The sequence below is a fragment of the Bacillus rossius genome (assembly GCF_032445375.1).
Source record: "Bacillus rossius redtenbacheri isolate Brsri chromosome 9 unlocalized genomic scaffold, Brsri_v3 Brsri_v3_scf9_1, whole genome shotgun sequence".
NCBI classification, from domain to species: domain Eukaryota; kingdom Metazoa; phylum Arthropoda; class Insecta; order Phasmatodea; family Bacillidae; genus Bacillus; species Bacillus rossius.
The window spans coordinates 4,553,338-4,625,426 of NW_026962012.1; the positions used below are offsets into that span (position 1 = coordinate 4,553,338).

The 72,089-nt window shown below is 37.4% G+C and overlaps 1 non-coding gene across 1 annotated transcript; it reads left to right on the forward strand.

Moving 5' to 3' along the window:
* The first annotated feature begins 36,527 nt into the window (after nt 1–36,527).
* On the forward strand, nt 36,528–36,601 carry Trnan-guu (transfer RNA asparagine (anticodon GUU)). The gene has a single exon. It is a non-coding gene; the product is annotated as a tRNA-Asn (tRNA).
* The last annotated feature ends 35,488 nt before the right edge of the window (nt 36,602–72,089 follow it).

The following is a 72,089-nucleotide window of genomic DNA, read 5'->3' on the forward strand; positions in this document are numbered from 1 at the left end:
CGTTCTGTAGCAGCGCAAAGAGTTGCAGAGCCGCAAAATCCCATGAAAAAAGCCGCATGCGGCTCGCGAACCGCAGTCTGCCGACCGCTGGCACAGGCCAACGAAATACATCACATAATAGACCCAGCACGAAACAACAAACTCGAAGCTTCTACGTTTCTACTTATTTTCACCACACGTTTCTCTTAAAATATGTACGTGTATATAAATAACAATTCTAAGGTCGTAATATATGTACACATACTTACATGCATGACTACATAAATTTTATTTTACAGACATGTGTAACTAGTTTTCAATTTTTTTTTAAACGAACTCTCTATGCTACAGATTGTTTAACTAATCAAGTAAGGTGGGCGCACTACAGAGTACTTGTATCTGTGAGTTGTGTGAATCAATCACAAATACTTATTATTTACTTAAAAAAAAAAAAAAAAACAATATGAATAGTTTGAAACATAAAATTGTGTCACAATTCAAGATATTGTAAAAAAAAAAAAACTCAACTGTGTAAGAATCATAAAAAAATTATCAATATAATTTGGCTTTCCAAAACAAAACAAACAAACACACACACATTTGGCCTTAACGCAAAGAAAACTGGTAACATGTTCACAAAAAAATCTTCAGATAAATTAATATAAGGCACTCAAAATAACATAGACACAATTGGATGAAATAAATAAATATCCATATTCTTGATATTAAAAAAATATAATGGTTCAAAAGTATGTATAATTGTTTCAGATTAGAAACTGTTTAAAATAAAATTAATAAACATTTAAGGAACCTAAAAATTTTTAATACTTTGACGGCTAAGTCTTAGGATGAAGAGCAAGCCATCTTATGAACAGGACATCTTAAATTAGTCATACAAAGATGCAGTATTTCAATGTTGACAGTAAAGTATTTTCAAATGTTATTATATTTCACTCGAATAGTTTGTAAGCTATTAAGTTATCAAATGAAGAGAGTTTCAGCTCTAGAGCACGGCTTACGAATAATCTTATCGTCGGCTTCACTTGGGCTTAAGCTCAGTCAGCCGAGATAGCTTGATGAGCTCACAAACTAAATTTCACAGAATTTAAATTACGTTTGCGAGGCCTATAATCAGAGATCGTCAGATCCTGACTTGCTATCTCAGTTCACTGTCTCTTTTCGCCGTTTCCTAAATTAGCTTCCAGCCCCGATGGCCGTGATAAACGCTGAAAATTGCCGATAATATCGGCAGAGCCTTTATTCACCATCAACTAGGGAGGGTTCATCTTCGTCATTAATATTCTTAGAAAACCTTTAAAATTTTATAAATATATATTAAAAATTCATCTCTATATGACGCCTACGAAATAACAAGTTGCAAATACATATAGACACAAATTTTACTATTATTATAACATAAAAAATGACCAAATATTAAAAAAATTATATTAAGACCATTAATAATCTATTTTCACATTATATGCAAAAATATCAAAATAAAACAATTTCAATCCTTCCCATTGAGTCTAAAGTATTTCAAAACACCAATGAGTAAAATGTACACAGAGGTTAAAGAAAACTTGACAATAAAATAATGGAAATGAAATTAAACTTATGTACATACATATTTACTTACAAACTTACGTTCTTAAATACATACATATAGATACATACCTACATGTAAACATATATACACTTATTCATACATTCACCTATATAGATGGGCGCACGTGTGTGTGTTAATTTAAAACCTTTTAAGCTACCTGCAACACATTTAAAGAACTACATTTAAAAAGACCTAAAAACTGTTTTGAAAAATTATTAAAAAAGTATCTTTAGAAGAAACCACTCTTAGCTGTTTCATCTTGACCTCAAACGGCAGTGATGGAGGCATAGATAACTCTTTGTCTATGATTTACATGTACGTATATATTAACTGATTCTTATCTTGTGCGTACGAGTTTAAAACTGACACGATTTGTCATCACAGCTGTCAAAATCAGATTGTAAACACTGGTACGTGCCTTTGTTTACTAAGCACAAACGATAATCATTCACCACTTATGAAGTACCGATATTAACTGAAGTGAAATTTGGACAATTAAGGTTATACGAGGTTTTATAACCTCAACAAAATATTCTATTAATTATTCTTGCACTGGGGAAGATTGATTTAAAATGTTTATTTGGATATGTGTCATTGCTGGTTAGGCTACACAGAATGTCATGGCTAGAGACCTGCTAAATTCGCGGTTTCGATGGCCTTCAGGATAGACTGCACATACCCCTGTACACTCGGGCAAATAACGCAAGTTCATTGGCTGCCGACTTGTAAGTCGTCTCAGCTGGTTTGTCTGTGATTCGATCCTTCTTTGGTTGAGGGTTTATAACTGGTTGAGATTCGTCCAGATGAACAGTAAGCCAATAGCAAAATTATCTAATAGGTATATGTGTTTGAATTCTAGTCTATCACCAAATGAATCCGCGAATTTTGCAGGTCTCTATAGTCATGGATAGTCCTCAGTAACGGACAAAAAAGAAGAATACGCAAACACACACAAAACAAATTGTGCCTGAGGACTGGAACCAATCTCAGTTCCCGAAACGTCACACACAAATGCTGTGTCTAGGGTGTTAGTTCGTGCTGTAGTCGTTGTGTTGCCTAGATTTATCTGTTTGGTATCAAAGTTTGGTTCATCTGTTTTTCACTGATTTGTCCTAGGCAGGCTTTTGTCTTTTATTTACTGTTAAAATTGATAGCAGGCTTTCGAGGCCATTGTCTGAAGTAGCTTGGCTTTTTAGTTGCAGCCCCATCCTTGCGAATAATTCACCGACGTTTCGGTCGACGTTGCAGTCGCCATCATCAGGGAACAGTTACCTACTGAGTTACAGTTACAGTTACCTACTGCAATTACAATCACCTACAACTACAGCTACAGTTACCTACTGCAGTAGGTGATTGCTCCCTGATGATGGCGACTGCAACGTGGACCGAAAATTCGGTGAATTATTCGTCAAGGACGCGGCTACAACCCAGAAGCCAAGCTACTTTTATTTGCTGTTATTTTTGCAACTGCCTCGTCGTTGTCAGCCCAATGTGTTCGGTCTGTGCTGACTGATTCCTTCCACGGAATACTGTCTGCAATCTATGCATGTGAGTTTTGGCATCGGCTGGATTGGGCCTTTTTGTGTGTGTGTGTGTTCGTATTAGTCTTTTTGTCCGTCATTGAGGTCTATTTATGATATACAGTACAACCGGCAATTGCGTATGAGGTAGGACTAAGGGCAGGCAATTTTCGCGAAAACATGTGAACGCCTATTAGACTGCAACAAGGTATACCCGCACAAGCGGTTTCTTCCTTGTGATTGGCGGCCGTCTGCGAGAGAAGCCGTTGCCCCATTCGACCGAGCCACTCAGGACGCTTTGGTTTTCGCAATGAATTTACTGTGATTGGTTCTGTGACTGTCGACATGTACCTTACAGAAACCCACCCAATCACGAAACACAGACGATGCTAGTGTTTCGGCTTTCAGCTATAGAGCATCCCACTCTTAGATTGCAGCATGGAAGTAAATGGGCGCATTCTCTCTCTCTCTCTCTCTCTCTCTAACACACGCCGATTGCCGTTAGCACTGTCCTTGTTTCTTCGTGCGTTGTTGCCAAATATCAAACGAAATTTAAAATTTTAATTTTTGGACCAAGCTTTTTTTCATATTGTATAGAATCAAAATACGCATCAGGAAATGCTTATTTTGAATACTTAACAATACTTTAAGTGTCCGAAAAAATTAAAAAAACATAACTTATTCGCTGCGAACTGTTTTGAAGTATTCCGATATGTTTCACATAAAAAAAAAACCTACATGTGTATTTCATTCAGATTTTTTTTATTAGTAAATTAATGCCTTAGGACGCCACCGAACAAATGTTAAGACAAAAACTGTACAGGTTTCACTTAAATAATTTTTTTAATATATTGAAATGCATTTTCTCACAAACTGACACATCAAAAAGTTGACCCGCGGAAAATTTTTTTTCTATTAAAGATAGATGGGGGACGAAAGCGAGAAAAATGTTCACAATGAATTGAATTAGTTTTTAAAAGCAGCGCCATCTCAATTGCTTCTACAGTTTCCGTGGAAATAGCTGTTAAAGATGTGTCTTATCAGTACAAGAGCGCACGCTGCCGTCGTAAGAGGAAACAGGGCCGTGTGTTTAGATAAGTGGGGTTCTGTCCTACAAGCAATTTCAAATACATGGCTTCCTTAGTCAACAAAAAATATTATAATCGATTCTTGAACATAATATTTAAAATGTATGAAATAAATACGAAGGAATTTAATAGCGATCATGGTACAAAATTTTGAATTACTTTTCTATCCTTCTCACCAAGCATCTTATCAAACATTGTTTTAGACAAAGTTTTGGAAAATAATTATGATATTACTACAAACAATTTAAACAGATTTGATAATGTGTCTACTAAGGCAGTTACGTTTTTTTGTCCGGTGAAATTTTTTTCGAACCCATGCAGTTATGGCTGGTCGTATCAAAAATGTATTTAGAAAACATTTTTCGGCATTAGGTAATCCGAGTTATCATACGTTAAAACGGATTCGATATTATTCATATTATGGGAGTTGTTGCGATTTTTCTGTTTTTCAAAAAATCTTCCCCATTTCGAACCAATTGTTCGGATTTTTCCCATAACTTACTCGACCGAGAATTTCCATTACCGTATTTTATTTATCATTTTGGACATGACTTGTCCAAAAATACGGCATTTATCGGGCCCATGAAAATGTGATATATATATATATAATTATATAGGTATATATATATGGGATTTTTAGAACAGAAAAGAAAACTATAAGAACATTTCGTCTGCAATAGGTAGTTTTTATTTGAAATTTACATAAAAGTGGCATTATTACAAATTTATATGTATAATAGTATAAAATATTATAAATTACGATATGATTTCTTAAAATGCTTCTTGTTCTATCCAAATTACAAAGACACGCATCTCCTGAAATTCGTAATGTGTTAGAGATTTGGCAACAGCGCGCGCCATAAGCCGTGTACTGCAATATAAGAGTGGGACGGGCTATAGTCTCGGAATCGTTTCGCGAAATATGTATGGCCCTACGGTATGACCAAAAGAAAAATTTTAACTCAACAAACCTACCCGCAGCGTCCACCGCAACACATTGTCATGAGGGGCTCACACCAGGGGCGCAACAACTAAATTTCCAAAGGAGGGGCAATATACCTTTTTATAAAGAATCATCGATCCCCCCTATTGAAGTGGGTGGTCCGGGAGTACTCCCCCGGAAAAAAAAATTTGCATTTCAAGGTGGAAAATGGTGCTATTTAAGCAGTTTTATTATCTAAAAATTGATTACACACAGTGGCGGATTTACAAATTTTCCAGGTATAGGCTGCAAAGTTTTTGCCGCCCTTGCCTCTACAATTTTCATGTCCTAGATTAAGTTCGTTACAATCCCTTTTTGCGCGATTTTTTGTTGGCAAAATCATCGATTATATCGTCGTAAGTAATATTGTTCATTAATTCCGACTCTATGCACAAAAGTGCTAAAGCGTTTAATTTTTCTTGGCTCAAGGTCGATCTCAGATAATTTTTTACCCTTTTTAGACAAGAAAAACTTCTCTCACCCGAACAATTTGTCGCTGGTGTACATAAGGCCATACGAAGGGCTATGTCCAAGTTCGGATAAACGTTCTGCAAACTTTGTTTTCGCAGAAACGAAGATAGACTCTGTAATGATGTAAAATCTGGTTTTACCAGAATGCTTTGCGAAGATATGTGGCTTTGAAAATGTATGCATTCTTGAACCAACTCAGTCTCTAAATCATTAGGATACATTTTTTCTAAGGACAGAGCCTTTTTCGTAAGGGTTGATAATGATAACTCGCTCATTTTGGTCAGAAATGAAAATTTTTCATTGAAATTGTCGTATGCCTTCTTCCTTTTTTCTAATTCGGATACGAGTCTATCAATGATGACGAGAAATGTATTAACCCTGAAAGTATCGCTAGTATCACTCGCTGTCATACTCATTTCTTCATCGGGTGTTTCATCAGCAAATTTTTTTCTTTTCAGTTGTCTTTTTCCCAAGTCTTTTGTGTACTGCTTCGACGCACTTAATTCCATTGCCATTTCTTCGAAATACTTGAAGTTTTCTCGTTGCTCTACGAAAAACTTGCGAAGAGATTCATAAAGATCGGCTACAGTAATCAAATCTACGGTAGAAGCCTGGATTTGAACATTTACTTTGTTTATTCTTTCCAAAAAAACATTCCACACAACAACCATTAACGCTGTTTCCAGTTTTTTTAATTTTGAAAGAATTCCCATTGCTTCATTTCTTGTGACAGGCTTTTCGGTGCAGTCATTCCTGATTGTTTCCAAAGCTTTAATGACTTCGTGCCACGAATCTCTCAAACTTCTGCATGCATCCTCTCTAGCTGACCAACGTGTGAGGTTTACTCTCTTGACTGTTTTGCCTTCTCCGACTTCAGTCATCAATATCTTCCAGCGTTGTGTTGAACTTGAAAAAAAAACGTATATTTCTTGGAGCAACATGAAGAATCGACAAGCTTCTGTGCAAGATTCAGCAGTCGCAGTTGCCACTAAATTTAAAGAATGGGCAGAGCAAGGAACGAAAAAAGCAAACGGTGCTTGACTTTGAATTTTAGCCTGTAAGCCATTGTATATGCCAGACATATTTGCGGCATTGTCATACGATTGTCCACGGCAGTCTTCAATGTTCAACCCCAAGGTTTTTAGTTCCGAAGTAATGGCAGCAAACATTTCTTCAGCTTTATGTCCCACTGAGGGCAAAAACTTGAGGAATCTTTCACAGGGTTCTCCTGTTTCTAAAACATACCGAATCACGAAGGTGAGCTGGTCCACATGTGCTATATCCGGTGTTGAATCGATGATTAAGGAAAAGTATTTCTCCCTTCTTATCTCGTCTCCAATTTGCTTCAAGACTTTATGGCACATCAAAAGTATAAATTCATCACAAACGGTCTTCGATAAGTAACTGGTACTTCCGGATCCTTGATTCCCAAATCGTTCAATATGACTGGCTAAGAAAGGATCAAACTCAGCTAACAGTTCCAGAATCATAAAATAATTTCCGTTGTGTGGATCACCGAACTTTTCACTTTTTCCTCTAAAAGCGAGACCTCTTGAACACAGCCGCTTCACTACAGCAACAACCCTTTTCAGAACATTTCTCCAATAAGTAATTTCTTCATCAATTTGCAAATGCAGTAAATTGTCGATTCGACCATCAATCGCACTTCTAGCTTTCAGACTAAGGATACTGGATTTATGACGCGCAGAGTTTTCATGCTGAGCTACTCGGTGTTCTGCATTTTTCCAGTCATTAAATCCTTCGTTCTCGAACTGAGTTTTATTCTCCAATGGACCGAATGCTAAACATGGTCCGAAATATACGGAACTCTTACTTTCAGAGTAAACCAGCCAATTTCGGTCCTTCACTTCATTGTTTTTCATTTTTCTTTGAAAGATACTCACTGGCAAGAAACGACGTTGATCAGCATATAGTTTTCCACTTTTAGAGAAGTCAGAAGACTTGTTTTGATAAAAGCCGCATCTTGCAATAATTTCCCTTAAAGTATCGTTAATTTCCCATAAAGCTGGATCTTTGTTTTGATCTACAGTTGTTTGCTTTTGGTCATCATTTAACGATTCGGTCTGAGAGGCATCTTCAATTTTGGAGCACTCGTCGTCAAGAACATAATCATCAGTTTTTTCTTTAGTCGATAGTTCAACAGATGACAGTTGGGCAGCAGAATTAAAGTCCGTTTCATCCTTTCCAGATTGAATTGTTGAAGTTCCCGTTTTTTCGACCCAATTTTCATTTTTAAAAAAACTGTCAATTTTTGTGGTTTTTCGTATAATTTGCTCTTGTTCTTCTTTTTTTATTTTGGCCTTCTTTTTGTACTCCGCTCCACTAAGTCGCTTTCTCCCATCACTCATTTTCACAATTTTTTCTTCAGGAACTGAAATGGAAAGGATTAAATTAACAAGTTTATTTTTCGTACACAAGCAGTGATAGGGGAGGGCAGGGTAACGTAGCCAGAGCGAGCAAAGTGGCCATTGGCTGTTACTCAGCTGGAGAGTGATGAAGTTTGGTAGCGAGGATGTGAAACATTTGTAAGAGACGCCATTAGTGTTCTGAGAGCACCCGGTCTGTTTGCAGTGAAAGTTATTTGTTTTATTAAGGTTTTACTGGTTTTACTATTTCTGATGTAACATGTAAGGTAAGTAATAATTACTGTTGATCATTATTAAATACACAGTAATGCCATAATTATTTAATATAGCCTATCCAAATTAGCATGTTTTAAACTTTAATACCACATATTAATAACTGTAGAAGATGTCTTTTTTTTTGCTAGTTTTTTTGTAATGGCGTCTCAGAGGGCAAAGTGGCCAGCCACCACCGCATGTTCACTTTGCCCGAACTGTATATACTTAGCTCTATTTATGTATTACTAAATAATAAAACAAACTATTGAACATTTTACATTTTTTTTTTAATCTACACTGTAAATTTCTAACGTGTTTTGCAATGTGTGTGTTGTTTTCGTGTGGGGAACGACCTTACACAAAAATTTGCCAGCAGGAGAGGCTTGGCAGATAAGGTGGCAGTATCTCAAGGACGGCTCATATTTCACAAACAAGTGCAGGTGGCCGGAAATGGTATCCCGTGATTTAGTTTCCTTAAGATAAAAGAAAAATGAAAAAAAAAATGTCATATCATTTACCCGATTAGTGCGACGGGCAAACAAAAAACAAACATGAGTCGCTCCAATATTTACATTTTAATGGTGTTTTGATTGTACGAAAACTATATTATTGAAGGGTTATTTTATATTTTGATTTTAATTACAATATACAATTTATGTATCGTTTTATCTTAGGATGGCCACGTTACCCTGCTCACCCCTATCCTTCATTCAGAATTCACATAATAAATAGTTAACGTAAAAACGTATTTTTTTAATGCTATCACGAAAAAATTAAAATTTCTTTGCATGGTTTCCGATGAATTGTTTATTGTGAATTATTATTTCTATTTTTTGATGTTTGCTTCATTGAAAAAGACAAAATGACAAGATAACCATGAGCAATCTTTTAGAATACTATTTATAGTTAATATGAAAATGTTCTAAATTTAACGTGACCATGTTCCAAGCTTCAAAATGAAAAATATTATTGCAGGGCTTTTTCAATAAATTTATTCGTTATCGTTACAGATGCTTTATTATAATGTATTATGATTATAAAAAGTTTTTACTTACCGGTGCTGTGAAAATATTCATACAATGATACAATTCACGAAACACTTCGAAAAATAACAGTCCACACGACACACCTACGTAGAAATATCAATTCGTTATGCAATACACGCGTAAGACAACTGTGGTCCCGACTCCCGAGGTAACAGCTCTAATTGCCGCCCCACCCGCGACATGACGCGGTTCGACCCTTGAGGCGGACTAGGAGAAGGGAGGGGACAGTCTGGCGGAAGGGATAGCGGCGGAGGGAGGGCGGAGGGGCCCTTCTGACCTTGGGTAGTCACATTTTTCCCGGGACCATAGTTGTCTTGGGCGTGTAGTGCCAACCGAGGCCTTGTCCATTAAAATTCGCATTTACTGACTAGCGAACTAGCTGTTTTACTCTGGAATATGGAAGTTTGCTACACGGATTCACGGAACGTACAATGACAAGGGAGAGGGGAAAGTCATCGGCAAAATTTGTTGCAGACTTCTATTTGTAAAACATCAGAAAACAGAAAACCGTCATGCAGAAATATTTTTGATTTCTATGAGGTAGCAAAAAAAAAAATCGGTCCCCAAATTTGCCGCCCCAAAAATCTGCCGCCCTAGGCTCAAGCCTACTCAGCCTACTGGTAAATCCGCCACTGATTACACAGCACTTTCTTTGCCCCTGTTTGCCCCCACTTCAAGGTTCCAGAGGGGGTGAGGGTGGGGGGGGGGGGGGCAAAAAACCCTTGCCCCCCCCCCCTTGTTGTTGCGCCCCTGGCTCACGCCACAGTGCAGACCACCCGCGGGGAGTGTGTGCCAGTGCCAAGGGCGAGTGAGGCCGGTGACAGTCCTCGGTGCAGAGACTGCGAGACTACGAGACTGCGAGACGGCGCGCCCTCCTCGGGGTTCCACCAGGTCCCGGTGGTCCGCCCCAGGAGCGACGCCCGGCGCCGAGCAAGTCCAGCCCTGGACGCCTCACCTCCGCCGGCAGCTGTTCACGACGGCGCGGAAGGACACACACTCCAAGAAGTCCACGTATTGATTCGTTACATTCACCGAATGTAACCGTAACGATTCTTATTAAATGATATAAAATAACCAAAACCCTCTATGTCTTGCTTCACCAATCTCATTAACACATCATAATTTATAATCTTAGTTATAAATCATACATGAACATCATAGCACGTTATTTTGGGAAATAAGCCGTTCGGTGATGGGTTTCAAACACGTCTGCTGCGCAGCTGGCGCGGGCGGAAACGTAGCCTCGCACGCGCTAGCAGTTGTCGCGTATGCGAGGCTACGTTTTCTGCCGCCGCCGCCAGGGGCGCCCTGCTCGCGCCGCCTGGAATACGTCCCAAATTGGAATGTTTATCTTCCCCCCCCCCCTTTTTTTTTTATTTCCACGGCCGGGTCGGGGAGGGGTTGGGACTGGTTCGGATGGCTTCAGAGAACATTTGAAAGTAAAATAGCCCCCGCGTGCGCGCCTGCGAAACCTTTCCTCCTCCCCTGTCAACCCCCCCCCCCCCCCCGTGGACTCTTTATTTACTCTCTCTCTCTCTCTCTCTATTTTTTTTCCCATCCCCACTTTTTTCCCGTCTCCTTTCTGCTCGTCCTCCACCAGGTCTCCTTTCTGCCCGTTCGCAGCCCCTCGCTGTAACATGCCAGGCAAATATTTTGGCAAGGACCAACCGCGGAGGGTGGTGGAGGGGGGGAATGTTCGCAAACCTTAATGGCAAAAATACCAACATGACACTCGCACCTCCGCCAATTCCTCCTCCCGTCCTTCAGCGCCGCGGAGCAAGGAGGGGGGGGGGGGAGACAAATATAAACAGCCCACTTTCAAGAGATGCAGCGCTGCCGTTTTCAGACGTGATTTAAGCCCGTTACGGTTACGCCCCAAGAGAGGTTTCCAAGCATTAAAGAATAACTTTTTTTTTTTAATCTGTTGCCACTGCTACGGATTCATTGCCAATACGCTTTAGACTGAATCAGGACAATTTTAATAACTAAAACTTATGTTGACTGGTAATTCTGCAATTAGTTTAATTAATGTAGGAAAAATTAATACAGAAAACCCTAAATAAACTATCTTCATTTATTAAAATATACTGCAAACTACAGAATAATAAATATTCGAATGCCACCCAGCTCTATAAGATTAAAAATGGAAGAATTTCAACAGATTCGAAATAAAATTACACTGCATTAAAGCAGAATTCACTAGTTGAATTTAAGAACTTTTTTTTAATAGAAAGAATTTTTTTTTTCAAAGAAAAAGACTGTATAGAATGTGTTAATATTCTATACATTTTCTTATCTTACCTCGCAATTTAAATCAGCGTTAAAGACACCATCATAAGCAAACGTTTGTGGAAGAACGCAAAGTGGTTATTGGTTGGCCTACAATCAATAGTAAGAGCTAGCTGCTATAGTTCTTAACCCAATGTGCAATCGAAAATAGAAGGGGAAACGTAGGTATTATGAATCTTATGCAGAAACATACGCAAATATGTTATACAAACTATTTAATTATTATTTTATTTGACATTTCTGAATTCGACGGTAGTTTTGTGATGGATTTTTTTGTCTCTAGTGATTCACATAGTTTTTGATTTGATCAGTGTCCCTCTTCCGTATTAATTGCCGTGACCCTCTAAGGAGTAACGAAATAGTTTACATTGTTTTATTGAAAGTTTGAACATTGTCAGTAATCTTTGTTAAAAAAATGCATTATTTAATGACTTAGCTTCTTTCATTTACTTTTTGTGCGTCTGTTACGTCTGGACCTATGATTTAAAAACTTTGATGTTTTGAACGTTTTGAACTGAAAACGGTCACGATATGAACACGTAGTTAAATAAATAGCTATCTAGAGAAGAATCCAATACAATAAAGATGGTTAGCAGAAGCCATAGTGAGCAATAAAGCTAGATAGACTGGCCAATACCTTACGGAATTGCACATAGTATTGAAATTATAAAGTAACATTTTTTTTTACATTTTAAATAAATTATTGAAATCATAAAGAGATGAAACTTATAGATCCAGTGGTCCAGGACTTAAGATATTGTGTTCCCATTGATCACTCCAGCCGGCTAAAACCAAACCCACATTTAAATTATTATGTTGTAAGTTGTATTTACATTTTGAGCTGTTCCTGTTAAATGTGTATGCGAAAACTACGCAATAAACTGTTGTGTATCAGATGTGCCCTGCATAATTTCTCGCACTTTATCCAGCAGTAGAATAAAGCAGACATGATTTAAATTATTGCTTAAAAGATATATTCCATTAGATTATTTTATTTAATTGAAAATTTGTATATTTCATACAGAGTATTTTCCTATTGCCATTTTCCGTTACACGAGCTGTGAAATCATCTATGCGATTTAATTTCAAGTAATATATAAAGTATTTTATTTTGAAATCTAAACTTATATATTATTTAGTTTATTTTCTCACATTAATATTTTACATTCAGGATAGACTCCATTGTTTTTGGTTGCGAATTAGAAAAAAACAATCTGCATAGAGCTGTGTGTGTTGAATGCTATACATTGTTGACATCTTGAGTAATATAGCTATTGTAACAATACCTAACCTAACCAGTCTAGCCAGTAGTACGAACGTGCAACAGCATATCATATGTAATTACAGCTCTTGTAGTTCTTAACTTCATGTGCACTCGAAACTAGAAGGGAAAACTAACAGGATTAAAGACTTAAAAACAATAAATGATTATAAGATTGCCTTTAAGATTTAAAACAAGTTACAGGTTGGTTTACAAAAGAATAAAAAAAAATCATTATTGATTTAAATACAATTTTTGGACAGAACCATTGCAGTTAGGCACTGATTTTAATAGAAAAAAAATTTCAAGAATGAAAAATTAGATATAAAAATGAAAACACAAACCCACAGAGAAGAAGCCTGAATCAGCTAATGTCGAACAGTTTAACCCAACGATGAAACCTAACAGGTAGTATGGGCAACGCAACGACGACATCACAGACGAACACATTCAAACTAAAAAATATAAGACAATACAAGAACTCCGTGGAAGGAATTTAATCATGAAGAAATAACAGCACAGACTAACACACTAGGCCAACAACGACGAGACAGTTTCAACAAGAACAGTAAATGCAGACAGACAACAATCTGGACAACGCAGTAATAACAATAAACGAACACAATGATGTAAAAAAATTGTATTAAATCAAAATTCCCTATTGCATTGAATAATTTAAAGAGAAATCATTATGCTGGGCCTTTACCAACAAACCAACTACATGAATACACATTTAGCATTAAGTGGTATGAGGTAACTTCCTAAATGTCTGCCTACAATGTTGCAGAGTTCCGGGCGCCCGCTGTGACGTCACACCTCTTCCGAACCCATTGGACGGTTCCTGGACGTAGCGGCTCAGCTAAAGATGCGGTTATACATTAATAACATTGCTGCAATATAGATGTATAATACTGGTACAGTAGCCGATGGGGGTAAACAGAACTAGACACGTCCGGGAGAGTAAGGAAAACGTTACGGACGTCACAGTTACACCCGTAACAACAATTACTCCGTGCATGAAATATTTACATAACAAATAACCATAAATGTACCCAAATTGAAAGTAATAGCATTCCGTAAAGAAAGAAAAAAATATATATTTTTAGCTCTGCTTTCATTAAACAATTATGATTGGCGTTATAACTTGAACACGCGTCTTGTAATCGTTCTAAAATTTATTTCTTTATGCTCAAGATTTGAATTAAAAACAAACATTTTTTTGCTTTGTTTTACATCTAGGTATGAAGGTGTGATCCAATTTTTTGGCAATTTTAAATTGTGAGATGTAAATTTAAATAAAGGAAGAAAGATATAAGCCACAATATAGTTCAAGCAATAACCGATTTCCATTTCTCTGGATGGAAACGCAGATGTAAATTTTGAAGAAAGGATGTTGCTTACATACACAGAAAACGTAAAAAACAAATCGTTGCATGTTATAAAAATAAAAGAGGAATAGTAATAAGCTTATTAATTTCATTAATAAATTTACTAGCAGCTCAGAAGTTTGAAAGGCGTGGTCATATTTTGCACAAATATATTAAAATGAGTTGTGAAATACTTGGACGTCTTGTGCTCCTGAAAGTGGGTCAACTCGACGCTCGTACATAACGGGAATTGGCTTCCTGGCAGGGAACATAAAAATAATGAAAAAGAAGTCATGCATTTCTCGTGTTTTGTTCTCCGGCCTGGAGTTACTGCATTCAGAACGAACCTCAGTGAGCTGCAGCTACTCATGCGCTCGGAAACACCCACCTGTCTGGGAGCAGGGATGCTGACCTACATTCGCGCTTGAGAAACTCCTCTAATTGAAATTGTTATTCGCGCAAGGTAAAGCGTAACCTAATTACCATCATCTAGTGTTCTCACTGGGTTGCTGCACACGCTGTCGTCGCAGCGGTGGTTGAAGTTGAAATGTCACTAAGGGGGTAGAAATTCTTGACTCCTAGATTCCAATAAACCAAATCTCAAGCTCAAAGTGGGTCAGCTAGCTAATGAATTACTGAAGTTCAATTAGTCCAATGAAACATTACATTTTTTTGCGTTATCAATAATTAAAAAGATTATCATAAAACAAATAACAAGATGATTAGAAATTATGGCAAATCATTAATATTTATGTATAGTTATGAATACTGAAGAATAGTATTCGTTTCGCAGCGCTGTAAAACCTTAACTAATAAATAAATTTAAAAAAGTTTATAATAAAATGTTTTCCTTAAAACACCATCTATAAAATGGTCTGATATATTTTTTTTGTAAAATAATTAGAAAAAAGTTATATCGACAAATATATATTTTTTTCCTCAAATGTTTATGGACTTTCGCTTATAACTTTTTTATTTATGTTTCTACGACCAAACGTTACTGGACAAAAGTTGTAGATAATTTTATTTGCAACAAAAAATGTTGAATTTTTTTTGTGCGACCTATAGTTTAGCAGATAAACCGTAAACACCATTTGCACCTCTTTTTCCAAGATGGCGGCCGTGGGACAAGGGTTGCAACCCCACAAACTTGGATTTTAACTTTACACTAACCACCCCCCCCCCCCCCCTTCATATCTAAAAAATAAAATTGCGTCCTCTGACAAACGCAACCCCAAATGTAACTTTTCAATGGACTAAATGTATATTAAAATTTAAAACGAAACTTCCCAAAGATCAGCTAAACTTTTATTGCAAACAGGTGAAAAAGATAACATTGATATTATATAATCATAAATGATGGTCTTAGTGGTTTGATGTTATTAAAATACAGCGCGCGGTTTTCTCTAATAAATAATTCATTAACATTTACCACAGGAGCCGTTTATGAAGGCAAAAAATGTGGTTTTAGTCCCAAAGCTATTCACTGGCACACTTTAGAAAATACTCCAAAGAAAAGAAAAACGGTCTCTGAAACCTGACGCTGATTTAGTGCTCATAAATTATGAGCAACGCCCGTGACAGCAAAATCGTTTGGTCGGTATAAAGAAAACACATTTTTGAACACTACAAAAAATTGTTTTTGGTCAACGCAAAACATCTGGTTGATCGGTTGAACAGTCACAAAATAGTTGTGCGGTGTCCAAAGAAAGCTGTTATTTCAGTGCATTATCGGAATTATTATTACATCTGTAAGTCAATTAAGTATTCGTATTTTTCACGATGTATAAAATACTCTTTTAATAATTTATAATAAAAAATAGCGTGAGGGAAGTTCCGATTCCAGCAAGTGACAGTGGAGTAGTTATAGTCGCGTATAACTTCCCGGAAAGCGGACAGATATTTATGTCGAGGCGGTGGTGGATTTTATCACCACGAAGTAGGTACTTTCAAGCGTCGGGGTGTATAACTCTGAAGAGCTCCGGGAAGGGGGGGGGGGAACATAGGTGTCGAGCGGGGAAGGGGAAAAGTCGATACCCTGGGAGCCGGTGGTTTGACGAGACGAGAGCAATTCGCATGCGAGTACAAGCGTCTGCACTCGACTCGCCGCGCGGCGGGACCAGACGGAGGAGTGGGGCGCATGTTCTCCCGCCCGCCGACACTCGCGGCCGGTCGCGGCGTTCTGCCCTTCGACCCGCGCCCCTGTTCCCTCGATCCTTCATCTCGACCTTGCGCCGCCGACTTGCAGGCGCATCAATAAAACACACACGCACACAAAACTGGTTGTCTGTAAAGTCGGTTCACGGACGATAGTTTAACGTGACAACGTCATAACAAAACATTGATGAAACGATTGCATACTTTCATGAATAAAATTGAATTATTTTTATCGAATTATCACTATTTTGAATGGATACAAAGAAGGAGTCAAATGAAATCTACAATTGAATTGATAAATTTACTTTTATTTGCACTCATTAATTCAAATATGTTTATTACTTTAACGAAGAGATTATTTTAACTATAACTTTTATACATGTTTGCTATTTAACTTCTTCCAATCTGTGTTATTCTGTTAAGGATAGGACGATGATAGGAAAAGTAGGAAACGAATGGGAGTGTTTCAAGTTTAATGTGCCTCGAAAAAGTCAAATCGATGGTTGTTCCAATCGAGTGGAAGAGAGATAGATGCGGTACAATGAGCGTAACGGGACACAGCGTAATGGGACAATTAGTCATCCTTTTTCGTGCGTGAAGCCGGCGTTCATCGATTTATTAGACGTTGTCACGCCAAAAAAAGCGATAAAGTTAATGCCAGTTAACTATTTCTCTCGAAAACAATTGACAAACTACTACTACAATGAGCTTATTCATCAATTTAACGGGTTAAAAGTAACATAGTTAGGAAAAAAAAATTAATATTAAAAAACGAGTTCATATGTGCTTATAACACTACAAAATATCTACCTTCACATTAACATTTGATAAGGCAAAGCATCGCAGGTTTGCATTTATCACTCTCTTGGAAGGTAAATTCGTGTTCACAGCACATCTAATAAAATTAACTGGATTGAATCAAACAGGATTCTACCTTATTTATCGTGTCGTAATTTCAGCAACAACCAACCGGCTACATACGTGAGATTTATCGTACGACCTGACACTGTTATTAAGCGTGTCTTGTTTCCGTAATAAATCAATTTTCGACTCCGTAATTCCAAGACTGGACTTCTGCAGCAGTAAATATACACGAGCACTTGGCAGCTTTGATTGCGTTAACGCATCCTGGGACTACAGGTATTCGCCTTCGTGACTCGAATTTCGTGCATCCTCCATCTGCGGCACCCACGGCAAGAGTGTTGCAGAAACGTTCGGTGCATTTCTATTGGTGGGCTAGATCGACATTCATCCCCCACAGTCAGTTTTTCGACACGGCGATCAAATGCCGTCGCAACAAAATAGCAGCTCATGCTGATGCTGACTTATACCTGGTGATTTCTAATAACGACTGAAATAAAACGCCGTGGTATTTAAAGTTTATAACGAAACGAAGAAGTTCGAAATATGAAAATTGGGAAAGTATTTATGACGAAACAAAATGTTTAAAAATGTTTTAGTATTTCACTTGACAAATGATTTTAACGATAGAAACGACAGAATTATATTATTATATTATATATCTAAATATGATCTGAAATTGGGAAATTATTCTAGAGTATAAATTGTTAATAAATATTCCAGACATGAATCCACACGCCATGTGATCCGAGATCAATGTTATGAACCACCACGACTGCTGGTTCATCTCGAAGTTCCCAGTGATCTTCGCTCAGCGCTCCAAACAAAATGGTGCAACAGAAAATGTGGTCGAACCATGTTCATGAAACGAGGCCGTGCTTCAACTCTGAGGGCAGTGCTTCGACTCTGAAGGAGCCATGCTCGCCAGGTCCGTCGGCGGCAGGAGTCCTGGGTTCCGCTCCGGAGTGCGACGTGTCCACATCCAGGTCGTCAGAGACGGAGGTCTGACGGATGCGCCAGCAGAGAAATGCGTCTGGACCTTGACTTGCTTCCAGTCATTTGTTGATTTCATTAGTCATTTAATGAAATCAATAGCCCGTATGGATGTCCGAGCTTCGCTAGTAAGTCTAATTGAATTAGTACGTGCATGGAAATCTGTAAAGCTACAAAAAAAATTATTTATTTTATTATGAGTAACTAAAAAAAATGAACACATTGTGCAAACACTTAATATGGAATTATTGTAAACTTTTATTTGCATGCAAAATATAAATAATATTGGTAGAAATAACAGCATTATTTATTCCCTCAATAATCCCATCATCAGGACATAAAAAAGTACATGGGGTCGTATGAATTTTCCTTGAACATTCTGTTTCGGATTGGCTGCCATATTAATTCCATGGCAAAATTTTCCGCTAGCAATAAAACCATAAATGCCGCGACTTTTTATTTTTCTGTCATCGTCTACGTTGAAGGATGCTGGAGCAAAAAATTGCATTCGAGTGTCTTATTCTTCTGTCTAATTATCCTGATAGAAGATGCCGTTTTGAAAATATACGCACTTATTCATATAAACTTGTGACGGTTCAAGTTTAATTCTAAGCTGCAGCGCCATCTAGCGGAGAGTTACAAAAAAAACTGGAAAGCATACAACCCTTTTCCATGGAAAAATATATATACATCGATGTACCAACTTTCACGGCGATCGGTCAAATGGTGTCGTAGTTCATCAACGTCATACATACATTCCAACATCCAATTTATACATATATATATATAAGTATTAAAAAATTTCTTGGCAACTGGTTTCCAAAGGAATCTTTTGTAAAAGAACACCTTATTTTTTTCTGTGTAGGTCAACGACGAAGATATATGTGCAGAAGAGACCGTTTCTTTAGACGTAATGCAGTTACGAGCAATAAGTAGGGCCATGCATATTTCGCGAAAAGATTCCGAGACTAGATGAAAGTTAAAACACTGTAGCATCGTCTGTGTTTCGTGATTGGGTGAGTTTCTTTCAGGTACATGACGATTGTTAACACCAATCACAGTAATTCATTGCGGAAGAAAATGCGTCCTTAGTGGCTCAGCGAAATAAGGCAACTGCTTCTCTCGTAGACGGCCGCCAATCACAAGGAAGAAACCGCCGGTGCGCGTATACCTTGTTGCAGTCTAATATGCGTTCAGATTTATTCGCGAAAAATGCCTACCCCTAGCAATAAGTAGAGACCTGCCAAAATCGCGGATTCATTCGGTGATAGGCTAGAATTCAAACGCACATACCTATTAGATAATTTTGCTATTGGCTTACTGTTCATCTGGACGAATCTCAACCAGTTATAAACCCTCAACCAAAGAAGGATCGAATCACAGACAAACCAGCTGAGACGACTTACAAGTCGTCAGCCAATGAACTTGCGTTATTCGCCCGAGCGTACAGGGGTATGTGCAGTCTATCCTGAAGGCCATAGAGACCGCGAATTTTGCAGGTCTCTAGCAATAAGTCATCCACGAAAGGTCGGTTCCGAAATGTCCCCATGAGCGTGAAAGCAAGCCACGAGAGGCGGAGGTCGCCCAAGAGAAGCTCCACGCGCGCACGACGTGGAGTTGCGTGTCGGGTGATCGCATCAGAGCGCAGGTACCCCTCTCCGGGGGAGGTGGAACTTCCTGCGCTCCGAGGCTCGGCAAACGAGATAACGTTTTCGGAACGCGGTTCACGCCCAACTTGGTCCTCGAGAGAGAGAGGACAGCTTCAACTGCGCGAAAGGTAATGGAAGGCAGGTCGAACTCAAAGCGAAGACCGCACGTATACGGGTGGAGGGGGGTTTGCAGGCGGAGGAAGGAGATGTTTTGAAGGTTAGTCGGGTTGGGTGTGGGGTCCGTGCTTTAAGTGATGGCGTTACGGGAGAGGGAATTGGGGTCGAAGAGGGGCTGCCGCGAGAGTTTGGCGCGGAGGAGCATCGAGTAAATTCAATTTCAAGGGTGGAGCGGCGTGGGGTTGGCAGCTTCTGTCTGTCACCCGTCGGCGCCCGCGGGAACCGCCGGAGGGTTCCTGCGCGCGGGTGAACCAGGCCCTCGCGCGAGGCTGGGTTCACACGTCCGCCCGGCGCGGCGCTGCTCTGCGGTACCACCTCGCTAGAGAAGCCTACGATTCACTCTTCCTTCTGGACATACCCGAATACTCACGTTGGCAAGCCTTCTTTTCACAGACGAGAGAGCCAAGCCCGATGTTCCCCAAGTTCACGCTCGCTTTTTTTTTCCGTACCATAACAGGCGTAATTATTTGGGGGGGAAAAAAATCGCGGGCATTTATTCTCCAAATGCGCGGGTTTAACTTATAAGATGTCATTCTTAAAATTAGCAAGAAGTAATTATAAATACTTTAAAACATTGTGGATGGTTGGTTATATTAGGTAAGTATAGCTACATTAAAAATAATGTAAAATCATTTTATGGTTGCTTAGCAAATAACTTTTTAATATGTAGCTATCCAGCGCTAGGAAACCGTTTACATGATTTCAAAGTATTTTTAATGTAGCTATCCTAACCAAATCAACCGTCCACAATGTTTTAAAGTATTTATAATGTAGCTAACCTAACCTAATTGACCATTAGTTATCATTAGTTGTATATTTATTTACAATGAACAAAAAAACCGAAGATGCAAGATCGGGTGTTTGGGTCTCTCGTCTGTTGAAAGAAGGCTTGCCAACGTGAGTATTCAGGTATGTCCAGAAGGATGAGTGAATCGTAGGCTTCCCACCTCGCTAGCTACCGCCCCGAAAGCATCGAGGGTTGGCAGCCATGTACCCCACCCGCGGGGTTTGGGCTGGGCTTTTTCCATAAAGTCCAGTTGGAAAAAAATCCCAGTTCATGACCCAATTAGTTTTTTTTTTCAATATTTATTTAAATTGCAAAAACATGAGACATAAAAAGTACGTACATGCATTAGAGTACATAGGCTGACTTCAGCTTTTATTAACTAACCCCTTAGAAATTCATAAAAGTAATAGTAAGAGTGTAGACACCAAAACAGAAGGTTTTCAATGGACTTAATATAAACAATTTTATTTTTAAAAACAGTTTCAGAAAACCTAAAAAAACTTTCACAGTCTTTAGGGGAAAAAACCCACCAGTTAAAGTAAAACAAATCTGAAAACATGGGTTGATTTGTTTTTAAAAGCCCAGGTTTTTGCCAACCCTGGTCATAATCTAATCATATCAGGGTTTTTTTTACCAGCACGTAACCCACACACTTCTGCGTGAACACAAGAACTTGCTGACATTCAGTGACTACATTACAAATAGATTATACATTGTACAAATTTAACAATGATGTTTTCACAAAAAATACCATAAATAAATTTTATTAGGAAGTTGAAATGTTTGTTAGCCCAACCAGTGCGGGACTATGTATATTCTGATTTCACAATATCTGATCGTTGACTGTTCACTGGCGGCGACTAGAAGCGGGTGAGACGCGTAGAATTCATGTCCATGTAAGAAGCCAGCGTGTAAATTTAGTTGAATTTCGTGATGGGCTTGGTCCGGAGAAAAACCTGAACTCTTGGACCCCATTGGAATACAATAGAAATTAAGTAGATAAGCAACAGGAATCGAGAATTCAGGGCAAAATTTAAAGTAGGGAGCCAACTATAGGCAAAAGGGGGTAGAATTTTCCACTTACCATTCTGAGGGTGGAATGATGAAAATCACTCCCTTTGAAGCTGCATGAGTGCTCGCGTTAGCCACGCGCGAGTCATGCTACGAGATTACCTAATAATCCGAACTACCGCGACTAGCAAAATAGAAAATAAAAAATAAAACTTAGAGATCACTCCCAGGCTACTGCTTCCGAATGGAGTCGCGGGCGAGAAGTACCGGAGAGATGCGACCACAGTGACGACAAAAGGATGAATCAATCACTCCATAGAGCTGCATGTAGCTAAAACTTGGGCTAGGGGCGCGGAGGCCTAGGAAGTGGTGGAACTGGCCTCTGATTGGCTGGAGATTGTGCCAACCAAAAGAAAAATAACCAAGGTTGCTGGTAGCCTAACTTAAGGGGCATCGGAGGTCACTCGCGCTGAAAGCAACGCGCTCCGTCGGAGCACAGAGAAAACAGACTTGGGGTTAGTTTCTCTAAAGTTCCGCAAGAGGGACTAGCATAAGCCTGGAACTTATGGTCCCAGCTGGTTCGCGCTCTGTCGGGCTAAAAGGGAACTTGAGAAAGGAGTGGTGGCGGCCGGTAGAGGCCTCGCTGAACTAAAGCGAAGTAGTTGGCCTCTTCGCCACGAGATGGCGAAAGAAGGCCTTTCGTTGGCCAGCGAGATGACCTCGATCCCAGCTCGCCGAGTGGCGAGGCTGAGGCTCGTGGTAAAGAAGGAAGGGGCTGCCCTGGGAGGACGCTGAGAAAAGCACTCTCGGTCACGAAGTCGGACACTGTTACTGGTCGCGTTCGTGGCCCGAGTTGGGAAGAAAAATTATGTCTAATAGCTAGCTGGTGAAATAACGCCGGGCTATTCGGTTGCAGCGCTGGGAAAGCGTACCGGAACTCAAGTAGGAAAGATTTGAACAAGATGAATAAAACAAAGTTTAGATTAGGGAATTTTGATGAAAATAAAATTGTGCCAAATATTTCAAATTTGCGGCATAAGTTGAAGAGATCTTTCGTTAATTTCAGATGCCAACTGTAAATAATCTACCATAGCCATCTTTTCAAATAAGGCAATTCAACATTTTTCACAGAAATATTGTCCAGAATTCCAAAATTCTGCACGTTGTCTTCCTTAAGTGCACAGCTGTAGGACATATACATCACTTCTGTGCTGTCCACAACCATCTACACACTGGGTTCTGGTTGCCGTAACCATTTAAGTTAGGCCATTGAAATTTTATACAGCTTCCTTTAAAACATTCGAAATCCTTCAGCCAAAGTTTAATTGAAATCGAAGGGAATTTGTTGAATTAACATGGAATCACCCAGTTGAAAGTTTATGAATAAAATTTATGCCTAAAGTCATCCGTCTCTTTTTTGTCTCTCATAGTTTCGTAACACATTCCGCAATGCCTTCAAGCGTTTCACCGCTTGAGTTCCGAGCATCCTTTGTTCTGTGGTGATTTTGCTTGTCTAGCTTTGTATCTACCACAAATTTCGAAACAGGCTGAATAAATTTCACATCCAAACAGTGAATACATACGCAGGGTGTGTATAAGGCAGAAATATTAATTAACCTAGGCCCGGGAAATGCTTTTGAAGTTTATCTCTAGGGCCATTACAGGGTACAGCTAGATACACTGGATCCCAGTTATATGGAATGCCATATCGGCGATCGTGTGCATGGTACATAACACACCAAAATTATGATTAATCGAGAATATAGCGGATATTTAATTTCACAAAGCAGGGATCCAGTTTATCTCACTGTAGATTCACCGTAATTGCTCTGGCGATAAATCGAAGCAATTTTGGACCAGTGTTCATCTACCTGTTTGCCTCGTCTACGTACTTTTTGTACCCAGAGTTTTGACATTTACTTATTTTTATTTTAGAGTCATTCTGTATAACTATTAAATTACAGGGTCCCAAGTGATGGTGATATGATGGAAGAAAATTTGACTGTTTGTGAGACTACAATAAGCTTTGTTTATTAGGGTGTATTGAAAAATATAACTTTTTTTTTTGAACTGCTAGAGTGCGTAACAGTTGCCTCCTATAGTACCTAATAAGCAAAACAACGTCGGATGGCTTCTTCCAGCTTCACACCGAACTAAAAGTTTATAAAAACCGACAAACCGACATTTGAATTTTTTCTATATTTTAATATTACTTAAAAATTGTACTATTTTATAGATTATAAATGTTAACCTACTACTTCTTGTATTTTTGGGCTTAAACCTCGTCCAAGAAAATGGCGATGCTCCCCAACGTAGTTTAAACAATGACCACGAAAGAAAAAATTCAAAATATATTAAAATAAAAACAATATTTTAATGTACGCGACGGGATACGTCAAACGATTTTCAAATTTGTACGTCGTTTCTCTTCGTATTGTAGGAGGAAACTTACCCGCAGCACTATATATGAGTAACAAATAAAGATATTGTTTTTTTCTGCCCACCTTTTTATGTCTGCAAACTGTATTATCTAATTGTCTGTTCGGTGGAAGAAATTTGTGTGGCTCTTGAATGAACCAACGAGAACGCAACTCTTGCTTTACAGAGCAACCATGATTACTTGACTGAGTTAATAATGTTTTGTCAAAAATAATTCTTCCAATCAAAGAGTACGACAACATTAACGGTGTTTTTTTCAACTATCATGACCCAAAATATCTTCGCAATAAATAAATAATCATTTATAGATATCAAAGGAAGTGATTGGAAAATTCGCAGATTCTACTCACAAATAAGTATTTATTTTTTTAAGAAGAATAAAATTCAATTCTGTGACCGTGCCCGTATATAACAATATTTTGATGATGGTTTTATTTTCAAGTAGTTATTTTCCATATAACTGAAAAATCATACGCAGAGTAATATGTTTCTTTCATTATAAATATATTTATAATCGTTCCAAAATAAAATATAGTTAATAAAATACTACATAAATTATTTTACGTGTGGTTTTAACTAGTCAGAAACATCTCGTCACCATTCTATAATAATGTTTAAAAAGGATTACATGGGAAAAATTGTGTTTTTCTCACTCAAAATGGAACTATAGAACACTTGCTGCTCGGGCTCGCAAGCCGATCAGTTATTTCATTATCTGGCATTATACTGTAATTTTATTTTGTGAATGTAACAGAACGATTCATGTTAATAATACAGGTACATATTTGTAAATTTTTACATTTACATGAAAACATCTGTATCACTAAGAAATAGTGTTCGCTGCTCTCTGTAGGTTCGGATTCTTACCCTAGCTTTTATGCTTTGTGATGTCCCAGTACCTCCTACAGTTAAAGTTATTTGTACACCGTTCTCTGAATAGCTTTCCAGTATTAAATAAGCGCATTAGTAAGCATAATAAAACCAATTAAAGTCCAAAATTCTATTATCTTTTCCATAGTTAAAAAAAAATAATGCTAACTGAAATATAATATCAAATATAAAATTATGTGCCAATTTTCGTAATAAATACTCAGTATTATCTTGAAAAACGTATTTTATTTATGCAAAAATAACCACAGACATGTTTTGAACAAACTTACAATATATTTCTTGTAGTGTTACAAACTAATTCTCGGCAACTTGTTTCCAAAGGAATCTTTTGTAAAAAAAACATAAAATTTATTTTTGTTACCGTTACGTAAGGAGTTTTGCGGTGAATTTATTCCAATATTCCTCTTACACTCGTTTTTGGGACACAAATATTTCACCAGATATTTACTAAACGTTATAGAGCAAGCGAGCGTAACTATAAACACTCGCGTAACTTTTCACCGCTATTAGATAATCTTTAGTAATTATCTGTGTCAATAATTTGAGACAAAATATAAAAAGCAAGAGCGCGATAGTAATATATTTACAGGAAAAGCCTTCAAATAAAACCAGTTACTAGAAAATGAAATAACCAACATGGCTTCTGAGATGGAGTTTTAATTTTAAATCATTAATTTTTTATCGCTATTTTGTAAGGGCTATTTCTGAAATTTTAACACGATCCCTCCTTTGTATTTTTTATTCTGTCACTAGTATTTTTAACATATATTCACTAAGTGTAATATAAGAAGTGTAAAAAACGCGCAAGTGATAATAATAAATTGCAAATAATTGCGCGACTTATTAATCCCATTATATTACACTTAGTGAATATCTGTTGAAAATATAAGCTACCGAACCAAAAATGCAAGGAACTTGTTGTTTTAATATTTCAGAAAGTGCCCTTAAATAACAGTAATGATAAAAAGAAAAAAAATCAAATTAGCTTGTGATTTATATCTGTATCTAAAGTGTCTGATAATTCGTGCAGACTATGTGACGCTGGAATTGCACTTCCTCAGTGGGAGCAACACTTCATGTGCGATGTAACCAAATGTTGTAATGGAAAAACGTAGCCGCACAGAAGCCACGAAAAACCTACAAAACTGTATATTATCATCGTCACAGTCTGGTGTGAACCATCTGTTCGGCAGACGGCCAATTGTGTTCACATTAAATGGTGTAAATCCGTATGTTATTGCCCCCAAAATAAAATAATAAAGGACGACAGCTATACATCTTGGCGATTAATAGGTATTTTACACAAATGCGAACAATATAGATGTGATCGCACTAGTGCATACATTCTGTCCAGGAAATTGTTAAATGACTCCGATCATTTTATAAACCGGGCTGGTTTTTCACGTTTCGCATCAGACGTGGCAAACGAGAACTTTTACCATCAACCAATTTTAATTTTTATAGTTTCATTAATCATTACATTGTATTTCGTTGCAGCTCGATCACGATATAGACCATGTTACCTATCAAACGATCTATGAGTTAACATATTTTTGAAAGTTAAGAAGATAATTTATACATTAATCGAGAACTGCAAAATTCGCAGTTATTATTTAGACAAAAGCTGGAATGCATAACATTATAACTACACTTTAACTGCGATCTCATTTGATCATATGTAGTTTTGGTACACCTTGCAGGACCAATACATAATACGTACTAAAAGATAGGAAAAATTTGCGGATTAATCTTGCATTATGTTAGAATCCAAATACGTTTACCTTTTTTCTGCTTTTGTGATTGGGCCATAATTAACCTCAGTGAATCTGAGCCAATGAAAGACCCTTAACCAAGGAAGTTTCGAATCACAAGCGTGCCATTTAACAGGTCTCACAAGTCAGAAGCCAATGAGAGGCTGTCATTTTCCAGTGTGTCATTTGCCAGTACATCCTACCTAGAAGTTATTGAAAACGCAAATATTCCAATCCCTAGCTAGGGCCAAGTATTTCTTGAGAAAATCTTTCCAGACCACCTGTCGTTTTGTGTTTCGTAGTTGGCTGGGTTTATTTCAGGTACATGTTCACTGCCAGCACACCAATCACAGCCATCCAGTGCGGAAGCAAAAACGTCTTGAATGGCCCGGCCAAAAAAGGGCAATTGCTAGGGGCAGGCATTTTTCGCGAAAAAATCTAAACGCTCATTAGACTGCAACAAGCGGTGTCTTCCTTGTATGCGAGAGAAGCCGTTGCCTTATTGGACCGAGCCACACAGGACGCGTTTGCTTCCGCACTGAATCACTGTGATTGTTGTTGAAACAATTGGCATACAGCTGAAAGTAATTCATCCAATCACCAAACATACTGTTTTAACTTTCAACTAGTTTCTGAATATTTTCGCGAAATATGCATGCCCCTTGCAGACGGCCGCCAATTACTAAGGAACAATTCGGTGGCGCAGCATGCATTATTGCAGTCTAATGAGCGATCACATTTTTTTTTCGCGAGAAAATCGATAACCCTAGCAATCCCTAGTACCTAATTAAATTACAAAATTGCGCACAATCACAAGCAATACGACCAGAAGGCAGTAGCCATTTTTTAAGCAGTAAAATAACTCTAATTTCGGCATGTGTCCGTCAAATAGTTTATTTCGCGCGTGTGCTTGGATTTGTTTGGTGCCAGACGTAGAATAATTTTTTTTTTTTTCCCATCTCCCTGCGCAACGCGAGTAGCCCGGGAAATCCAATTAAAAGAACCGGCTGGGATTTCCGTTTGGACCCCCCACTCGGCCGGCAAGCTAATTCCATCCAAGCCGATGTCCGGTCGAACGGAGGCGCCTGCGATTGGTCGGCGTGCGGCGATCGTCCGGGAGCACGTGGACAGAGGGACAGAGGGGTGGAGGGGGGTGACACTTGACGAAGAGGCGCAAATAAACCGCAGCCTCCTGCGCTGACGAGATAACTCCGCGCCTGACGAGTGAGAAGGGGCGGGCGACACGTTAGCCGTCCCGTCTCTCACGCGACCTGCATTTTTTTTTCGTGTGTTTATTTTTCATACTCACGAAGAATTCCGTATTATGCCAATTTGGCGTGTACCGTCACCGCCCTGTATTTTTTTTTGTACATGGAACACAAATAGGCATGTATAGGGGCATGCAGATTTCGCGAAAAGATTTCGAGACTAGATGAAAGTTAAAACACTGTAGCATCGTCTGTGTTTCGGGATTGGGTGCGTTTCTACCAGGTACATATCAATTGTAACAACACCAATCGCAGTGTTTCAGTGCGGACGTAAACGCGTCTTGAGTGGCTCGGTTCAAATAAGGCAACGACTTCTCTCGCAGACAGCCAACAATCACAAGGAAGAAACCACAGGTGCGGAAATGCCTTGTGGCGGTCTAATAGTGTTCAGATCTTTTCGCGAAAAATGCCTGCCCCTAGGCATGTAAAATTACTGATATTTTAAAATAGGTACGTTTACATGAACAACAAACTCTCATCACTACAAAATAGTGTTCGCAAGTAATACTAGGTTTGGGATTTTTACCCGGGAATTGTCCCAGTTGCTTCAATAGTTTAAAGTTATTTTGCAAACCATTCTCTGAATAGCTTTCCATTATTAGCTGCACGCATAATAATCATGATAGAACAACATAAAAAAAATCATGCACGAATTAAACATTAATTAAAATATAAAATTATGCGCCATTTTTCGTGAGAAATACTAAGTATTATCTGGGGAAAAAATAAATATCGTCTATGCAAAAATAGCCACAGCAATGTGTGGAGACCTGGAAAATTCGCGAATTAATTTCGCGCTAGGCTATAATCCAAATATTTAGTCTTTTTGCTGCTTCAGTAATTGGGCCACAGTTTATCTGAGTGACTCTGGGCCAATGATTAACCTCCAACAAGAGAAGTATCGAATCATGGAATTCATCCTTTAGGTCAATTAAAATCACGAATCTTTCCGTTCTCTCGCCATGTATTATACAAAGTTACAATATCTTTCTTGTAGTATGAGTCATATGAGTCACTATTAGGCACTAATAACTATTTCTTGGCAACTGGTTTCCAATATAAACTTCTGTTAAAGTAAAGAATATTCTTATCTTTTTGAAAACGCAAGATTTTGAAGTTTAGTAACACAGTATAAGACACGTGTTTTGAATAAACATAACAGTACATAGCCTACGCTGCATCCTCATTCAATCACTTTTTGGGGCTTACGAATCAGTACTGATCTAGCATACAGGTGAAAACCTCTTTTTATTTTATTTTGAATACGTAATAAGTAATTTTGCTTCATAAAATTTATTTTTACTTTTTTTTTTTAAATAACTTGCTTGTATTTGCGGAATACGTTTCCTCTTATTAACAGTAGGCCTACGTTCTAGAACAAGGTTTGTTTGAGAGCGGGATGTTGTACCTGATAAGATGATGCATCTATTATGCTAGGTGAATGTTTCAAAAGAATCGCACAAAGTCATCGAAGACCAGATGAACAGCTCACAGCCTCGCCTTGTCAACAACGGAGGGTTAGTTCGCCATGCTTTGCGATGAGACACACTGATCGGGCTTTCAACGATGTTTTCGAAGAGTGGCTCCTTTGACAAACTTCCCCAAATTTGTAAACGCAAAAGGGCTGTCATTAAAACTGCAGAAATTCAGCTCGGAGCAAGCATCCTTCATCCTACAAGCAAAGCTGCTCACAGTTTTGACCGTGTCAGACGGTCAGTACTACGTTTATATATAGCCTTTATTGTATGTGTCCCAGAACTCAACTTCAAGCAGAGAATAGTTGATAGGCAAATTAACTACGGTTCTCAATAAAAAAAAAAAAATGTTTTGCAGTTTTTAAATTCAATGCACTTTATCAAAAGTTTTTATATCACCTCACTGCACCAAATTATTAGATACTGGAACTACAATTTTCTCCGCAATCTAGAATAACCTTAATACCCTAATATTGATCAAAAATCAAAATAAAATCAAACATGCTGTACTTTTACGGGACAATTTTTTTTCACGACTATGGTTGCAAAAAATTTTAATCGGGCAAATTTAAGTATTCAAATTTTTTTTAAATTAATCATACTTACTTAAGTTATTTTTCAATGTAGCTCATTTGAGCATATGTTTATATTTCTTAGGCAAGAATGTAATCCTGATGTATTACCCATTCGCTAAAATTAGGTGGTTACTTACTAGATATCTTGAAATGAGCCATAAAAAGAGTGTATATATATATATATATATTACCAAACAAAATCATGTCATCAAAGCATTACTAGCTTAAAGTAAATGTTTTTGCTTTCACTGTCGCTGGCTTGTAGGCAAGATTTAATTTCGAGTTTGAGCAACATATGGGTGGTACACAGAAAAAAAACCTCTGTGTTTTTTTTACAAAAGAATTATTTAGATACCAGTTGCCAAAAACTAGTCTGTAATGCTACAAGAAAGATATTGTAACTTTTTACAACACGTGGCTGTGGTTATTTTGCATATAAGAAATACGCTTTTCGAGATAATACTGAGTACTTCTTACGAATACTGGCGCATAATTTTTATATTCAAAATGATGTTTCATTCAGGAATATATATATATTTTTTTTTTTTTTTTTTTTTTAACTGTGGAAAAGATAATGCTTATCATGTGCGCAGTTAACACGCGAAAGCTAATCAGGGAACGGTTTGCAAATAACTTTAACCATAGGAGGTACTGGGAAAAAACAAATTATATATTCCTGGGTGAGAATTCGAGCCCAGTATTACTGCGAACACTATTTTGTAGTGAAATAGTCGTTTTCTAATTTACAAATATCTGTGATTTTACAATAATATTTCTGTTGCATTCAACAAAAAAAATATTTTACAGTGTAGTGATATATTTTTCTTAACATGCTGTCGAAAGCGAACCGGCCAAGGCATGAGGTAGAGAACCATCCCAACGCTTGTCTGAGGGGAAAGTGGTAGAGCCGACAGAAGCTGTTTTTCCTCTGTCCGACATTCCAGCAGGCACAATCAGGGACCTTCTTGACCCCGATGACGCCCGCCGGAATGCAGAGAAAAAGAAATTATAAACATCTACACACTTGAGCACTTGAAGGCGGCGTGATTTCGAAAGCCGAGATTAGCCTACATCATCATCAACTTACCTACTTGTAGCTGATGACAAGCAGATTCTCGGTTGCTACGACGAGTCATGTTCGCACGGGCTGGACGGGATTCGCACTCACCTGGAAACAAAACAATCAAAGTGAATGTCACTGAGCATGCCAAGGAGCCCGCCTGGTCAGGGGTGTATTTGTGTCGGTGAGGCGGGATGATAGGCGCGACGCTCGCTGGTGCTTCTAGCAAATACTGTAGAGGGAGAATACAGGACAGCTCGCTTGTTTTCGCGAGAAACCGACGGTGCTGCGCTCTCGCGGCTCGGCGTGATGACTGCCCCTAGCTGCCGCGACCACGGCCGCGCCATACGAAAACCTCTGAAACTAAACTCGCTCAAGTACAAAGAGTAACGGTCAGAATTGAAAGGAATTATTATTAAATATTTTTTTTTAAATTCTATTGCCTTATAGAACGTAAAAATTTTCCCCAAGTCAAAATATTTCTCTTAGAAAAACATACTATCGTGAGTTGTAATATTTCCCACTTCCCGCATCAGTGCATCGCATTCATATATCTATGAAACAGTATGATTATGCAAAATTTTTGTACCCTAAAAAGCCTATTCAGTTGTTGTCGACAATAATATGTGCGATTTTTGATGAATGTTTTGTAAATATTTTGAATATTTCTTGCAGGAATGTCAAATTAAAAATGATTAGATTGATTGAGAAACCCACTGAAATCGAAATGTGTGACGAATGCTTCAAACTTTTTGTTAACAAATATTTTAATGTCATAATCAATTGGTTTATAAAAGGTGTAAACGATGAATGCGGGAGAACCCGGAGTAAAGAAAACAAAAAAGCAAAAAAAAAAGTCATGCACATGTAAATTGTATGGAATATCTAGCATAGCAGTGGTTATACAGTATGATCGGGGGAAATAAACTTCTTGCTACCTATTTAGGTACAGCTGGATAAAATTTTACAAGAATATTCGTCTCTTGTATATTATTTGCCTTTTTCATTTACAATGGAAGTGAATCTTGTAAAACTTGTTCTAGCTCTGGTACCATTGTAATAATGCATTTATTTAAATATTATTATTTTAAAGTAACGCGATATTAATACATATTTAATATTTATGGTAGCTTAAGATGGTGCAATTGTAAGTTCTAATTTAAGGATTATATTGTTTATTTACATTGTGTCAAACACTATGTACTTCTGCATATTTATGTCATACTGAAATTATGTATTTTTTCATCTCCCTTTAATTTTCAATATTATTTAAATGCCCATTTTTATTTAATTTCATAATATCGTGCTCAAATCTCTGTTAACTGTACATTAAATTATTATATACTTATTATACACTATATGAACAACTGTAGGCCTACTCATTTTATTGCACATATTCATAAAAAAAACTTTTAGCCAATAGGCTGTTGAACGATAGCAAATCAATAGTATTTAGTGGCTAAAAAATTTGGATAATTTAATTAATTCATTAGATAATTCCCTAAATGAACGAGGATTAACAATAGAATGCTTTGAAAATTTTTACTTCAATTTTCCTTGAAAATATGCTGTTCATTGTTAACTATTTTTTACATCAAAAGCAACTAACTTTTCAGCAAATATATTTACATCTGCATGGCCGCAAAGAATACGAGGGTCAACACAATTTTTTTCAAAAGAATCTGTTGATTAGTCTAGGTGCAATGACGAGTTGAATTTAATACATTTTAGCCTTGGAATGCATGGCCGTGGGTGCTGTTATCACGCCGAGCCGCTAGGTAGCAGCGCTGACGCTCTTCGCCCGCGCGGCTGTGCTATTAGTATAGAGCTGTCCTGTATTCTCCCTCTACAGTATTTGCTTCTAGCGCGGTCTTCTCGTCGTACACACGGACATATAAAGGTGTAATACAAGTCCCTTGAGTGCTTCCAAGAATCTGTGCTAGGTGTTTCATTCCAAGTATTTTTTTTTCTGAAAACGCGCATTTTAGCCATGTCCACTCTTCTAAAAAAAAAAATTAGTTTTAAAATGTTACATGGTAATTTTTGTAAACAGACTCCACTCTGATATCCGAGCAGTTTTCAAATAGCGTGATGTTTGCTGAAGCTCTTCACGCCGTGTGTGTGTCCAGGTAGGCAGAGCCCTTAAGATAACATCACATTACTACAATACCCTCTGAAATTTTAAATTCTCTGACTCAATGCATAGTTTTTCAAAATTTTGGCGAGTAATAACCGTTCACGACGTAGTAGGTAAGTTAGTTTGCCACGTTGATCTTTCGGAGTGGAGAATTTAGCTGCTTTATGTAGTCTATTGACTGACATTGGGAACTCCTGTAAAATATAAGCAATTAACCGATAGAAAAACATTTGACTATATTTTCAGGAAATTCCTGGTAAAGAATTTTTCAAGAGACATCCTTAAATCTATACAAAATTTCATTTAAACTTATTGAACTATTTTTTTGCACATTTTTGTATTTGATGTAGTAATGCAAACAAAAGTTTCGTTTTAATGATAGGATATATAACGCTCTATAAACAAATCAAGTTAAAAATAATCAGTTTCGTTTGAATTGAAACTAGAACAAAGAAACTAGTAATAGCCAAGCTCATTAATACCATGTTAATTCATTTAAATTAGAATAAACCGTTTTTATTGTAAAATTTCTAGTATGTATTTGTCTATTGTCGGTACCATGCTTTTGTGCTTGTTGTGTTGGCAAAAATAGTGAAGATGAGCATATTCTGGCTTCAGATGCTAAAAAAAAACCAAGTGTAGTTTCATTAATGTTCACCCTTGGCCCCCGAAGCTACAATTAAGCACGGAAAAGTTCCGTATTCGAAAAATTCGTGTTTCGGATCCGTTCGACAAATTTGTCGACAAGGTGTGCATTTACTGCTAATATTCCGCGAGAATTTCCGAAAATTTTACAGACCGAATTTTGCAAGTTCCAAATAAATGTATCAGCAAATGCAAATTGTTTTACATGTTTGGCTGCAGTAAAATATTCTGGCAACTACGTTAAAAAAAAAAAACAACGTAAATTACAAAAATTGTTTTTATATAAATATATAAAGCACCGACATGAACCCGATCCCAAAGGATGGAAACAAAAGCAAAAATATTTCGACCTCTCACTTCTCGCGGCTGTCCCTGCGGACTCTGCGCAAGGCAAAAAAAAAAAAAGATAGAATAACATGAAGAATTCTGCGATGCTTGGGCCTGCTCGAGGGACAGGGGGCGGGTCTATCGGCGCGGAAAATTGACTCGTGCGGCTCTGCAGTGACAACCTCCCCCCCCCCCCCCCCCCCCCCCCGGGACAACCCTAAGACCAAACGCATTCAGGCTTTGATTCGATGTGGCGGTTGACTGCGGAAGAGAAGGGAGAGGAGAGAGGAAGTGGGAACACGTCGGTAAGCCCCGCCTGGAGCAACACTCCCAACTCTTTTACATGGAAATATTTTTATAAGCGAGCACCAAGACGTTGCTAAAGATTCTCCCCCCTCCCCAACACTCCAGGGAACTCATGGTTCGTGCGTATTTTCCCTCCAACCTACCGCCTTCCTCGTCCCCAAATCCCCCTCACCAACACACGCAGCGTGTGATGCTGACGTGAGTGGAAAGCGAGACTCGTGTTTTCTGATGAAAATTTTTTACCCCTTTCCACTTCCCCCTAAAACCCTTACAAACCACCCGCTACCCTTGTGCGTTTACAGAAAATTGCACCACGGGTTCCATTTTATTTTTACTCAAGCCCACCGATTCCATTTCATTGAGGACGTGAAGTGAAAAGAAAAAATAAGCTTACAAATATTTGTATGTGGATGAACGAAACCGTAAACAATAAACTGACTTAATTTAAAATCATATAAGTATTTAAAAAAAAATACTTCGACCGTTTCAGTTGACGGCTGAGCAAATGCAAAAAATAAATTCGGATTAGAAAATTATTATTTTTTTTTAATTTTACGTTGACAACAGTGCAACACGTGATAAATTGGTAATTAAAATTCAAACCAATACTTATTATTACTCACGGCAAAACATAACTTCTAGCGTCTAAGCTTGTAGCCAATAAACTATTTCAAAATAGCTCTAAAAGCCTCACATAAAACTTTGGAATTTGTTAAATATGCTTGTTTTTAGTAAAAGAAAAAATGTTTTAAGGGCCAACTCTAAAGTTATATGGCCTCGGGAGAGAACATGTATACCCAGTTACCTCCTTATTAGAACTAGTATTTTTATAGTTACTGAACGTCTGACTCGGTAGTTTTGGAAGTCAGTGCGCATAACTTCCAGCCATCGGGTCGTGGGTTGGGGTCCCAGTTAGCTTCCCAGCACTCGGTGGAAAATATATCATCTCAAAAAAAAATGTAATTAACACTATAAAAGTCATGTTTATCAATGTACACTTTCCGAAACTTTTATCCTGTTCAGGGCCTATAACACAGATAGCATTTTATATTTTAAGTTGAGTTTTAAGACGGCAAAAAAAAAAACTTTTGCATCATGAGCTGGACTTCAAAACAATGTTACTCGGGTTTAAAATGAGCAAGGAAGGTTAAAATCCATTCATTCCATTTTCGCAGTCTTACTTTTTTTTTTTTAACTTAGCTTGCTGTCTAACCAGAATCATCATGGCCACACAGATGTACGAGCCAATACTTGAAGAGACCTTAAAATTATACGGAATCAAACTCGAATGGTTCAAGAAAGAAGATGATTGCGATGATACCAAATTCATTGCGCGCTTTTTTGACTGACAGCATTCTATACAAAATAGTACACCTCTATGAAAATGTAAACTTATTTTTGAACTAAGTTAATTTATTTTTATTTTACTTGAAAAACTCCCAAAGCCACGCAAGTCAGTAAAAGTTTTGTAGCGTGAATTTAGTGTAAATAAAATCGAGCTTTGTTCACTGCTACGCCTTGCTTATCACATTAAAATCTGCCTTCAGGTAGCACCTTATCTGGCAGATGACCTTGACACGGCCCGATGAGAATCGCTCACTGAACTCAAAAAGGAAAATAACTGTTTGCATTAACTTTTTTAAAAATATTTCATGACTAACATTCAAATGCCACATAAAATTATACGGGAGTAGCAAATAAACATTTTTATATTTATTTCGTTGAAGTCCATTGTAATAGTATATATAGTTCACCGACTAACATCAAGCCTCCGTGGCGCAATCGGCTAGCGCGTTCGGCTGTTAACCGAAAGGATGGTGGTTCAAGCCCACCCGGGGGCGTAATCATTTAAATTTTAAAAGTTCCATTTATTCTTTGAAATCCTTTGTCAAAAAAAATTTAAACAATTCAATAGCTACATACTTCTCCGTAACCAAGAAAATCTAAGAATTTTACTTTTTTTTGTCCACATAAAAGTGCCATAACAACAGTTGAAGTAGAATACATTATATTAATTAATGTATATTATATGAATATATTATATTTGTATGGAATTTATTCATTTGAAATTTTAAAATGTATACTTATATTTATATTAAACACGTTTTGATTTAAATCCCCTACAGCCCGAAAAACAATCAAGAAAATTTAGGCTATTAAAGTGACCCAATTATTTTCAATAAAATTGTATATAATAAATGTATATAATAGTAGGTGAAAACATACTCATGCTCTGAGAATTTATCACCTACAGCCATCCCAAACTGTAAATATAGGGCTAGAGGCAACACATGGAACAATTATAAAGTATTGTTTAGTAATGTTCTGAATTCAGAGCATTTTGTTGCAGGTACTGAGCCTTTTTAACAGATTACAATACTCTCCATTTGTTCTTGCCCCCCCACCCCAAATCGTAAACGAGAAGTTGTTCTAATTACGTGGCGAGGATGTAGCGGCACAGTTGACAGGAAAGTGAGCTACGGCACTAAATGTTTAAAAGTTAGATCATACACTAAAAAAATGGTAATACCTACGCTCGAAAAAAAACAACACAAATAACGCATTATCAAGACGACAGCAACTTCAGGAGAAATAACACCAATTTTTGAAGTAAAATCGTAAATAAGTTGTTTAAATTAGTCACTAGCGTAAACGTTTATTTAATACTAACATATTATATAAATATTTTATTACAGTTTCTTTGTGCTACAAGATCAAATATCTTCAAGTTCCGCGAAAAAGTGTTACTTTTTAACATATTTCAAACAATTTTACATATAATCGAAGAATCATGAAAAGTAAATTTAACAGTTAACCACGCTGTTGAATACTTTCACATATATTATTAAATATATTCATTTTATTCAAATTAATCGTGGAACTTGGAAACAATTTACACTTGTCTTCGTAGTTTTACGTGTAATCATTTTTCTTACTTCAAGAATGATTACAGAATATTAACGAAACCTTAAACTTGTTACGTCTACATAAAAACACTCTCCTCCCTAATACACCCCAGTTCATCTCGTTTAACTTGTTTACAACGAAACACAGAGCTTCAAAGTCGGACTCCAATGTGGTTTCTACAAAGATCCAGTTATCTGGATCTACGAAGAACCGCTCTTTTATTAGAGGAAAATTCTTTATTGAAAAGTCCATAATTTTGATGTCAACTCTATTGAAAAGTCCAGCTTTGGAACTCCATGGTTTTTCAATTCCCCTGAATTGTTCGACGTGTATTTGAAAAACTCATTATTCTCACTAGTGAAAATCTAACAACAAATATAAATATTTTAAAACTTCAAGTATATTTGAAATATGTATAAAGATTTACTAATTAATTTACGAACTGCATGTACTTTTCATTTTGGACAGCGAAAGTAATATAGGGCTTCTTTAGCACTGATTTTTCAACATTTTTCTAAATGTCAGCAGTCTACGATAACATAATGGGCACTCCACTAATTGTGTAATTTTTTTTTGTGGCAGCTGCAAATGTTTAATTTGCACTCCGAGCTGTTTAAATTTACTGCTACACCAAACAGGGAACTTTTCATTTGCAGATGTTATTCAAGGAATCATATACTAATTTGTGACAGTTTGATTGGTAGAGGATGGACAATATTTTATTGCAAATACAGGTTTGACAATAAAAGTAATATTAATTTAGTCAGAGTTATGTATGTTTTACAAGCTCCGTGGGTTTAAAATAGTCAATGGTTTGGTAAATAAAATGTTCTCTTGTTTAGTGAGTTTGCACTGCAGAAACAGTTTCGCGAACCTTGTTTATTATGCAGACAGGCAGCTACGATTTCAATCAGTGAAGGGAATCAGACACGAAAAACGAATGGCAGAATCGTGTGTAAAAATAAATACGAAATTTTAAATACAGTGATACGAACCATGCACGTTCAGAAAATCAAATAACCACCAAATAAAACGTCCGCAAAAAATTCAAATTAATGAATCAGGTATTTTTCCACTTCAACTAACGAAGCTGATATTTGCGCAATCTAAATGGGAGACGCCAGGAAAGAGGGATCATATAAGTAAATCCCTATATGAAAACTCTGAAGTTAAAAAAAACTACAAAACATCAGATTAATAATATAGAACAGGATTGCAGCTTTCACGAGAATAAACAAGAAAAATCCTACTGATATTTTTCAAGGAAACATTAATAAACCTTAATATTGTTAGATATGAAAGTTCAGCTCATTATGCTTCAAACAACTTCACAACCCCCCCCCCCCCCCCCCCCCCCCACCGAACCCTTACATAACAAAGCCTTCTTCTTCCTCCGTTAAATAAATTGATAGATACGCTTCTGTAACATTACGTTTAATACGAAATAAATGTTTCACCATCAGTTCTTCACAGAATGGTAAAAACTCTACTGTTCCTAAAAAAAATTTGTATTTTTAGATTTAAACACAGGCCATGTTCCAATAGTTTTTTTGCTTGATATTTTTCATTTTGTGTTTGTATTGTGTCCACTTTCAATTGGAATAACACGAGTTCAAAATAGCAATTGAACGGTAAATTTGTAAAACGAACTCGGTAATTTATAATTTTAGAAAACCACGCCCAAATGCTTTTGTTTCAGACTCGTTAATCCTGTCTTCATGAGGAAGATAATTATCGCGTTTCAATTTGCATTCTTTGCAAAAAAAAAATTAAAATTAAAAGTTTACCAACAGATAAACAAAGTACCGCTATTATAGTCCAAACTCAAATGAAAGCTACGAGCACTAAGTAAATGCAAAAATATGAACAGTAATCACAACGATTCTTTCGTGTACGAAGTACGGAAAAAAGTAACTCAAAGTATACAGCATGAACATATTTGAACGGACGACACTTCTTCTGCATGTTCATTACGAAAAAAAATTAGTTGAAAACATGATACGTCTTAAGTCTCAAGTGCTTCCCAAGACTGGCATAATTACGTCTCCGAATTTGGAGCTGAGACACTTAGTTATTGCAAATAAGAGTGACATATTTTAAGATATGTATAATATGTATAATGCTTTATCTAACCCAGTTTTACAACCACTGCATGACGTAATGATGTCTTACGTGGATTTCATTGAAATAATTAGGGGTAATGCCCTTTCTTAGAATAAATTTCTGTGACGTGTTGCTACCCCCAATCGGGAAGCGCTTTAGACCATTGAAGTCACATATTTGTTTGCAACATTTTTTTTTGTGGTGATCCTGCTTTTGAAGTTTGTCGGACGAATTCAGGTTAACCCTCTTTTTGTAAACAGTAAAGTCGAGTGCTTTCTTTAACACAAAATTTTACTCTCAATAATATAAGCAGTAAAAAACGTCGCACATTATGCACATAGACTTAAGACGACGGTACATCAAATGTTAGCTCTGAACTATTTTAGTAGCATCTCATTAGTCACAAATTTAAAAGTGTGGTTTACTTATTAATTTTGCTTTTATAGTTTTATATTTTTTCCCGTGATATAAATTAAATACATAATTTTTCGATTTATTATCGTCTATAAATAACTTTATCGATTCAATCAGTTGCTTTTTAAAGATTTAAGGAACTTTAAAATATCACTAAGAGCATAAACTGGGGTCATATAATCAAGATATAAACAGTTTTGAGTTAACCTGTTGTATGCACATGTCATTTTTAAACAATTTTTTGATCATTTATAAATATATTTTTAAAAAATATGTTAACATACAGTGTGTGTTGCTATAACAATTAAAGTATTTATTTATATTTTTAATACTGCACTACATATATGACTTTTTCAAACTTTGAGTAGTATTGGAAATTTTCTCTATGTTTGTTCTATCTATGCTCCACTACATTTTCATGCAGTGACCCCAAATTTTAAACACAATTATAGTTTTATAATATATATTTTAAATACTGATTAATTTTTACCAGTTATGTGTCATTCAGCTTGTTTATTATTGAATTGTGAACGCTTCAGTGTTGGTCATGTTATATCTATGAGTAACATAAAAATTATGCCAGATTTGGACAGGTTACCATTACTACTACAAATATGTTTGCATTGTTAATACTGGGAATTTTGAACTTTTATCAAATTAACTATAAAGTTAAAAATATATGAAAAAAACTTTAGCTTCATTTCAACCATTTTATTTTACAATTGCATAGTAAAATGTAAAAATAATTTTAAATTAGGTTAAAATTGGAATTTATATTTCGTTTCAATCTTTTTGGTTACCATACAGGTTTTTCTTATGTGATTTTAATAATATTACAGACCAATTTTTTTCATACTTGTTCTTATTTGTTTTTAACCATTATTTTACGAAAAACTGTTAGCAATTTTTTAAATAAGGTTTTCTGTATTGAATATTTCTGTACATTCAGGACTCTGCAATGCATATATCTAGCCGACAAAACAAACCCCATCGGATTATGTCAAGTCGTTCCAATTATATATTTTTTATATTCTCTGCACGATGCGAGATCATTACTTGCTAGAATTTTTCTAAAGGTTTATTTTATTCAGAATCTCACATGATTATGTAATTTAACTGTTTAAAGATATTTAATTTCTCTAATTAATAGTTTTATTTTGTGAAAAATATTAAAATGAAAATTTAAAAAACCGTTCTAGCTAGTATCGAATCCGAGCCCACAGATTATCAGCCCAGACACACTATCACTACATGACGCCGCTGACTTAACAATCCAAGAAAAATTATCGGTTAAATAGTATATTTTTACGATTAAAACTTTAACTGACAATTGCGGCAAAGTTACAAGTTATCGCTATGAATTAAATTGTTTGGGTTCGGTATTTTTGTGCTGTCATCATTTGTGGGTTTTTTTCGTTCTGTTAGTTCACTTTTTTTTTGTTTTTCTTTGTTTGTTGACCATATTCCTGTTGTGGAGTACCTATTGTGTGGCGTTTATATCCTGACAACAGCAATTTTTTGCTTAATTTGTGTTTTTGTCATTTGTGTTTTTTGTAGTTTTCTTCTACAGAAATACGTGTGCTTAGCAATGGCGTATGTCCAAAAGCTTACATCAAGTCATGCACTCCCATTGCACGAATCTTGCAATGATAATATGTATTAAAACCCTACAAAGCTTCAAACATTACCCGACGTATAAAACGGAACAGTTTTTTTAATATACCTAATTTTATATGAAACTCCCATTTAATCCAATGTTAATGAAGGGGACACCTACTGCTAGCGCCGTTAGTTCGCAGGCCGCCGCGAGCTTCACTGGGCCGACGAGATACGCCAAGGCAAAGGATAGGCAGTTGTTGCCAGACCTGTACGTGGTTAGAGATGATATTGTGCCAGCTGTAATGTGGAAAAATCTTTTTAGCCTCCAGTTAAGATGAGCAACCGCATTGGTTGAAAGTTTGTTTGGCGCAATATTCAAATAGTATGTTAACTCGTGATATTGGCTGGAATTGTTTTAAAAATTATGTGATAGTGAACCAGGAGATAAAGATTAATAAGAAGGCTCTTCTACCATTATGATTTGGCTTAGTCCATTTTATGTCTTAAAAGGATATAATAGGCATCTGTCCGAGCTGAATACTGTTTAAGTTTCAAGCCAAAAGAGCCTAACAGATTTATGATATTACGTTTGTGCGGCAGAAGTTTTATTCCGTAAATATTCAAGTATTTATAAAAAGCAGTGGTGTTTTTTTTTAATGGCCATTGACATTTTGGTATCTTCGGGGTGAGTTTAACTGTTCAACAATTGAAATAATATAAATATTTTTGACTGCCTGAACCTAGATTGATGAAACAGCAAGTTTTGATCAGAAGTTTAGTCTGCGGTACCTAGTTGAAAGCTATATCCAGAGGTAATGTACTGGGATTGAAAGACCTCTGCTTCTGACTGAGTATCAGCGTCTAACGTTAATTAAACTAATTCATAAACAACATTAAGAAACCTTTGTAATTTCGCAATTTTGAGTACCAGCGTAATTTCTTAGTTAGGTGATCACTATTGTCTTGATTTTAGTAATGTAAAAAGTAAAGTTTTCTAACTAACAATACTGTTTAGTATTAGTTCTAATACTTGTAAGTATATTTAAGATAACAGTGTACTAAAATACATTGTGTATGTTAGTTGTTAAGTTTATGTTTTTTTGTGGTTTTCAGAAAAACAAAATACAGTAAAAGCCATAAGGTAGTGTCCGATCTTTGGATGGTAACAACTGAGCCTTATAAAATTAATATTACGAAATACAACCAAAAGAAATGGATGTGACACAACACTACACTACTGATATAATAAATACTACATTTCACATCTAATTACAACATCTAAATACTACATTACATAATATCCGAAGATATTCTGATTGATGCACAAAGTAAATGGATACAACATGCAAATGAAGGACAAAAAAATATCTTAAATTAGAGTAGTAAGAATGATTTAGGAAACTAACCCCTTTAGGTTATGCCGGTTTTGATAGCACAGGTTTGACGCAGCACGCAGCGAGTGGGAAATCTCGCTGTATCTCCGACCGACACAGTGTCAATCCCCTGTAACACGCTGATCCAAGCGCGCCACCTGCAGCTGTGCAGATGGCAAGCAGGTGGTGGTCCAGGGAGGGTGATGAAGATGGGGGAGGGGGAAGTGCGAACACGTCACAACGGACTCGCACCTGGCAGCCACGCGTCATCACTAGCGCTGGCAACGTTGCCAGACTTACGGCCCGTTCTGCAGTGGCACGGAAACGGGAGACGGATCCCCCGGAACATTTCACTACCGCGTGTGCTGCTTCCACACTGCACAGAAACGTAACAAATGGCAACCAATGAGATTGCCTTTCAATGTTACGATGTATTAATTTAATTTAAAAGAAAAACAGTATAATACTTCGAGTTCATACCACGGAAGAATGTACATGTATAATAAAAATAAAATACAAAGTAATAATATGACATGTACCTGAAATAATTTTCAACGTATTTACAACGTAAACAAAACGTGGCTACAACTACAGCCAAGTACTCATTGCCGAGCTAATCCGTACGGGTCTGTCTCCATTTACGTGTCATTGTAGAATGCACCTTCCCAGAAGCAGTAACCAAACTCGAACCTTCAATAAACATAGAAATAAAACTTTGCAAGCCTCTCCATGGTACTTACAGAATGACATAAAGTATTTCATTTTCATTATTTTCAACTTTAGGAACCTCTAAAATTGTTATTTCTAGGGGCATGTATATTTTGCGAAAAGATATGAAAATTCATTAGACTGCAAGCACATATGCCCGCGCTAGCAGATACTTTTCATTGGCGCCCGTCTGCATATATATCCATTGCCCTGTTTGGCCGGGCCATTCAGGAAGCGTAGACAAGTACCTGAGTGAAGCTCAACCGACCACCAATCACAGACAACGCAACAATGTTTTACTACATAGCTCGTCCCGAAATCGTATCGTGAAAATTGAATGTTCCTAGATATATGTTACAAATACAAAAAATTTAACATTAATTAAATTTGTTATCACATGTCGAACACTCTGAAATTGGATAAATCGTAGGCTATAAATTGGCTTGGAAAACGTACCTGTTGTCCTTGCTGCAAGGAATCTTCTTTGGCGATCAGAATTGTGTGAAATGTGCGTGAATTTGATATGTAATACTTAGAGACCTGCAAAATTCGCGGATTCAATGACCTCCAGGATAGACTCTACTACACTCTACACACTCGGGCAAATGCCACCTGTTCATTGGCTGCTGACTTGTGAGTCGTCTCGACTGAGTGTCTGTGATTCGACACTTCTTTGAGCGAGGGTCTCTAATTGGCCCTCATTAATCCAGATTAACAGTGAACCAATTGCAGAAGCAGCGCTAAGGTATAATTATTTGAATTGTAGCATATCACGGAATGAATCCGCGAATTTTGCAGCTCTCTAGAATAGCACAAGAACATTTAAAAAAAAAAAATGCTCTTCTTTAAACTCACATTTCAATGCTTTTCTTTAATCGTGTCCCTGGCCTTGGTATCGGAAAAAAAAGGGTTTTGGGTTCGAATACGAGGCAGTGTTCTTGCTCGCGCGCGCGCGAACCAAGTTCACAGCAGCAGAAGATTTCTTCTTCTCTCTTCGCCCCCTCCTCGCCTCACCGGCCGGCCCACGGGCCGAGGATACGCGCCTCCCAGCGTGTTTGCGCTGCCGCCTCCCGTAACTAGGTTCCCCGCCGCCAGACGCCGCGTCGGACGCCGGGGGCGGCGAGCTCCCGCAGATAACAGCCGCGTCCCTGGAGAGAGACGGCCCTCTCAGGAAGAAACCCCGCGGCGACGAGATTGTCTTGCGAAGCGAGGAGCGGTAACCGAGTTACCGCTGCTGTTGCCGCCAGGCACAAAGGAAACGACCCTAGCCAGGAGACGGTTGAGGGGAGGGGGGGGAGGCATGCCGTCTTCCGGCTTCGTGGAGACACGTCGTTGAAGGGGTGAGACGGGGGGCAGTTCCTCTCCCCTCTTCGCTTCCGCGGCGCGGATGTGCTCTGCGTGTCGTCGGTGCAGGAGGGCGGAGAAGAAACAAGACACTAGTCTGATCAGCCTAGTCAGGGACGTATTTGTGTTAGTGAAGCGGGCCAATGGTTCTTCTAGCGCGGCGTCGCCTCTAAGCGCAAGGCTACGAACTGGCGCGCAGATTAATGTGTAATGGAAGGCCCCTGAGTGCTCTGCACCAGGTATGGCCATGCCTAAAAATTGTTTTGAAAACACTTATTTTAGCCATTTTCTCTCTTCTAAAAATACTATTTAAAAACTAAACGCGCAAATGGAGCTACTTATACGCCCTCCGCGTATTTTCAAACGTTTTTCGTATACATACACCTCACTGTTATCGTAAGAAATTTTTAAATCGCGTTATTTTTTTTAAGCTCTGCACTCTCATAATGTACGCACGGGTAGTCGGGGGCCTTAATGAATTGGACTTGACGTTTAGTTGACGTCAGGGTCGTTACAGACGATCAGAGATGATGTGTAGATGGAACGTTGACGGAATGAATGTCTGGGGGAGGGGGGAGGGGAGGATAATGGCAGTACCTTGAGAATATTTACCAGCCCCGACCCCATACGGCAGGTTCCCCATTTTCAAGATTCTGGGTTCGACACCCACATGGCACATGTGTACACACATGTGCTATGGATATTTTTGCATATACTAAATACGTTTTTTCGAGATAATACTGAGTATTTAATACGAACATTGGCGCATAATTTTATACTGTAATTGATGTTTTATTAAAGCACAATTATTTTCAATAATGGAAAAGATAATAAAATATTCTGAACTTTTTTATTATTATGCCTGTTAATGAGCGCAGTTAATACTTTTTAAGTTATTCAGGGAACGCTTTACAAACAACAACTATTTGAGGTACTGGGACAACACAGAACATAAATGCCCGCGTAAGAATCTGAACCCAGTATTACTGCGAACAATATTTTGTAGTGATGCAGTTGTTTTTATGCAAATGTACAAATTGACAACATATAAGTGATTTTACACGAATAATTCAGTTTCATTTACAAAAAAAAAAAATTACAGTGTAAAGACGCGAGGCTTTCTAAGACTTAATTAATTCTTTGAGTAAATAATAAGTTAGATATGAAACTTCTAGCCCCGATGAGTAAATGAGGTCTCGACTTGATAAGCTGTACACCTCACCACGTCCTAGTTAGATTTCGTGCGGCTGTTGATAGGCATATTATTCCCCGAATTTGAGTTCCGAGCGCTCGAATAACAACAGTCTGGAACACTCCGCGCGCTGTGGGAGACCCAGTTGAGCCCGGCTCTGCAATTACCGAGCATGAGGACTGTTCGGCCCAGGGAACAAAAGGCGACATTAAACTCTGAAATAAAAGACATGGTTTCTTTTTCTTTTTTTCCCTCCCCCTTCGACCCGGGTCACGGAAAGAAGGAACTTCACGGGATCGGTCCCAACAATGGGCAAGACAATACCAAAGTATTAAGAGAGGAAGATGGGTGTGAGATTGGGGGGGAAGGGGTATCACGAGTGTTGCATGGTGGAACACACAGGGCTCGCAACGCCGTGATTAATCGTTCTTTGTTTTATCCGTCGCAGATTTCATTAGGTCGCTTTTGTCAGTCAGGAATTACTGGATAGTGCGCTCGGGCCCGAATGAATTGTGAACTGAAATGCTGTCCCCCTCACTCCCCTTCCGAACCTTTTCCACCCCCCTCACCACCTAACCCCCCAGAGAAAATCCTCCCGGGTAAGCTGAATTATTAGTGTCCCTGCGGCGTGTGTATGGTCGGCGCTGGCGGAGGTATCAGTCGATCTGTTGAAAGGGTTGAATAGGACGGGAAGGGAATAAACTCAACTATGGGATCTATATTTTCTGTAGCGACAAGTGAAAGATACTGCGCCAGATTATAGCATGCGATGATCCTGGATTCGAATACACGTCGACCATGGTATTCCTTTCTGTGATAGGCTAATATATGAAATAACGAAGCGCAAAGACAATCAAGTGGATTTCACACTCTACGTAGGAATTCGAACAATAGTGTCCAGGTCAGATACAAGATAAAACTGCATAAATAGTTTCGTCCTAATTAAAAATTTCACACCAGTTTTTGTCCACACAATAATATTAACGTAAATTATTGAAGCGTTAAGTAGTATTTTTTTTTTCAAAATAAAAGATTTTGAAAAAAAAAATATATTAAGTCCGCTATGTTAAAATTTATTTTCCAGAGACTGTTCTAGGCACCGGCAAAATATTAATCGCCAGATGGTCTTGACACATCCATAGTCCTGGCATCTCAATTCTGTGCGAGAAAATATTATTTGAATATTTGTTTACGCGAGAGAATCCATGCAGCTAAAAAGAATTTAAAAAAACCTTATGCAATTCCCGCAGCACATTACTGTTCAAACCCACAGTCAAAAAGCACCAAGACTGCAGTGTGGTACTGCAATCAACAGTGCGCTTGTAAAGGACTTTGTGTGGTGATCTTTTCAGTTGGTATCGGAATAATAAAGATGAACGTTGTTTACATCCGTTCAAACTATGTAGTTTCAATATTCACAGTAGTAAAAAATATATGTAAATAATAATAAAAATTAAAAATGCATTGGTAGAGACTTGCTCGATTCTCGTTATATAGTCAATTTTAGCTTAGATAGTGTCAATGTATTTGTTATGCACTGAAGGGCTAGAAGCCAACGAGAAATATCTAAAAATCATATTACGGGATAATGGGAGGTCACGTGTTTTGTATTTAATTTTTAATGTTATTCCAATAAACGTAAGTAATGTGACATTAATTTTTACTCTGATGAATGTTTGCCCTTTACAGTTTACAAACAGTGCATGGACTATCGGCCTGCGTACAAATATTAGAAAATAGAATAACGAAAACTCTAAAAATAACACATGTTTAGATGATTTAAGTGAAGGAAGTCTCGTTAATTTTGCGCCCCTGGCTAGCGGTAGAAGGTCAGTGATGTTATAAACTGGGGCAGTCAATTTTACAAGTCAATTTCCATTCCAATAAAATCACTGGGAACTGGGAAATGTTTGTAACTGAATAAATTTACAGGTTTTCTCAGACTTCGATTATATATATTCAAACTACTGTGTTAGTTTTTTTCACTTGTTCGGTTAAATATTTACTTATACAGACTGAAGTTTCAAAACAAGTCCGCTGGAGACATATATTTTTTAACTTGAAGGAATATTATGTAAACCAAAGTATTTTTGCTAAAGAAGTTATTTTTTATGTGCCAAAAGAAAGACGTTTTATGTATGAGTACATAAACTTCAGAGATATAAAAAAAATACAATTTTCACTTCGTTGATTTGATTTTTCCAAATAACGAACTCTATTAAGATTTTCCTTCTTTACATTTAATGTGTAAGACTGGAAGATTTTTATGCAAATTATACAAACGTTCGAGTTAACGACGATTTTGGAGTCTAGAGATCATTAAACGAAACAATTATAATTATAGGTAGATATTTTTCGGAATTCGCACTATGGTAACAACTGCACAATAGTTAGTATTTCTTCGGAATCTACCTTAAAACTGCTTACCTGCTTCTATGATAACTGCAAAGTCAAACAGCACTGGAGCTAGGTCCATATGTTGGTAAAGCTGAAGGAACTGAGTGAACGGGAAAGGTTAAGTTGTTAAAAGGGTTAGCGGCGTGATGATATGCGAAGTGCGTACCGCCTAGAGAGATTTGTGGCAGCCGGAGAAACGATTTACCTCCATAAATCTCTCCGTTTCTCTGCGTTCTCTCTCTCTCTCTCTCTCTCTCTCTCTCTCTCTGTCTGTCTGTCTGTCTTCCAACAAGCAGCGAGGAACAAAATGAGCGGCCAGGAAAGGCGTACCAATGTTACAATTACTGTACAACGGTCATCATTCGCCAGCAAAGTTTCTTTAATATTTTGTGGCTACATGCAATACTTCTACATTAAGGCTGAGTCAGAATTCAAGCGATAAATCAGGTTAGTTACGAAAAAAAATAAGTTGAAAAAATACCTACTACTTATCATCTTAATTGCTTCACATGGCTGGTAATACGCCTCTGAGATTGGGACTCAGGAAATTTATTATTGATAGTAATATATAATTTATTTCAAATGGGAAATAAGTGTCGCGATAGTGATTAATTTAATAAAGATCACAACCTTTCCAAAACTTGTCACTATCGTAAATGATTCCATGGAAATAATTAGGGGTGACACCCTAATTTCCCATAAATTTTTTATGAATTCTAATTACCCTGAATTTTTTAGACTAGATCGTTATAAAACCGCAAAAAACAATTTACTGTAGGTCAAGGAACTAATAGTATGATGGTAAATACGTAAATAAAGAATGTTACAAACGTGAGAAGAAATAAATAATAGTTTAAAAAACTAAAAAAACACGCTTTATATAAAAACCAAACTAAAAAATAGAAAATAAATTTTAATAAATTTGAATTAAGAATAGTGTAAATTTTTTTAATAAATATAAATTAATAATAGTGTATATAAGAAAAAAATGTATTTTATTTTAAAAAAAAAGCGTGGGGTGCTTTTTAAGATATTATCGAAATGATAATCCTTCTACTCATATATGTCAATGAAATATTTATAACTATTGACACCATGCACCCCACGCTTTTTTTTTAAATAAAATACATTTTTTCTTATATACACTATTATTAATTTATATTTATTAAAAAATACTTTATTCTTAATTCAAATTTATTAAAATTTATTTTCTACTTTTTAGTTTGGTTTATGTATAATTTAAAGTGATACTTCTTTATCGACGTATGCAAGAAATTTTATAACAATGTAAAAAACATGATAGTTATTACATCAATTTACTATTAAAGTAAGTTTTGAATAGATATTGGCTGCAGTTAAAATAAAATCGATAAATATTGTTTTATCTCAGAAGTGTCTCTACATGTGGCTCAATTTTTTGTTTATTACATGACTTTGCTATTAAAGTGAATTTGAGTAGATATTGGCTGCTTCTAAAATATATATCCAATATAGCGTGTTGAAGAACTATAGCACCTACTCAATAATTTCAATATCCTGCTATGAAAATCAATATATTCGGGAAGTCATTGATGTTTATTCTAATTCAGCATATCTGATGAGTGATCATCCTTTGTTTGCAAATGTCTCACTAAAAAGTTTCTCCCATTTGTTCCAGTCCGATTCCACTGTAAGTTTCATTTGCATGCAGTTGTACCAAACTACACTGGAGTATTCTAAGAAATGATTTAAAATTTCTATTTTCTTTTTGTCTTCTTTGATTAGGAAACGTTCACATTCTTTGTTGAAATCTTTAATCCACTGGTAAGCATTTGAGTTTCTGCCCGTGAATTTTTCAATCGTGAAATCTTTTGCAATTTTCCCTAAATTTTGAGTTTCAGATATAGTTTTTTTTCTTCAAGAAATTTTTCTAACAGTTTTTCCAATTTTTTATTTGATCCACTAGCTATAGATTCAGTACTTTCTTTTCCTCAATTTCTTCCAGGTAAAAATCCTTAAACTGTAAGTTTTGCTCTCTATCCAAATATGTTTTTGATATATCATATGTCAAACTTAGCCATCTTTTCCGTGTTTTATGTCTTTTATTTAATGATTTACTGACCTTGGCATAGTTTGGAGTATTTGTAACTGCTTGGTGTAGATTTGCAAGTTGGTGTTCGAGTGGAATTTCAAAAATCTGCCCATCAGGTGTAGCTAATGAGGTTATGCATATGGTGTTTGATTTCCTATCTGCTGTTGGTTTCACAGCAAAATCAAACCTCAATTTTTCCATGTTTCGTGAAATATTTGCAGAAAATGTTTTATAATAATGTTTCACTCTGGGTTAATTGGTAAAATGAAACAAAGACGTTGTTATTGTGTTTCTATATTTAACGAAAGAAACAACATTTAAAGCCCTTATGTCAGGTTTTTTTTTCATATTTTTACAAATATAGATAATATTCTCTTCAAGAAAGTATATTGCTCACGATAAACATAACCCATTCTCACTTTTCATTTAATTAAAAGTCACAATATTTAGTAGGCTTTGTTTATATCGCGCCAAAGACAAACTGAAAGAAAAGAGTTCGCACATTGTAAAGAAAACCATTTTGCTCATGTGCGAACTTTCTTATGAAATTATATAAATTGACAAAAATCTTATTTTGCAAATTGAATAATCGAATAATCTTATCAAATTAGTGTATTGTCATCGGTCCTCGATAAATCTACAAAGTTTGAATGAAATCTGGCCGTTTAAAGTGGGTCAAAATCGCACCCAAAGGAGTCGGTTACAAACATACAAACAAACATACAGGTGAAGCTAATATAACGCTTGTAAAAAAGGTTATGACTAGAATTACTTTTCAGTGGTCCTAAAAGACGGGACCTCATACGCTATGGTAAACTGTAAATCACACTCTTGGTTATCGACTAGGCCAGGAGATCATATACCTATACAAGAAAGCCAAGGTTTGGGATAGAAACAACACCCTCGCCCCGTAAGCAAGATATGTCGATGATCATGATCACCCGGGATTCTTGAAATTTATTTTTAAAAATATCATAACGTGTTTACATATATATTTTATTCAAGTTAAGATATACAGTTTTTTGAAAAGTGGTTCAGAACTCATCCCGACATAGTCAGCTGAATGCTGGGATGATATTTTTAAAACACAGATTCATGAATCACATAACCTACAAATAATATCGGTAATTTTTTTGTTGGTATTTTTATAAAAGTTATTCAAATGTAAAGGTCTGAATGCTCCCTACAGCACCTGTAACAAATCTCCATGTCTTAAAAAGTGTGTACTACACAGAAAAAAATATCTGTATTTTTGCAAAAGATTCACTTGGAAACCAATGACCATGAACTACAAAAACAGATATTTTAAATTTGTACAACACATGGATATGGTTATTTTTTCATATATATCATACTTTTTTCGAGTTAATACTGATTATTTATTACGAAAAATTGCACGTAATTTATATTTTAATTAATGTTTCGTTAAATCATATTTTTTTAAACCTCGAATATTCTATAAGTGGACTTTATTTTGTTTTATTATGCTTAATAATGTGCGCAGTTAATACTGTACGCTATTCAAGGGACTGTTTACAAACAACTTCTACTATTGAAGGTACCGGGATGACACAAAGCATAAATGTCTGGTAAGAAACCGACCCTAGTAATACATCTAACACTATTTTGTAGTGATATACTAGTTGTTTTCATGTAAATGTACAAATGTAGAAAAATCTAAAATTTCACATTAATATTACTGTTCTATTTGCAAAAAAATATTAGAGTAGTTGAAACACGCCTGGAAAAACGTGAGGACGCACACTTGGATTATGAAGCCACACAAATGAGTCAGTCTGGTCACGAGGCGCGCGCGTCCTGCAATAAACTATACGCGACAGGAAAAATAAAAACTCCAAACGTTCAGTAACCTGCGGGGACTGGTCAGTGTAGTACGGTGATCATGAAGTAAGGAGAGACTTCAGCTACGTCAAAGCGTGCCAGTTTTCCTAGGGTCCATGCTCAGAACTTACGCAGGGCGCCGAGTTGGTTATCAAATTTATTTAATATGTTTGAACAGCCAGGTAGTGGATAAATTAACTTGTTGGATATAGTAAAGAAGTTAATTTTCTGGGGTTGGTTCGTTTGTGCAGTATTTACCCTATCCCAAACGATCGATTTTTTTTTAAACCTGTATCTTTCATTGAAAACTGTTGGTACAGTTGTTTATTTTTGTCGCGCACTCATTCCAGGAGAAATAAAGTATATATATATATATATATATATATATTTGTACTTTTACATGAAAACAACTGCATCACTACAAAATAGTGTTAGCAGTAATACTGGGCTCAGATTCTCACCCGGCAATTTATGCTCAGTACCACCAATAGTTAAATTTATCTGTAACCCATTCCCTGAACAGCTTTCTAGTATTAAGTGCGCTCATTAATACACATAATAAAACAAAATAAAGTCAAATAATTAAATATTCGATTATAGTTTTTTTTTTAGAAAATTATGATTGAATGAAACATGAATTAAAATTAAATAAATTATGCGCAAATATTTGTAAGAAATATTCAGTATTATCTGAAGCAAAAAAAAATACCTATTTCATATTTGCAAAGATGTCCATAGCCATGTGTTGTACAAAGTTACAGTATCTTTGTTGTAGTATTACCAACTATTTCTTGGCAACTGGTTTTCAAAGGATTCTTTTGTAAAAGTACATGAAATGTTGAAGTACTGTAGGTAAATGCTCCCTGATGATGGCGACCGCAATGTCGACCGAAACGTCGGTGAATTATTCGCCAAACTACTTCAGACAATTGCCGTGAAAGCCTGCGAACATTATAACAGGAAATGTTTTTTTCCCCGTACACCCAGGTGGAGGTAAAGGTAAAAAGTGCCAACACCACAAGGAACGAGGTGTCCGTGTACCAGAGTTAGGACGTGACGTGTTATTGTTTGTCGTCGTCGTCGTCGTCGTCGTCGTGTGTGTGCCGGGCTGCTCGGCCTCTCCGGCGCAGAGGCGGTATGGCGGTACCGGGACTGCAGCTCTTGCACAACCTGGCCGCGGCGGCCCGGTGCCTCGTCGCCGTCGTCACCGCTGTTTGCTCGGGCGCGGTGACGTCACCTCGGCTGCTGACGTCACCTCGCCGTTCGCCCGCGGATCCTCGCCGTTCGCAGCTCGCACCAGTCTGCGACCCGCACTGTCTCCACTGTCTGTATGGTTCCGTGACGGTTCTACTCAGACTCCACAGAGGGGGGGCTAGCTCTGTAGGTGGTCTGGGGGTTTACGGCGGAGCTGGGGGCGGGTCGGCGGGGCCGTGCGCTCTCCAGTAACATGCCGCAATTGTAAATGGCGAATCTATTTCCCGGTTCTCGGAACCCATGTTGGGCACTGGCAACAGTGTCAGGTATGTAAAAGATCCATCTTTCTCCTAACCAGGACCACATTCTAACGGGATCATATGCCTGGGGGGTGTATTGGTGAATTCTATGATGTGTGTACCTAAATTACATGTCTCCACCGAGCACTGATGAGCACTGATGCTGTAGGATTGTAGACTTAAATTCAAGTGTCTCCACCGGACCACGGGTTCACTGGGTGTTTTGAGGGGTCCCAGTGTGATGTGGCAGATCGGGGTAGGCACCGTCAGAGCTGATGTCTAAAGGCTAAGGACACAGCCAACAGTCTGGTTAGCTGAGTGAGGCAGAGGACCGAGGTGGTGACTATGCTGGGTAGCCCTAGCCCCTGGTCATAGCTGAAGCTCTAACACCTTCTTGATCAAAGGGGGGAGTAAACCCGTGACATCTGTCTTAATTTTACTTGCTCTGGAATGCTAAATTTATCTGTAAGCCGACTCCCAATATACCATTAAAGGGAGCATATTTGGGAGGACAGGTGAAGGGTACCGACATACGGGTTGGAAAACAATACCAAATATTATTATTAGTACTTGGAAAATGGGACAGATATACATGTAAAATTAAAGATATATGTAAATTTGTACTTTTACATGAAAACAACCGTATCACTAACAAAATATTGTTCGCGGTAATACCGGGTTCCGATTCCTGCCCAAGCATTCATGCTCCGTGTTGTCCCAGTACCTCCAACCGTTAAATAAGTTAATTGTAAACCCTACCCTGAACTGCTTTCCAGTATTAACTGCGCTCATTAATAAGCATAATAAAAAATAAAGTATTTTTTTGAATATTTTATTGTATTTTCTATGTATTACGAAAATTATAATTGAATGAAAAATCACATAAAATATAAAATCATGTGCCAATTTACGTAAAAAATATTTAGTATTATCTGGAAAAAAGTATTTCATATATGCAAAAATAACAATAGCCATGTTTTGTACATTGTTCCCGTATCTTTCTTGTAGTATTAGAAACCATTTCTTGGAAACCGGTTTACAAAGGGATATTTTATAAAAGTACAGAAAAAAAAATTAGATTTAGAATTTAGATGTTACTCGTCTTTGGTTTATTTAATTTTCTTCGTTGTTCGTGTTACACCAACATTAACGATCGATGATCAGGCATATATTGCTAATACAGCACGAATGTGATCCTGATGGCGGCGGATCTAAGAGGCTTCACTTTACTATTTTTTGAAAACGGGAACACGTATCTTTATGGACAGTCTCGGAGGCGCGCTAAGACTAACACTAGCGGTGTCGGGTCGAAGCACATGTCTGCGAGAAACTGTTTGCTGTTTGCCCGAGGCGCGCTATCTCCCAGCCAGTGTTTGCCTTGCCCCGCCCTCCTTTCCCAACATCTTCCCTTCTTTCCCTCCCCTCACTGCGGGCCGTCAAAATAACACCTCGCCCGACAGCGATACCACTGTAATCTGCAAAGAAAGACTCACTTCGAAACCACGCTCACTATGCGGGACGGTATTGACTTTCCTCTTCTTTTCTTACGCTGCAACATGCACCTGCGTCCAACACTATTTTTTTTTTTAATTCCGCCACGTGAGGTGACAGCAAAATCGTTCTGTCATAACCCACAAAGCTTGTCGATAGCCATAAAACTTTAATATCACTAACATGTTTGTTTGTCGCAGTGCACTTCTCTCTTATCATTTATGTAAAGAAACTTAAAAATAATTGTTATATATTTTACACTTACAGTGAAATATTTCTATTTGATTTTGATAATTCTTCGCAAGAAAACGAACATTTTTATTCATGGGTGGATTAAACTCAATTACATAAAATTCAACCGTAGCTAATAATGTAAACGTAAACTTACAACTATTGTAGTACTCGAAGAAGACTACTACTTCCATTTTTTTTCCATATTCTTGTCGAATAATTTAATTAAAAGAATTTGATTACTGGCATATCAGAAGCGACCCTGAAATTTCGCGGATTAATTTATGTTGAGTCTATAAATACTTCACCCACTTGTGCTTTCCTACTGGCTGATTCCTTATCGTAGAACCTCTTTTGAATCGGTATATGTGATTCGGGCAATGTACTGCTTGCTTGTAGTTGACTGGTCCACATTCGAAGAGGGAGGGGGGGGGGGGGTGCCGGTTGTGCAAACGATTGTGATCCAATCATCAACGCCATAGAGAGTTATACATTTTTGCAGTTTACCTTGCGATCAAAAGAATCTGCGTAGATTCCGTCGGTCTAAATTTCTCTCTCTCTCTCTCTCTCTCTCTCTATATATATATATATATATATATATATATATATATATATATATATATATATAAGTTCTGTGTTTACTGCTTTAAAGTGGAAAAGGGTCTCTGTGGATGCCACGAGGACTGGCATTCCTGAAGGTCGGCTGTCCTACCAGAGATGGCCCTGTCGTTCCAGACAGTCTGATGAATGTGTATACTCAGGAACAACTTTTTACATATGCCTATTTTTTTCTTCTAAATATTATCGGTAGTGAGGTCATTGCTGCAGACGAATGCATAAACAATGCAATGCAGGAAAAAGTGTAAAATTAATTAGTGAGCCTTGCTTTATTCCTTTGCGTGTGTTTGTAAACGCAATTTCGTCTCCTCCGGAAAAAAAATGTAATGATATAATTGAACATTATGCTCGACAATGACTCGAAAGCAAATGTAGATATCAACTTCTTAGTTGTACATTTTCATTTCGCATCCGTGGCAATGACAAAGAAACATTTAGGCGGACGTATTAAAGAAACACTCGGGTTGGTATTCAATTACGTTAAGGCACTCTCTTAAAAGAGTTTTTTTGTTTAAATATTTCTGTCATAAAATATTTTAAAACCATTAAAACTATAGAGAGCATTACTTTAGGTGAATCATGTTTCTTATTACAAGTGTATTTTCAACATGGGAACATAAGAATTTGCTCGTCAACGAAATTAAATGTTACACCTCTCTGGCGAGTACTTAAAGACTCGCATCCCCCCCCCCCCCCCCCTAAATTTCAATATGCTAAATGGTACCTTGGAGAAATAAACAACTGTACACGTCACTGTATATTAATCATAATTTTTTTAATGAAGTATTTATGTTACATATTTTCAAATTAAATTCTCTCAAATTGTTATTACTTCTAGATTCGACGGATATATATTAAATTTTAATTTTCTCTCACATTTAGCTCATGCTGAATCTTACTATAAATTATATATATATATATATATAAATTATTTGTGACGGGCTGTTGGCTGCAAGAAATCTCATTTAGTGGTCGGAATTTTTGAGAGATACTCGTAAATTATACTGTGTTTACTGTGTTGACACACCACAAGGACGGGAGACCAAGCATTGATATGATTTTCTTATATCCTCCATCGTTATGTCAACTAAATAAAATGTTACAGAGCCCTAAATATAAATTCTGAGCTGCTAATCCACGAGCTAACAAAAGAAATACCTACCTATCTCTCCCAAAAATGTTTGATACACTTGCTAACTCTAAATTTCAAACCTATATAGAAGACTACCATTTTAACATGTTATGTATTAATAATATAATGCGTTTAATGTATCTGCGGATTCGTAGAGAGACAACGAAGGAAAAATTTCGAAGACACAATAGCATCGATAGCCAAATCTGTACTATAACTTTATCTACCCTATGCGCTGGCCTAAACACCGGAGACTGGGTTAATACCCGTATGTGAGGACTATAGTTGTCAGCGCAATAGCTTGACAATACAAAAAAAAAGTCACTTTTGCGAGGAATACTGCGTACGTACCATAAGTATGATTGCTGTGTTAAATAAATACAACCTTATATGTATATTTCTAAAATAAGTTTAGAAACCAATATCCCGAAGTTGTATAGAATCATGTGCCAATAGAAAGCAGTGATTTAAGAGTCGTTTTGGTTGTCCCTGCAAAAATATTGTTTTATATATTTTCGTACTTTCAAAGTATTGTATGAGCTCCTAGAAAAGTTCATTTAAACATATAAACAAAATATAGCTACATGTATGTATCTCATTTACATATGTCTGTAATAATAAATAAAAGGGCACCAGAAGGTAAGAGTAATTTCTCATTGAGTTAAATCACTTTAAATGCACCCTTTCTCGAAAAGCAACAAATAGAAATAAAACCTTGGAGTAGCTGTTTCTAAACGCTGTTTTGAGGGAGATTGAAATATGAATTTGAAAAAAGCCAATGGCATCATTCCTCCCTCTTCCCAGCGACATTTCTGGTACTCTTTACGAAATCAACTTTATATTACTTTCGTACCACAAATACTATTGACCAGTAAGTAGATGGCTTTTATATTTAGTATTGAAATACTGTCCAGCAGGTATATCAGGGTATGAATTTTGAAACGTAGTTAGCATTCGATATAACTTTCATAATTCTAAAACAAAAATTTCGATGAGCTTCGCAAAAACACTGCCGACGGATATTTTATTGTGTGCACAATGAAAACAAGGTTATTTTTCCAATCACGTTTAATTAAATAAAAAACTTTTACATGCCTGAAGCCTACATCTGATGAAACCGGTAATAGTATAGATGTGTTTGTCCGTTTGGTGAACAGCAATGCAGTTTTAATTTTCATTCAAAAAAAACCCTCACTAGAAAATCTTATTTTGCGGATATCAAAATACTTTGTAACAGTAATGAAACTGATAACATAGGTACATATTTATTTTCATAAATATTTCGGTTGAAAATGATGGGTAAAAATCAAACAACCCTGCGTGTATATAAATAAATCCAAACCGACCAGTCGAATTTAAAAACTCTTAACTGGTTTTAAAAACGTATTTTATACACATTTTTTATAAAAACCTACAAATGTATAGCATCTTGGCTTCATTGGGTACACTTGATAACAATTCAGGGGGTATCTCAAAACTTTGTAGAAAAGTCTGTGATCTCTCAGAAGCGTTTATTTATGATTAATCACACACACACACACACACACACACACACACACATATATATATACATATACATATATACACATACATACACCATACACACACACTACTATTTTTTTTGTGTGAACGCTACCTCAACTCTAACGTTTTTAAAAAGTGTATCAAATCTCGCATAATATTATTATTGTTTAAGTTTTCCCCATATGCAGTTATGGCAAGTGCAAAAAGTAACTATAATGATAACTGAAATTAAGAGTTATTTGAACAAACTTAATATTTATTCAGGACAGTTAAAAATTCGCAGGTACCTACGTACGCTAATGGGTGATGGAATGACAGCCAGACAAGGAAAAAAATTACCATACAATAAGTATATCCTCGGAACTCAACCGGTGAAACGATATAGAGGGCGGTACGTACTGCGTTATGAAACGATGAGAAACAAGACAGAGCAATATATATATATATATATATATATATATATATACATATATACATATAGAGGCGGAATGACGGGACACCCCCAAAGAATTTAAGGATAATGTTTTATTGGATAACTTGCGACTGCACAAATGCCACATCAGAGCAACTGCTCAAAACTGTGGTCGCCAACAGTGACGCAGGCTCCCACTGGCGGATACCCCTGAGTAGTATATAATAGGGGCGCCGGGGACAGGCTTCAGGCTGTGGTGGTGGTGTCGACGTCCGCCATCTTGGATTGTGACGTCACGACGGCAAAAATTCCTCAAAATTCCTCAAAAATGACTCAAAATGACTCAAAATTTCCCGTTTTCGAGGGAAAAATTCCCGTTTCGAGGAAAAATTAGGATTTCAAAAAACCACAAATGTCTTTTGCCTTAGAAAGAACACAAATTCCTAAAATAGGCTTAAGCATCCTTAACTCAAGCCTCAGTTAAGCCATTTCTAGGAATAATTATACCATGACCTTTGACCTTGACCCCGGCGGCCATCTTGGATCCGCCATCTTGGATGGCGTCATAGTGTTCTCGAAAATTTCGGTGACGTGTTTTCCGCCATATTGGATGATGACGTCACCGTTGCAGTTTCCGTTACGGTCGCCATCTTTAACTTTTTTATTTATTATCCGATTTTAATGAAAAAAATTCCAAAATTCATCAAAAAATTAACGTATTTGAATTCTGTTTGATTATATCGATGTACGTCCTTGGTTCGATTCCCGGCGAAAGTAAACGGTCGATCCTTCCTCCATGAAAGCTACCTAGACTGATCTACCACCAATACCAAGGTATATATCGTCAACTGGTATGACATCATGTCCGCCATCTTGTCTTCATCCACTGGAGACCACCATCTTGTTTTCGTCTGCTAGAGTGTGCCGATACCATGTAGTATAATTATCTGGTCACCATACTGTTGTCCTCAACTGTTGACATTGAACATTGACCTTGAACTTTGACCTTGACCTTTAACTTTGACCTTGACCATGAAATTTGACCTTTACCTTGAAATTTGATATTGACCTTGAAATTTGACCTTGAATTGAAATTTGACCTTGACATTGAAATTTGACCTTGACATTGAAATTTGACCTTGACATTGAAATTTGACCTTGACCTTGAAATTTGACCTTGATCTTGAAATTTTACTTTGTCCTTGAAATTTGTCTTTGTCCTTGTCAAACATAATGGATCCGACATTTTATGTTCAGTACATGCTACCAGGAGCTACCACCTGCTGGAGTACGCCATATTGTGTGTGTACTTGTATTATAGAGTACATTTCCATCTGGATAATTTTATTCTAACCCGCAACAGTGCAGTAATCATTTAATATGGAGGTGCCCCCCGCCATCTTGAAATTCGGCCGCCATCTTGAAATCATGTAATAATGTAGCTAGAAAAGCGGGAAAAAATCCAAAATTCATTAAATAAATTAGTAATCCATATAATGATTGATTGGATCGACTAAGGTCCTTGGTTCGATCCCCTGGCCGATACAAAACAACTTTAATTTTAAAAAATACTAAAAAAGTGTTAGGTTTGAGAAAATAAAAACACCACAAGTCCTTTTAAAAAAAAATTATTACTTAAATTCAATACACTACTACAAGTACAAAAAACACTGACAAATTACCAAAGCCTTGTGGATTCCTCGATTCAAACAGTCTTCTTATTGTACGGACTAGGCCTTTTACATGACTTTAAATGTCTATCCGATCCGTTCATCACCACAGCCAGAGACGGACTGAAGTTCATAGCACTTATCTAGTCTCATTAGCCGGTACAACACATGAGTCAAATCAATAACCATGTTCATTATACGTCTCGGAGCATTTTTTATAATGACGATGTAAGCTATCGAGACGTGAAATTAGTTTATTGCACTTATTGCACTGAAATTGTATTCTTTGAACATTATTAGAACAACCGCTTCTTTCATGTCTGCAAGCATTTGAGGTGATAGTAAATGATGCACCACAGTTTTTGCACTGATGCGAAGTACGCTCTTCATTAATTGAAGTATTCAATGCTGATGAAACTTCAGCTGATGGTGGAACAGCACATATCGAAGTCTCCTCCAGTGTTGTCAGAGGCGTTGCCAACGGGATCTGCACCTTCTCCGTCGTAGCTGTCGTAAAGGTACCCGTAGACGATGGTACAACCTCCAAGTTCGACGTTAAAGTCGGTAAAGATGCCATCGAAGTCTCAAGAACAGCCAATTACACGTCTTATGCACCAGATTAAACAAACTAGGTGATCCTTACACCGCCGACGTCAGTAACAAACTGAGCGTCCTGCTATCTAGGACTCGCTATTATACATTAACCGGCTTGAATAATACGCTAGTCAAATCAAGAACCATTTACAATAATACTAGAGTCAAAACAACATTAAATTTGGAAGCACCATCAACAAAAAGGAAGCACATTTGGAAGCACCGACAACGAAAAGGCAGCACATTTGGAAGCACCGACAACGAAAAGGAAGCACATTTGGAAGCATCGACAACGAAAAGGCAGCACATTTGGAAGCACCGACAACGAAAAGGCAAAACATTTAGAAGCACCGACAACGAAAAGGCAGCACATTTGGAAGCACCGACAACGAAAAGGAAGCACATATGGAAACACCGACAACAAAAAGGCAGCACATTTGGAAGCACCGACAACGAAAAGGAAGCACATTTGGAAGCACCGACAACGAAAAGGCAGCACATTTGGAAGCACCGACAACGAAAAGGCAACACATTTGGAAGCACCGGCAACGAAAAGGCAACACATTTGGAAGCACCGACAACGAAAAGGCAGCACATTTGGAAGCACCGACTACGAAAAGGCAGCACATTTGGAAGCACCGACTACGAAAAGGCAGCACATTTGACAGCACCGACAACGAAAAGACAGCATATTTAGAAGCACCGACTAAGAAAAGGAAGCACATTTGGCAGCACCGACAAAGAAAAGGCAGCACATTTGGGAGCACCGACAACGAAAAGGCAGCACATTTGGAAGCACCGACAACGAAAAGGCAGCACATTTGGAAGCACCGACAACGAAAAGGCAGTACATTTGGAAGCACCGACAACGAAAAGGCAGCACATTTGGAAGCACCGACAACGAAAAGGCAGCACATTTGGAAGCACCGACAACGAAAAGGCAGCACATTTGGAAGCACCGACAACGAAAAGGCAGCACATTTGGAAGCACCGACAACGAAAAGGCAGCACATTTGGAAGCACCGACAACGAAAAGGCAGCACATTTGGAAGCACCGACAACGAAAAGGCAGCACATTTGGAAGCACCGCGAACGAAAAAGGCAGCACATTTTGGAAGCACCATCGAATAAAGAAGCACATTTGAAAGCTCCATCAAAAAAAAAAGGCAAAAAGGAAGCACAATTTGCGAGATCTAAGTCTTAATTAGAAATCAGAATACAAGAAATAAAAACAATACATTTTTATAATTTAAATTATTTATTTCTTTACATTATACAAAAGCAAGTAAAACAAGCCATTATTGTATGTAGCCAGCTTTCCTCAGTTCCTTGAGTATGAAGGATATTTCTTTGATGCACGAATAGTTTCCTGCACAAAGCGAACCATGTAGAAGTCTTAGCCGGACAACCAATATGTTTGGATCTTTCCATGATGTGTAATAATTTTCTTCTACCACCATCTTACTTGCACCTTTATAATAAATATTATTTTCTCTGGTGTCTTCCGTTTTACCACCAACCTCAGGGTAACTTTCATGTTTGAGACGGTGATCATCACAAGCTTGATCAGAATTATTTAATATATCACGGCGTTTCCATCGTTTCGGTCTCAGGACACCGCCACATTCTTCGATCTTGGCAGCTTTAGGTGCTTTATCATAGTCTATGTCTTTGTCAACAGCCTCAGAGTCACTGTAACAATCACCGTAGAAGGAATCGTCTTTACCCAATTTACCGTAATAATTCGATGTTGATGATGTTGAAGTGTCTTCATCGTATTCATGCTTCCTTTTTAGGTGTCCATCATTTTTACAAAGTTGGAAAGATCTACTTGAATTCGGCTGGAATATATTCTCACTTTTGACGTTAAGGATTCTTCCATTGTCTTCATTCTTCCGTAAATCATCAACCTTCTTCAATTTAAGTTCTTTGTCGAGATCGGAAGAGCCAACAAAATTATTGTCGTAATGCAGATCACTCTTTCTTAGGCTAGTAGATTCATCGTTGTCCTCTAGCTTGTACGCAGGCTTGGCGCTACAAGTTCTGCCATGTCTTTTTAGGCTCTCTCTCCGCGTAAACGACTTGCTACATCGAACACAACTTATCATATTGCGCAGTGGATTTTTAACACAGTCATTCTTCTCGTGTTGTCTTTTATTCTTTCTCAAGATAAACTCTTTGCTGCAAAACTCACACCTATGTTCTTTCGATACAGCGTCAGATCCTAAATCGGAATTCATATTAGTTACCGAGACTAATGCCAGATGCAAACTAAGAGTTTAAATTAATAACCATTACTTAAATACAATTTTTTAAATATTTCGTCAGCGAGAGTTAATTTATCTTATGCAAAGGTACTTGCCGCAACTAGTTCCGCTTTTCAACATCAGATGACGTCACGTATTGCTTGCAGGTAAATAATATTTATTTCTTTTATGCAGGATGCGGGATGCTCACTATCGATCGCATAAGAAGGATAGCTACGATAGTCTCCAAGGAGAAGGAAGTTCGTCCTTCCTGCTAGTGCTTCTCAGATTTCTCACGGTCCACCCTCTTGGATTGCGACGTCACGGTGGCCATAATGGATGAGTGTGACCTTGAACTTTGACCGAAACCGCAGGAACGATCGCAAGCACACGGATTAACCATCAAATTATAAACAAGAATAATCGGGAGCACACGGATTAACCATCAAAATATTAACAAGAATAATCGAGAGCAGACGGAGAAAACCACCATAATATTGACAAAAATAATCAGAAGCACACGGAGAAAAACGGCACAAGTTTTCTTTCATATCATAAAATTTCAGGGTAAACGATTTTTAAAAATAAAATAAAAAAAATAAAAAAAATACATAAAATTCTGTCTTGTACTAGAACTCTATCTTTGTTCAACAATGAGAAGTTCACAAGCTAGCAGAATATATTTATGTATTTTTTTTATTTATTTTTTATTTTTTTTATTTTATTTTTAAAACATTTTTACCCAGAAATTTTATGATATCAAAGAAAACTTGTGCCGTTTTTCTCCGTGTGCTTCTAATTATTTTTGTCAATATTATGGAGGTTTTCTCCGTGTGCTCTCGATTATTCTTGTTAATATTTTGATGGTTAATCCGTGTGCTCCCGATTATTCTTGTTTATATTTTGATGGTTAATCCGTGTGCTTGCGATCGTTCCTGCGGTTTCGGTCAAAGTTCAAGGTCACACTCATCCATTATGGCCACCGTGACGTCGCAATCCAAGAGGGTGGACCGTGAGAAATCTGAGAAGCACTAGCAGGAAGGACGAACTTCCTTCTCCTTGGAGACTATCGTAGCTATCCTTCTTATGCGATCGATAGTGAGCATCCCGCATCCTGCATAAAAGAAATAAATATTATTTACCTGCAAGCAATACGTGACATCATCTGATGTTGAAAAGCGGAACTAGTTGCGGCAAGTACCTTTGCATAAGATAAATTAACTCTCGCTGACGAAATATTTAAAAAATTGTATTTAAGTAATGGTTATTAATTTAAACTCTTAGTTTGCATCTGGCATTAGTCTCGGTAACTAATATGAATTCCGATTTAGGATCTGACGCTGTATTGAAAGAACATAGGTGTGAGTTTTGCAGCAAAGAGTTTATCTTGAGAAAGAATAAAAGACAACACGAGAAGAATGACTGTGTTAAAAATTCACTACGCAATATGATAAGTTGTGTTCGATGTAGCAAGTCATTTACGCGGAGAGAGAGCTTAAAAAGACATGGCAGAACTTGTAACGCCAAGCCTGCGTACAAGCTAGAGGACAACGATGAAGCTACTAGACTAAGGAAGAGTGATCTACATTACAACAATAATTTTCCTGGCTCTTCCGATCTCGACAAAGAACTTAAATTGAAGGAGGTTGATGATTTATGGAAGAATGAAGACAGTGGAAGAATCCTTAACGTGAAAAGTGAGAATATATTCCAGCCGAATTCAAGTAGATCTTTCCTACTTTGTAGAAATGATGGACTCCTAAAAAGGAAGCATGAAGACGATGAAGACACTTCAACATCATCAACATCGAATTCTTACGGTAAATTGGGTGAAGACGATTCCTTCTACAGTGATTGTTACAGTGACTCTGAGGCTGTTGACAAAGACATAGACTATGATGAAGCACCTAAAGCTGACAAGATCGAAGAATGTGGTGGTGTCCTGAGACCGAAACGATGGAAACGACGTGATATATTAAATAAATCTGATCAAGCTTGTGATGATCACCGTCTCAAAAATGAAAGTTACCCTGAGGTTGGTGGTAAAAGGGAAGACACCAGAGATCATAATATTTATTATAAACGTGCAAGGAAGATGGTGGTAGAAGAAAATTATTACACATCATGGAAAGATCCAAACATATTGGTTGTCCGGCTAAGACTTCTACATTGTTCTCTTTGTGCAGGAAACTATTCGTGCATCAAAGAAATATCCTTCATACTCAAGGAACTGAGGAAAGCTGGCTACATACAATAATGGCTTTTTTTACTTGCTTTTGTAAAATGTAAAGGAATAAATAATTTAAATTATAAAAATGTATTGTTTTTATTTCTTGTATTCTGATTTCTAATTAAGACTTAGATCTCGCAAATTGTGCTTCCTTTTTGCCTTTTTTTTGATGGAGCTTTCAAATGTGCTTCCTTATTCGATGGTGCTTCCAAAATGTGCTGCCTTTCTCGTTCACGGTGCTTCCAAATGTGCTGCTTTTTCGTTGTCGGTTCTTCCAAATGTGCTGCCTTTTCGTTGTCGGTGCTTCCAAATGTGCTGCCTTTTCGTTGTCGGTGCTTCCAAATGCTCCAAACGGCTCCAAATGCTCCAAATGTGCTGCCTTTTCGTTGTCGGTGCTTTCAAATGTGCTGCCTTTTCGTTGTCGGTGCTTCCAAATGTGCTGCCTTTTCGTTGTCGGTGCTCCCAAATGTGCTGCCTTTTCTTTGTCGGTGCTGCTAAATGTGCTTCCTTTTCTTAGTCGGTGCTTCCAAATGTGCTGTCTTTTCGTTGTCGGTGCTGTCAAATGTGCTGCCTTTTCGTAGTCGGTGCTTCAAATGTGCTGCCTTTTCGTTGTCGGTGCTTCCAAATGTGCTGCCTTTTCGTTGTCGGTGCTTCCAAATGCTCCAAACGGCTCCAAATGCTCCAAATGTGCTGCCTTTTCGTTGTCGGTGCTTCCAAATGTGCTGCCTTTTCGTTGTCGGTGCTTCCAAATGTGCTGCCTTTTCGTTGTCGGTGCTTCCAAATGTGCTTCCTTTTCGTTGTCGGTGCTTCCAAATGTGCTGCCTTTTCGTTGTCGGTGCTTCTAAATGTGTTGCCTTTTCGTTGTCGGTGCTTCCAAATGTGCTGCCTTTTCGTTGTCGATGCTTCCAAATGTGCTTCCTTTTCGTTGTCGGTGCTTCCAAATGTGCTGCCTTTTCGTTGTCGGTGCTTCCAAATGTGCTTCCTTTTTGTTGATGGTGCTTCTATATTTAGTGTTGTTTTGACTCTAGTATTATTGTAAATGGTTCTTGATTTGACTAGCGTATTATTCAAACCGGTTAATGTATATAAGCGAGTCCTAGACAGCAGGACGCTCAGTTTGTTACTGACGTCGGCGGTGTAAGGATCACCTAGTTTGTTTAATCTGGTGCATAAATCGCGTAATTGCCTGTTCTTGAGACTTCAATGTCATCTTTACCGACTTTAACGTCGAACTCGGAGGTTGTACCATCGTCTACGGGAACCTTTACGACAGCTACGACGGAGAAGGTGCAGATCCCGTTGGCAACGCCTCTGACAACACTGGAGGAGACTTCGATATGTGCTGTTCCACCATCAGCTGAAGTTTCATCAGCATTGAATACTTCAATTAATGAAGAGCGTACTTCGCATCAGTGCAAAAACTGTGGTGCATCATTTACTATCACCTCAAATGCTTGCAGACATGAAAGAAGCGGTTGTTCTAATAATGTTCAAAGAATACAATTTCAGTGCAATAAGTGCAATAAACTAATTTCACGTCTCGATAGCTTACATCGTCATTATAAAAAATGCTCCGAGACGTATAATGAACATGGTTATTGATTTGACTCATGTGTTGTACCGGCTAATGAGACTATATAAGTGCTATGAACTTCAGTCCGTCTCTGGCTGTGGTGATGAACGGATCGGATAGACATTTAAAGTCATGTAAAAGGCTTAGTACGTACAATAAGAAGACTGTTTGAATCGAGGAATCCACAAGGCTTTGGTAATTTGTCAGTGTTTTTTGTACTTGTAGTAGTGTATTGAATTTAAGTAATAAATTTTTTTAAAAGAACTTGTGGTGTTTTTATTTTCTCAAACCTAACACTTTTTTAGTATTTTTTTAAATTAAAGTTGTTTTGTATCGGCCAGGGATCGAACCAAGGACCTAAGTCGATCCAATCAATCATTATATGGATTACTAATTTATTTAATGAATTTTGGATTTTTTCCCGCTTTTCTAGCTACATTATTACATGATTTCAAGATGGCGGCCGAATTTCAAGATGGCGGGGGGCACCTCCATAATAAATGATTACTGCACTGTAGCGGGTTAGAATAAAATTGTCCAGATGGAAATGTACTCTATAATACAAGTACACACACAATATGGTGTACTCCAGCAGGTGGTAGCTCCTGGTAGCATGTACTGAACATAAAATGTCGGATCCATTATGTTCGACAAGGACAAAGTCAAATTTCAAGGACAAAGTCAAATTTCAAGGTCAAGGTCAAATTTCAATGTCAAGGTCAAATTTCAATTCAAGGTGAAATTTCAAGGTCAATATCAAATTTCAAGGTAAAGGTCAAATTTCATGGTCAAGGTCAAAGTTAAAGGTCAAGGTCAAAGTTCAAGGTCAATGTTCAATGTCAACAGTTGAGGACAACAGTATGGTGACCAGATAATTATACTACATGGTATCGGCACACTCTAGCAGACGAAAACAAGATGGTGGTCTCCAGTGGATGAAGACAAGATGGCGGACATGATGTCATACCAGTTGACGATATATACCTTGGCATTGGTGGTAGATCAGTCTAGGTAGCTTTCATGGAGGAAGGATCGACCGTTTACTTTCGCCGGGAATCGAACCAAGGACGTACATCGATATAATCAAACAGAATTCAAATACGTTAATTTTTTGATGAATTTTGGAATTTTTTTCATTAAAATCGGATAATAAATAAAAAAGTTAAAGATGGCGACCGTAACGGAAACTGCAACGGTGACGTCATCAACCAATATGGCGGAAAACACGTCACCGAAATTTTCGAGAACACTATGACGCCATCCAAGATGGCGGATCCAAGATGGCCGCCGGGGTCAAGGTCAAAGGTCATGGTATAATTATTCCTAGAAATGGCTTAACTGAGGCTTGAGTTAAGGATGCTTAAGCCTATTTTAGGAATTTGTGTTCTTTCTAAGGCAAAAGACATTTGTGGTTTTTTGAAATCCTAATTTTTCCTCGAAACGGGAATTTTTCCCTCGAAAACGGGAAATTTTGAGTCATTTTGAGTCATTTTTGAGGAATTTTGAGGAATTTTTGCCGTCGTGACGTCACAATCCAAGATGGCGGACGCCGACACCACCACCACAGCCTGAAGCCTGTCCCCGGCGCCCCTATTATCTACTACTCCCCTGCACCCTAGATCATTTTAATGTGTTCTCCTAATTCATAATCATAATTTTCCAAACTTACCAAAATATTATTTCACTGCAGTGCTATGGATAACGGGACGTTTTTGAACCACATGTCAAAATGTACTGAATATTCCAATAGTAAATGAACAACATCGTATCAGAAAATTTAATTTTGTCCTCCCCAGACCAAAATTTAATTTTGTCCTCCCGGGACCATAATTGTGGGTACGCCCTAGCAGGCGTCACACGTGTCCCTCGCATCGCCGTCAGCGAGCCCGTGCGTGTGACTCATGTCGGCCTCCCCTCCTCCCGCAAGCATCCGTCCTTCTCTCCGGAGATCCGCAGCACGAACGAAGAGAGGTTGCCGTGAACTACCAGTTCACAATGGTTTCTAGAAAGCGCCCTCTAGCTCATAGCTCGAGTTGCAGGCTCGTATGACCTGACCTTGTCTAGTTACGTTACATCACTCTCTTAACACACGCATCATGAATTTCGATACATTCTGTAAACCCACTATTACAAACACACAAACGCACACACATATATGTATACACACACACCAATCTGCAGTAGCTATTTCGTCGCTATATGGGCTTTATCGGCGTGAAGTTGGTTTCGCGTATTAACCTTTAAGTGTGCGTAACGGAAAACAGCGTAAAACGAGTTATATATATATATATATATATATATATATATATATATATATATAATTGGGCACACCTACTAACACTAATTTTGTCAGCAGGTATTTTCTGCACACTTGTGTGATTTAAAATTATTCCCTTCTTCTCGCGTACTCACTATGACTTTACGTGGGTTTACGATTGGAAAACTCAAGAATCATAGATGTGAACGGCACGCCGATGAGCACACATGCTAAAGTAAATCTGTTTATGATTGAATTAGTGATCGTTGATTCCAACCGGTGACAACGGGCGAGACTGCAGCTATGTTACACAGGATGAATTTTAGTGTTTGTAGGCATCGTATAAATTTTGAAGTACACTACAAGAATCATTACTGGCTGATAATTTGTTCAACGAAACATTTTTATCTATCGGGAAAATTGGTTATGTACCTACTTAAAATACCACACATGGCTACGATTGAACCTACAATTTGCTACATTCAGTTGATTACCCAGAATTCGTACAAAAGTAATAAATAAAAGTAATAAAATGTGAAAGTAATGTAAAAATGTAAAAGTAAAAATGTAAAGTATGTAAAGTAAAAGAAATGTAAAAGTAATGTATGGTGTTCTGTGTTTTCGTAAAATTTATAAATATATTTTATTTAAAATATAAATAATATTTCATGAATGCTAATATAATCTATTCCAAGCCACGATAAAATGGCTGTAGAGTTAAAAAATGTCTTCATGAAATGTAAATACATTTTTATATTCTCGTATAAAAACAAAAATCAACCAGAAACACATCAGAATTATCAATTTCCGAAATCATAAACTTAAATAATGATTGCCACAGAGTTGTTTTTAATACTCTGTGCGTTTTTCTTTTAGTATCTTGTCGTTTCTTCACAAGTATCTAGTAAATACTTATTTTTTGCTCCTTTCATACTACAAGAGTTGTCTGAAAAGTGTCCTACCTCAACATGAATACGGCAGCACTCGTCAACAGAAACTAAGGAATGTGTTTGCTAATACGTTCGAATATAATCTCTGAAATTTCAGCCATTTTGGAAGTGCATTTGTTCTTTGACTGTCGTTTGCGTGATTTGATGCAAATTTTTTTTTGTGAAAATGTAAAACTGAGTATCAGTGAATATTATTTGTTTTTGAAAGACAATATGCCTACAAAAATTAAAGACGAGTTGAACGCTGTGCACTGGGACTCTGAGACACAGGGATATATTTGGGGCAGCTGAATTCAAACATTGCTGTATCGGCGTATGGGCGAGGAACGTATGGGACACCAAACACTGGGAAGGGGGAATAGCTCCACACAAAAAAAAAAAAAAAAAAGAGCGTTCTTTTGGCCGGGAAAGTGGTTGTGACTGTTTTCTAGGAAGCTGAAGGCAGAAATTGCAGAAAAAGGTCACATTTTCAGAAACAAAAAAATTTGTTTCACCAAGACAATGAACCAGCGGTTGCCCATGGCGAAAATCTACGAATTACGATTTTAACTGCTTGATCACCCTCCTTACTTATCGATCTAAACTCAATTGACTTTTTTTTTTCTTACGCTAAAAGTTGCGCTCGGCGGACAACAGTTTTTGCGAATGAGAAGGCCATCCATCACCTTTGTAAAAAAAACTGTTTTTCAGAGACTTACGAAAACGATTGTTAAAAAATAACTGCGCGTCAAAATGGCTAAAATTTCAGAGAGTATATTCCAAAGCATGAGCATACACATTCCCCAATTTTTTTTTGACGAGTGCTGCCATCTTTATGTTGAAGTCGAAAACTTTTCAGACAAACTTTGTGTATCATAACTTTTTTTTCCCTTAAGTAAACATCATTTCGCGCCAACAACACATTATAATGTGTTCTGATGCTTCCCATAATCCTTAAGGAAAAATATAACCATTTTTG